At 38.2% G+C, this 71,665-nt stretch overlaps 6 protein-coding genes across 6 annotated transcripts; 2 read left to right on the top strand and 4 right to left on the bottom strand.

The window, feature by feature from the left end:
- Positions 1–8,997: 8,997 nt before the first annotated feature.
- Positions 8,998–11,757, bottom strand: LOC147868920 (putative alkaline/neutral invertase D). Its single transcript, XM_087334590.1, has 4 exons — positions 11,569–11,757; positions 10,896–11,330; positions 10,072–10,636; positions 8,998–9,575 (listed from the first exon to the last, which is right to left on the bottom strand). The coding sequence occupies exons 1-4, from the start codon at positions 11,752–11,754 to the stop codon at positions 9,274–9,276; spliced, it is 1,488 nt and encodes a 495-aa protein (XP_087190716.1). The 5' UTR covers positions 11,755–11,757; the 3' UTR covers positions 8,998–9,273.
- Positions 11,758–16,117: 4,360 nt separating this feature from the next.
- On the bottom strand, positions 16,118–19,107 carry LOC147868921 (trifunctional UDP-glucose 4,6-dehydratase/UDP-4-keto-6-deoxy-D-glucose 3,5-epimerase/UDP-4-keto-L-rhamnose-reductase RHM1-like). Its single transcript, XM_087324770.1, has 2 exons — positions 17,312–19,107; positions 16,118–16,897 (listed from the first exon to the last, which is right to left on the bottom strand). Exons 1-2 carry the CDS (start codon positions 18,914–18,916, stop codon positions 16,454–16,456), a joined length of 2,049 nt encoding a protein of 682 aa, XP_087180896.1. The 5' UTR covers positions 18,917–19,107; the 3' UTR covers positions 16,118–16,453.
- Positions 19,108–26,890: 7,783 nt separating this feature from the next.
- Positions 26,891–29,824, top strand: LOC147868922 (RNA-binding (RRM/RBD/RNP motifs) family protein). Its single transcript, XM_087324781.1, has 4 exons — positions 26,891–27,018; positions 28,490–28,701; positions 29,131–29,278; positions 29,386–29,824. The coding sequence occupies exons 1-4, from the start codon at positions 26,985–26,987 to the stop codon at positions 29,538–29,540; spliced, it is 549 nt and encodes a 182-aa protein (XP_087180907.1). The 5' UTR covers positions 26,891–26,984; the 3' UTR covers positions 29,541–29,824.
- Positions 29,825–32,351: 2,527 nt separating this feature from the next.
- LOC147868923 (Methyltransferase family protein) lies at positions 32,352–35,203 on the bottom strand. The gene is made up of 7 exons (XM_087337529.1): positions 34,973–35,203; positions 34,652–34,756; positions 33,897–34,006; positions 33,459–33,747; positions 32,864–32,966; positions 32,599–32,741; positions 32,352–32,505 (listed from the first exon to the last, which is right to left on the bottom strand). The coding sequence occupies exons 1-7, from the start codon at positions 35,201–35,203 to the stop codon at positions 32,386–32,388; spliced, it is 1,101 nt and encodes a 366-aa protein (XP_087193655.1). The 3' UTR covers positions 32,352–32,385.
- Positions 35,204–50,541: 15,338 nt separating this feature from the next.
- Positions 50,542–53,979, top strand: LOC147868924 (heparanase-like protein 3). The gene is made up of 10 exons (XM_087324792.1): positions 50,542–50,602; positions 50,771–51,039; positions 51,173–51,209; positions 51,420–51,603; positions 51,729–51,871; positions 51,977–52,228; positions 52,726–52,915; positions 53,077–53,202; positions 53,318–53,417; positions 53,564–53,979. The coding sequence occupies exons 2-10, from the start codon at positions 50,803–50,805 to the stop codon at positions 53,855–53,857; spliced, it is 1,563 nt and encodes a 520-aa protein (XP_087180918.1). The 5' UTR covers positions 50,542–50,602; positions 50,771–50,802; the 3' UTR covers positions 53,858–53,979.
- An 819-nt stretch (positions 53,980–54,798) lies between these two features.
- On the bottom strand, positions 54,799–57,246 carry LOC147868925 (actin-7-like). Its single transcript, XM_087324803.1, has 5 exons — positions 56,978–57,246; positions 56,773–56,871; positions 55,932–56,325; positions 55,126–55,739; positions 54,799–55,004 (listed from the first exon to the last, which is right to left on the bottom strand). The coding sequence occupies exons 2-5, from the start codon at positions 56,830–56,832 to the stop codon at positions 54,939–54,941; spliced, it is 1,134 nt and encodes a 377-aa protein (XP_087180929.1). The 5' UTR covers positions 56,833–56,871; positions 56,978–57,246; the 3' UTR covers positions 54,799–54,938.
- Between the last annotated feature and the right edge of the window lie 14,419 nt (positions 57,247–71,665).

A 71,665-nucleotide genomic window follows, 5' to 3' on the forward strand; every position in this document is an offset into this window, starting at 1 on the left:
GTACTCCTCATCCGGTTCACACTAGGTCTGCACCATCCGGCTCTCCGTAGCCGGGTACTCCTCTTCCGGTTCACACCGGGTCTGCACCATCCGGCTCTCCGTAGCCGGGTACTCCTCATCCGGTTCACACTAGGTCTGCACCATCCGGCTCTCCGTAGCTGGGTACTCCTCTTCCGGTTCACACCGGGTCTGCACCATCCGGCTCTCCGTAGCCGGGTACTCCTCTTCCGGTTTCGGCCGAGGCCTATCGGCCTCGGCCGAGATTGTTCATCGGCACTGTTCTTCTCTCTTCCCATCCGGAGGGACCTGTCTCCCAACATTGTCCACCTCGATGCGACGGAGCATCTACATAACACACATCCGTGTGTACCAGTTCCAATGCAGCTTCTCTTCTTCTTGGTGGTCTTGAGTGGAATGTTGCTCTATTCTACTTTCCAACTAAATAGTCGAGCATTTCTCTAGGTGCACTCTCTTTACCTCTGGTAGAAGTTTCTGGTCGGCTAATAGATGCAAACCCTTCTCACTCATGTGGCCTAGCCTCTTATGCCATATCTGTCCCGCCGAGTCAGCTGCCACATTCACTTCTGATTTGCATGGTCGGGCTTGCATCATATACAACATGCCTTCCTTCTGTGCTCGAGCCACTATAAGTTTTCCTCGGCAGAACTTCCATTTCTTGTTTCGGAAACTACCACTATAGCCTCCGTTGTCCAATCTTCTAGTCGATATCAAATTCAATAATATCAGGGAGATGTCAAACATCCTTCAGAGTCCATCAACACCCTATCGACGTCGTCAAACAAACACTTCCGATTCCGGCTATCTTGCACTCCCCACTGTCACCCATCTTTACATAATCATGATCACTGGCTATGTAAGCCGAGAAATACTCTCTTGACGGAGTTTTGTGGAAAGATGCACAGGAATTGATCACCCAAGTGCATTCTTCGGTTGCAAGATTTGCATTTGTCTGTTCACAAATGAACAAAAGTTCTTCATTGCTCATAGCAATGCCTGAAGTGTTCTTTTCTTCAGGAATCTTCCTCGGTTCGACATTATTGCCGACACTCTTTTCCCTTTTAAGGTGTCAGCAGTCCTTTTGGAAATGTCCATGCCTTTCCACAATAAAAGCACACAAGCTTTCCTCTGGACTTCCTCCTTAGTGGATTCCTTTGCCGGTTCCTTCCTCTACCAATGTGTTGAGTCAAATTTGACTCCGACTGGACTAGGACACCCTTGTCCTTCCTTCTCGCTTCCTCATTCAAGATGCTTGTCTTCACCGCTTGTAAAGACAAGTTCTCTTCTTGACAGGAGGTGCTAAGAGTAATCACCAGGTTCTCCCAGCTATCCGGGAGTGTGCACATCAGTAGGATGGCCTGCATCACATCATCAAGGGGAAACTTGGTTGCGGCAAGTTGATTCACATATCCCATGAATGTGCTAATGTGTTCGACGATGCTCTCACTGTCTCTGTATTTCAACCATATGATCTTTCTCATCGGTGAGGTTTTATTGAGGGCGTTCTTCCTCTCATATAGACCTGACAGCTTCTGCCACATCTCGTGGGCATTTGTGTCATTCGCCACATGCTGAAGGACATTTACATCCACGCACTGTCAAATGGTGGCCACCGCCTTTTTGTTAAGAAGTTTCCATTCTAACTCTAATACCCCGATGGGTATTTCTGCTCTATCAATCGCCTTGTACAGGTCTTTGACTATGAGAAGGTTCTCCATCTTTATCTTCCAGTCTACATAGTTCTGAGAGTTTAGAACTATCATTCCTGGGAAACCACTCACACCTCCTTCCATGCTTGCACCTCAAGCTCTAATAACAGTTTGTTGAGAAACGAATCGTCAATCCACAACAAAAGGAATACGCTAAAATGCACAACCCAGAAACACAGAAAACAATGTACACAGATTTAACGTGGAAACCCTAAAAACGGGGAAAACCACGGGAATAGAGATTCCACTATACACAAGAGAGTACAAGAAAAAATGGTTACAATCTTCTCTAACACACACAAAGGATAACCCGCTTAGGGTTCTTAGCATGTTCGCTGAACTTTGTTGCCACTCTCTCTCACGCTCACACCCTCTCTCTCCTCTGTCACACTATGCTATAGAGGCTCACACACTATTCTGTTCTACTACATGTCAATCACAACATACATTGTTTGCCGTAGGTGCATTTATATTAATACATAATATTGGCTATTTACAAATGTCGCCCCTACCACACATCACTACTATTATTATCTATAATAATAGTAGCCATCAGCCGACTGCTCCTCCCACTAGAGGGACATATTCCTAACACATACAAGATTATATGCATACCTATTCTTGATGGTGACCTTATTCAAGCCACGGTAATCCACGACTAGACGAAGTGATCCATCTTTTTCCTTGACAAAGAAAATAGGTGTGTCGGCTACAGATTTCGAATGTCAGATAAACCTATTTGCCAATTTTCCTCTTTGTAGGCTCAAAGAGCTTCAACTTAGTTGGTGACAAGTTGTAGATCGGTCCCCACGGTGGCTCCTTTCCTGGTTGTAAGTCAATGGGACAATAATATGGTCGATGGTGATGAAGAGTACTAGCTTTTACCTTATCAAAAATGTCGGCGTAATGATGATACTTCTTTGGAAGTTGAATTGTTGACTCTTCCTTAGTCATATTGGAAGGTTTCACTGATACTGTGAATACAAACATTGATTCCTTGTGTCCTTCCTCACACAATTGATGTAGCGAAATGGTTGAAATATTATGAGTAGATCCTCGAGGTTTTCGATACCTGATTTCTCTTGTTCTCTAATCTATGTCCCGATTGTGTAATTCGAACCATGGTAACCCCAAAACAATTGGATGCTCCGGGCTACTAATTACATTAAATTATACTACACATGCCAAATTATTTAGGACAACACTAATTGGCTCTGACTCTTCTACGATATTTCCGGAGGCAATGGGGCGACCATCAATGACTACTACAGAAGTTGGGCAAGGGAGCTTTCTTAGGGATATCTGATGAACTTGGACAAAATTCTTATATATGAAGCAAGAATTGGTTCCAGAATCTAAGAGGGCTAAGACATGTATTGGAGGGTTACTTTTAGTACTAATTGTTACTTGAGCTAGGAAGACATTGCTAACTTACGTAGATGGAATGTGTTGAGAATCAAGCTCAACTTGGTCTAGTGTGTGAACTCACCTTGAGAGTGAATAGACGCTCCAATGGTCAAGAGTCACCATTATGTCACCACTTTGTATTCTAGCATTTAGTATGAGTCATAGAATCATATTCTATGACACATAACTTATGAGCTTTCACATTCCCCATGCTCCATGAGTCTTGTAGTTAATGAAGAGAGAGGGTGACTATATAAAGCACCCTCCTCCCACCTTGTATAATGTTGAGTCTTTCTCCTTTGTTAATATACTTAACCTTGCGTATTCTCTGTGTCTTACTCCTTGTCTCTCTCTCTCTCTCTCTCTCTCTCTCTCTCTCTCTCTCTCTCTCTCTCTCTCTCTCTCTCTCTCTCATACACACACATAACTCATATCTCTTCCGCTTCACAAGAATCATATCCGATTCTTTACAAAATGGAACCACTAATGGGTTGCACAGATCTAGGGTTGTCCAACCAAACGGCTCCTATTTTGGCTGGATTTAGTCGTTTAACTAGACTTCTTCTAGTTGACTAAGGACTTCAAATTCGTTTGATAGGCTTGGGCTATTAGGACTATCAGACACTTCTAATGAAATAGACTCGGGTTTAGTACTAGAGACTATTTGATTTACTTGTCTTCTTGGCCTATGGGGGCAATTCACTGCAATATGCCTCGGTCCACCGCAATAAAGACATAGTCAATTTGTTAAGCGTTGTTGCTTTTCCTCTTCCAATAATGGTCCATGACGACATGTGGTGTCGATTTTCATCAGTGTTTATTTGTTGGGACCACATTATATGACTCCCTTGCAAATGGTTTTGCTATGACTGAGGCGTATGTGGGCTCTGACCTTGTTCTTGGTATTTGTAATTGACGTTCCGAACGTCGTTCGAAAAGCCAGTTATTACAACATACCACTCAACTGATTGCCTCTGTGAGCGACTTTGGTTCTTCGGGGAAAGTCAGGACTAAGTCTTTGACATCATTTCGTAGGCCATATCGAAACTGCTCTATCAACGTTAGGTCATCCCAGGGAATATCGGTTGCAAGGTAGACGGAAATCTGCAGCGTAAGCTGAGGCTGAGCGATCACCTTAACGCAATCTTCGGATTTTATTGATTGTCGTCCTAATGTTATCGGTGTCTCTGAAACAGGCTTTAAACTCGCTAATAAATTCCTCAAATTTATTTAACAATGAAGATCCTTTTTCTAACAAAGGAGCGAACCATGCCAAAGTTATGCCACTAAGCAACGTGCCTATTAGTCCCACCCGTGATGCATTGGTGGGATATCGGGAAGGATGCATTTGAATCACGAGATGTACGTAATTAAAAAATCCTCTTAATTGTGATCGTGTTCCATCAAATTTCGTAGGAAGACCAATCTTGGGTTCTTTATGAATAACTTGAGTATTTGGTTCCTGTTGTTGCAATGACACAATGGTTGCTTCAAGTTGTTGCACACGTAACGCCAACTCCCCGTGTTGTTGTTGTGTTTGCTGCTTTTCTAAAGAGATTTGTTGAAGATCCCCCAACAACCATTGATTTTCTTGTTCAAGTGCTACAAATTTTTCTTTCAAGCACTGCAACTCCGAGAAAACAAAATGGTATTCTTGAGCTCTAACCATTGCCATAGTATTGGAGGAAGGAAGGAAGGAAAGATTAGTATGGAGGGAAGGAGGTTCAAACTGTCAGGAATAGTACTAAAGACAGAGAGGGAATTAGTACTAGAGATAGAGGAGGAAAGTACTAAAAGGGACTCGGGAGAGAAGGAGAGAGAGAGAGAGGGGGGGAGGGAGGGAGGGAGGGAGGGAGGGAGAATGATGATAACAAGTGGTATATTATATGAAGAGAATATACAAGAACAACTAGGACACTTAAGACTAGTGTTGAACCGAATTGGTTCGGAATAATTTCTTGTGCCTCTATTTATAGTGTTGTCATGAGTACTCCTGAAGATTATAGAATGTTCTAGAGTAATCTGGAATATACATGAATTTCTTATAGTGAAATAATAAATGAAAATAATATTTTTTGTATTACAATGCATAGTTTAATGATCAGGGTCCAACCAATGTAACACAAGGTCATGGGTTCAAATCTTTTTGGAGCCATAGAATGCCATATCATGACAGTATCAATACATGAAGAGGTTAGAGAGCTTCGAAAAGCTCACAAGTCATAGGTGTCCTTCGAGGAGGCATACGGTTATGAAAAACTAAAGGGGCAAGGTCGGCGTGAGTTCAACCAATGGGTAGCATCAGTGAAAACCCATTGGAGCACAATGCAAGCATTCCAAGAGTTCGAGCATTGTTTTGCTCAACTCTCGGAGCAAGATTGAAGATTGGTGGGGGTGGATAAAGTCCTATTATTTTTTAAGTCGGTCAATCGAAAATAAAGGATGGTCATTTTACTTGAACTCGAAGACGATGATGGAGCAAATGGCCTCACCGAGGATTGGACCAAAGTAGAGAGGGTATGCCAGCGACATGATGAGAAGAGGAAGGGGACATTGTCGGCCAAAATACGGCCCACGAGTGACGGTCAAAAGAGCGTGGCCAGTGACGACGCACTACCACCAAAGGAAGAGAGCTCATCACGGAAGGTTCTAGTGATGCTCAACATAGAAGCATTGATAAGGGAGGCATACAAGATCATGAAGATGCGGGTCGAAGTCGAAGAAGGGTCTATTATGGAGTCGGGCTCAAGAGGACCGGATGACAAGGAAGTCACCTCCTCAGGGACAAAGGACGGGGCCTATGCGAAGGCCGAAGAATGGCACCACGATACCAATGGAGAGGGTGTGGAGTAAGCCACCCTCTCAACTTGCGGAGTAAGACCGACCGAGGATAAGGTCGGAGTCGGGGAGGCGACGATTGCCGATTCGGAAGAGGACCGATGGTTTCGGGCACGACGGCCTGAAACATCAGATGATGGAGAAGCAAGCATAGTTGGAGCTTGCACGATTGGGGACGAAGGAGAGGAGATAACCATGCACAACGACGTCGAAACGGAGGTGGCTATGGACAAATCGTCAGTAAACGATAGTGCTGAAGATTTCTCCACACCGGTTCTAGAGACTTCGGCGGTTTTGCCCGAGAGCCAACGTGCGACCGAAGAGATGGACGGTGGCGGCGGGAAAGTGGAGGACCGAGAAGGCGACAAGGATAATGAGGTCATTGGTAGCGGATGAAGAAGAGATCCCTCGACACCGGTTCCGAAGATTTCGACGGTTGTGCCCGAGTGCCAACATGAGACCAGAGAGATGGGAGGTGGCCGCGAGGAAACGTGTCCCGAGGCCAACATAAACGTAGGGAAGGAGGTGGCCGACGAGGAGGTCAAAGGAAAGGCCATGGCGGAGTTCGATGGAGAGGCCAGTAGTGGCAAAGTAGGAGGAGTCAGGAACCGATCCAGCCGGTAATCCGTGTCGAAAGGAAGATGATCCGAATGGGAGCCGATCAACCGAGCCCAAGCCGAAAGGGGGCCGAATCGGTCGAAGCCAATCAACCGAGCCCAACCCCAAAGGGGGCCAACGCAGTCAAAACTGATCGGTTGAGCCTGATTCGGCCAAATGCGAATGTGGACAAAGACCGACCGAGCCAAGAACCAATCGGCCGAGACTTATCTAGACAAGGGCTAATCCGGCCTAATCGGAGATCGAGGCAAACGATCCATAACACCTGATTAAAGTCTATGAGCGGCGAGGAGTCAAAGGCCGAAGCGGATGAGGGTGTCGAAGGAGTTGGCCGCATCACCAGGGTGAGCTATGATGGGCAAGCAGCCCGAGCGAATTTGAGAGGTGTTCGTCGGGACAACAACACAACGATAATGGAGATGATGGAGGACACCGAAGTGAAGAACACTGACACGGATATCGAGATGGTGGTGCACTCTACCATAAGAGAACACTACAAGCAAGGGCAAAACGAGAAGCGTGTAATGTGGTCACTTAAGGACCTAGGAATGAGCATGTATTCAAAGGAGGTTGACATCGACGTATGGGTGGAGCCTTCAAAAGGCAAGCATGGAACAGAGGGAGACAGCATGCCGAGGTGTTTGGGACGAGGAGACGGTCGAGCCAAAGGAGACACATACGAGGTGCACGACGAACGGTGTCCGGCACGTGATCGGAGTGGTCGGGAGCCCAATCGGAGGACATGTGCGGTGGACGAAGGGAGAGTGATCGGATCGGCGACATCGTTCAGGAGGTGTACTACAACCAGCCAAGGAGGAAGGTGCGAGCGCGCCGGATATGGTGGATTGGGCAGGTACGGTGGTTCAAGTGGAAAGGTTGGGCATGTTCGACGTGGAAGACGAAGTCGGATGAGGTCAACGAGGGTGCGGAGGAACCTGGTTGATCACCATTGCCGAAAATCTCACCTCTTCCCCATTCTTGGCACATACCGGTGGATGTGCAATTTGGTGGGGGTAGATGTCGTGAGGATTTTCGGCTATGGTGAGAAAACTGAGTGGGACGAATAAAATGGAGATGTGCAACATTACACATGCACTTAATAAATTTGTAAATAGGAATAAGAAAAACAATGTATTAGGGAAGGGTAAAATGTAATGTGCTAAAAGTGTGGTAGATGGGCGTAAGAAGATATCAATCCGATTGAGTCGGACATGAGGACAATTTCGAACAATCGGCTCTGACACTCTCAGAATTTGGCCTTCGGAAATCGATACAGCCAATTCAACTTAAGTCTTTCTAGTCGACCCGGCTTCTGCTTTCGGCCATAAGCCGATTTGTCCAAACATCCTTTTGTATAATCTGTATCGTTCTATTTCATATTACAGATTTTTTGTTGCATACACCCATTATAGGGGAGTGTCGAATACGGGGTATAATGGACATATTCACATTGTCCCACTTGGATAGACTAGGTTTAGAACATCTCTTTAATTAAGCTAAAGGGTAGTTGCCCTAGCTCAGTTATTATATAATTGAGCTTGTAACGTTGTTGGCATTCTCGTTTGTCATTTCATGCAAATTAATCATATGTAGAGTCATGATTAGTGGGCTCCTATTAAGTTCAACCTTAACAACACGAAGACTAGGGTTAGGTATGTGCTTCTTTTGCACCATTCCAAAGGAGAATAGGTTCATTAAATATCATGTAGATCATAATAATATACTTTGGAAGTACTTATAAGATATTTGGCAAGTTTTATCTCATTGTTATTTGACGCCTCAACAATGAGTTTTTGCTTGGTATGTTCAAAATGGTCCAAATGATGAGTTAGAGGTCTTGTTCCAATGTTTACGATATTGGGGACTACAACACGATTCAAATACGTGTAATGCTTTCATGTTTGATGGTAGATATGGAGTGAATGACTATGTTAAGAAGTTGCAAGGCGTTCTCATCTAGAATCATTTGGACCATTATCAAACTATACATTATTGGAGCATGTGGTGTTTAAACAACTCTTTCATCTGTGGCCCTAGTGGAGATAGACTTGACAAATTCTTGTATGTGCTTCTCTTAAATATGTATAGCTTCGGGGAGAGGGAAAGGCCCCCATGAACTAATTAGGTTCTTATTTGTTGAATCATAGAAAGAGTTTTTGTTGTAATAAATTGCAAGAATCCTACAAATTGCTTCATATTCTCAATAATAATCATGCTTGGAAGAAAAACATATAGGAGTTACTACACAACTCAAACCCTCTAGTCGAAATCAATCCAATAATCAAAATAAAACATATTATTTGAGTGTGCTACACATGAAGGAGTTGATGAGCGTCACACACTGAATGCAATTACTATATATATAAAACGTACTTCATTAAATTTTGGGAAACCCGCAATAGTACAATATTGATGAAATCAAATTTAATAGAGTATTGTGAGTGTATGAGTGATGGAAGTAAAATCAATAAGCATAATATGTGTATTGTTTGTAGTGTCATGGACATGAAAGGAAATGTCTAAGGAGTTGAAGCATGATCCTTTTTCCCTTAATGTTTAGGAAGGCATGTGTATAAAGAGGGTTCAAAAGAGAAAATTAGTCATGGGAATAATATGAAATCACTTATCAATGCAAAGTTCCAAAACATGATACAACAATATAGTCAAGCCGGATCAAACTTTTTTAGAAGGTCCAAGAAGCAGAGCGAGTCATAAAGGAGGATTTCTCATTCGGATGAACATCATGGAGTGCAACCATGCCCAAGTAAGAAGGATCGTCTAGCATCATTTTGGACACAAGGTAGCCAGCGATGGACCATGTTTGGAACTTGCGAGCTTGTTTTCCCACATATCGTCCACTTTTCCCATCGTAGTACTCCGCCCAACCCTCCTTGCCCAATCTCACCTCTAGTCGCGACATCGCTCTAGCTGCCATCTGCGGTCGGCCCGCCTTCACGCATGCCGCGGTGAACAACCACATCAACACTATGTATATTAACATTTCACACTTGTCAGTATCAACATAGAATCACATCATGTGTATACCAAGACCAAAATAGTATATAGGACATACAAGTCAAAGGACATTTTACCATGACATGAATGAAGATAAATGAGCACATTAACTTATGATGTCCCTTCTTGTTAATGTTCTCAATATGCCTATAAGGTATATACCACGAATGGTGAGAGATAGGTGTCTCGATATGCCTATAAGGTATATACCACGGAATGGCTAGAGATAGATAGGTGTACCACGACGGGGCAAACAATAAGCGGTTGGGGTTGATATTGTCCCAAACACAATGCATAGTCCACATTTTGTACATCAGGTTAGCATAGCCCCCACCAAGGAGGTTGGTACTATGTACATATTATAAGGCTACTTTAAGTTTTGAATTTGGGATGTGAGACTGATCATGAAATGAAGTTGGGCAACTAATGTTTTAGTGGTGTGGTGTAGTGTATATGTAATACATACCTGGCCAAGAGCCCCCATTGTGATAACTCCACCTAGTGTTCTTGGGATCACACCCTGTCACGATCCTCCACTCATGGTTCTCCAATGCGGGATATGAGATTTTGAGAGGCATCTCCCCGATTAGATCCTCCCATCTTTCTTCGAACAAATCCATGATTCCTTCCTCTTGCTCGGGCGTAGCCAACGAGGCTAGAATCGCGGTACAGTTCCCCATGCAAAACCATCGGAAGTCCATCCGTGCGGGGCTTACGTTCCCGATGAAATATCCGCCCTTTGTAGGCATGAAGTCGAACACCCAATCGGGGATGGATTCGGGGATGACATTGAACTTATTCACTGCGGTGTGTGAGTATTCCTCCGTCTTATAGCGATACACATTATTGAGTTGCTCGAAATCAAGCCAAAAATAGGATCGGATGTGGAAACTCAATGCTTGGAGGCGTTTGTCGAGCTGTTCGATCAGCTCTTTACCACGGTTGTCGCCTTCTGGCTTCAACATGATTCGAGCACATCTTAGGGCCATGTAGAAGAGGGATTGGATTTCGATAGGATAGCCATAAATTCCCTACAAAAGTAGTTATACCCTCATTATATTTCAATAGAAAACCACATGATTAACTCAATGCCATCCACCCATCCCCATTGACACATATAACCAATATAAACATAGTGAGACCTTATATATGCTTGACACCCTATAATATGATTAACCTCAATACAATGCTATGTGATGATTGATCCATATTATAATCCACAATGTGGGAACCATTGGTGCAATCTTAACCCAAGCCCTCGGATATGCATGAGCGAAGAAGATTGGTCACCATCCGGCGATCCACCATAGAGCATCCGTCGGCACACAAAAGGGTCGGGAAGGTATCGAATCCTTCGGAGAGGCACAAGTTGAGGATGAGCTCCATGCCCCGTTGGCATTCGGGGCTCTCGGCTAGGCTCCAATCTCCAGTGGCCTTGGTATAGGCGCGGAGGAGGAAGATCCACCAAAAGCCCGAGTCAACGGGGGCGACCCTACCAATCGCACTCTCGCCGAAGTCCGCCACTATCGTGTCTTGGGCACGGATAGGGTTGTGCACCACTTTGAAACTCGCAGGCATCGCGCCTTTCCCTAAGGTGAAGTTGTCGATCCGTTTCTCGGAGTTGGACTGCAGGCGGATCGCTCGTAGTAAGAAGCTCTTCACGATGCCTGCCTCGTTGTTCATCAAGAACGCGAGGCCACTAGGCACAAAGTCCCTCACAAACACCTATATACCAAAAGTAGTAGAGAGGGTTTAGGTAGGTCCACACACTCATTGGGAAGAATTTGAGCTTATCATATATGGATGGACAAATTTTGGAAAAATTTATAATTGTTTGGGAGGGGAGGTGAGGTGAGGATCAAGCTCCCATGTTGACATTATAAATGAAATTTGCATAATTTCTTAGATTTGTGAAAGTAATAGCTATAAAGCCTATGATGGAATTGGGTATAGGACTAAGTACCTGGTCATAGTTAAGTGCGTTCTCAGAGGGGTCCATGGCGGCAATGGTGCCAACCGGGTCGCCCCGGAAGTAGACGATCGACTTACGCAAGCAATCCCAGGCATCTAAGAAGGTGGCATTGCGCTCGAACTCCTCATCATTAGGGGGAGCCGTAGATTTCCCGGTGGACACAATGTCGGGCGACATGTTCACGAGCCCGTCTTGCACGCTCTCCGAGTTCAATCTGCGGACATGCAGCCGCAAGCGGCGGGGCGTGAGGACCAGGAGGGGGGAGGAGGAGGTGTATGCGGCCGACACTGCTTCTTCGGGATCGAATTCCGCCAATGCCAACTGAAATTTGGGGGATGCCTCCTGGGCATGGTGCTCGTTCTCATCATTGGCCAAGTGTCCTAGAGTGGTAGTTGGCTGAGATGGTGCCATGGATTTGGTTGCGGATTGAGAAGGCAAATATTATTAAATGTTTTTGAGATTCGATGGAATGTATATATATCAATTATATGTGTATGATTAGAAGACTGTTTATGGCGATCGATCATGGAACTCTTATGCAGTTTAGTTTCCTGATGTAGGAAGGAATGGAGAGTATGTGTGAGTGCTGGTGTAAGCAAGTTTTCCTTAATATATCTGATTATTTAAGTTATGTACATTATACATATATCCCCTCCATCATCCATTATGTATATGAAGGGAAATAAAATAAAATAGAGAGAGAGGCAGAGCTCGGAGATTAAACGCTTAACGTTTTTTAGTGGGGTTATTTATTTATTTATTTATTTATTTATCTATCTATTTATTTATCTGTTTATTTATTTGTTTATCTATTTATTTATTGAAGTAATAAAATAATGAAGACGAATACATAAATCAATGACAGAAAGAGAGAAAAAAATTAAAAGGAAGAAGAGAATGAAATCGGAATAAAAACTGAAATAACGGAAATGCGATGTGAGGACAGATAAATAAATAAATGGATAAACGTGGGCTTTGCTTTTTTGTTTTCTCTTTCTTTCTTTTTGTTGGTGTTGGGTGTTTTGGGTGTGGGTGGGTGTGAGTATCCGCAGCCCCCGTCGCCGCCAAATCTCTTTACGTGCCTTTCACACGTGGCCCTGCCACGTCAGACACTGCACCCACGTGGACCCCCTCCCATGTGTCTCACGTGGCACCCCCCCCCCCCCCTTTCATTTTCTTCTTTCTCATGGTAAATTCCATCAAAGTAAAAAATAGAAGTGGAGAGCTGTGTTTTTATATACATTCGATGCAATAAGGATTGAGCCTAGTCATTCCGGTCCCGTCCATACACACACACACACAACCACAACTTCTTCTTCTTGGATGTCAAGAGCACATGTCTCGTCAAGAGTACACGTCTACACTCCCAACATGTAACTAGCCCAACATTGTATGCAGAATCAATCTTGTGCCCTTGTTTCATGGACACTTGATGCTTGACGTATCAACATCTCAAATTGATCCCCTCCTTTCTTCATTTCATGATCTCCATATCTTATAGCTTACTTAACTTGGTACCCCCCCCTCCACTGCCCCCCTTTCCGTGCCCAACACATTTGCTATTGCCCCCATCTATTTTCTATGGGCTGAACTCTCAAATTCTAGCACTTTGAAATAATGCCCATATCCAAATTTAGACACATCAAATTCATTTGTAACAAAATTGTTACTAATTCATCATACAATGTTGCGTGACCCAACCAAAATCGTAGAATGCAAAGTGAATTGAAGCATTCACGAATTAGTTAAGTATAAATGCACTTGTTTTTCGGATATAGTTTAGGTAAGATTTAACTATGATAAATTTCAACCTTCTAAGTTGTAATTATTGGAATTTACCAAATAATCATGATTGTAAAAAGTAAATCAAGGCTAGATTTGGCATGATTAATAGGCAATGGTTTGTTTGGATGGCATAATTAACATGCAATGGTTTAGCATTGATACTTCTTGCAAGAACAAAAGACATGAGCAAGATGTGTGCTACAACACAATGTGAAAAACTTTGTCTTTACGGCTTATGTAAGAATCTTCACACCTTCCACAAATTATTGGTTCCTTTTATATCAATCATTTTTACAATATTATCCAATAGGTCAATGGTAAACCTTGTGCTTTATGTCATGAAGTTCATGGATTTGGGTCTTGGGTAATGAATTTCTTAGGGACATCATCAACAATGGAAAGCACAATAACAACATTGCCTTCTGAAGTTGCATTCATGAAGAACTTCCAAACATTGGCTATCACGGTTTGTAATGTTAGCTTTGTTGTAAATAACACTAACTTGCCACTCAACCATAGATTTGTTGAAGTTAAAACTATTCCAATCGAATGTCATGGTGTCTCTACCTAGCCTGGTATAATTGGCTCGATGCTCATATTATAGATAGTCCATAACAACTTGTTGCATACACACCAACATGTTATTGTATAGCTTGCCACATTGAAGGAAGTATCAACATTCATACCCATAGGATCCATTTACATCGAAACAAGGTATAGGTGTTTTTAGAAAGGTAGCATGTGTGGAGTACAACCTAAACTGAACTGCATATATTCATTTAATCAACAATGTAGATGGTGAAAAAAGATGTCTTGCATGTGTGAGGAATGGAGATTGGAGACATGAATATGATAACATTTGGCCCTAAAAGCATCTATTTTGAATGGAAAAGCATTAAATAGCTTTAGAGCATGGTCACGACACATTTTCCACAACACAGAGCCCAAAAATTATTGTTGCATTGTATAACATACACATTTTCCATGAAACAATAGCATGGCCCTTTGTTCTTAGTTATTTGTTGAATGAAATAATTGTTCATTTATGGGTAGTTAATCACACCAATTTTGGTGGGTTATTAGTTAATTTCGAGGCAACTAGTCATGTTATTAACTGTCAATTAATTATGCTAATTTGGTCACTTGTCTCTCAACTAATTTTTTCCTCTCTCTAAAGGCAAATTCATTATTAGATGAGATAACCATCACATTGAGGGGAATTCGTCAAAAACTTCGCCATGCATGCTTAATTAGCTACCGATGATTAACTAAGTACCCCCATTAAGACAAAACACCTCCTTGCTCGAAACCTAGTACCACATAACTTTAATGTAGGTCTTTGTCATTCTTACACAACTTCGACCATTGGTTACTTTTACTCTCTTGCATACTCATAACTCATTGAAGGTACATGTGCATTACGACATAACTTCGTTCTTTTAAATCGTTCCATGGACAAGACACCACTTATAACGCCCACATTATTAATGAGCTTTTCAAAAAGGTGCACAACACAATGTACGATCAAAGTGTTTTTCTTATATATCAATTTGGGAACACTAAACTTTCTAAGGCTAAAACACTTTCACTAAGCCATATGAAGTTTTCATGCACAAAAAATGGGCTAGTTATTCAAAAGTTGCAATTGTGAAGACAACTCCCATTTTTTATTGTTTTTACAAATATAACTTTGTAGTGCATTTAGAGTGTCTTGAGACTAGCCATCAAACTACATTATTAAATTCACACTTTACTTCCATAAAAGCCCTCAACCTTAATCTTGTTCTATGGAGAGAGGAGTTATAAATGATTGCCACAAAAAGCAAGTGGAGCACTAAAACCATGTTATTAACTCACTAGCCCTTATATATTGATCATTACATCTTGTATTGCTTCAAGTTAAAGGCAATAGCGCAATTGCATTTCACGAATCCATGTGTGAATGATTGTATCACACCTAATTTGACCCTACATATTGTACTTAATTTTCACTTCGATCTAATCTCCATTACATACATAATTGGTTGTAATCTTCTTGTAATGTTCTTCCTAAATGTTGAGCCTCCATAGAGCTATGAACATGAAGAACTACATCTCTGTTTCACACTAAATCACCAATGATTGCATTATTGTTACAATCTAAAATGAACGCATAAAACTACACTCAATGCAATATCTTTGCATCTTAAGATTAGATAGTGGCGATTTGTTTCTCCATCAAAAATATTTATGCAAATGGTATTAGTTCTATCTGCTCTTACAACAATCAACAATGAAAGACTTGAAAGTTTACTCTTCTAACTATTACCAGAAACAATAAACAATGGCAGATGAAGAGCAATGATCACTACCTATGAATCAAACGTTTTCCATGATCGTGTGTAAACAAGGAAAAGCATAAGTGAATAGGTAATAAACAGATTTGCATTGTATTATATTTCTATGCCAAGGTAAGTCTTCAAAAAAGACAAAGAGAGGAAAGCTAAGGTCTTCCTATCAGATCAGTTACTATGAGTTAATCATCTCCATCTAGAAAGCCGGCTGTCTAAGAGAACACACATTTTCATTGAAACAAGACAATTGGGTATGCTCTCCTCATAATCTCATAGACGATATATCCATATCATATACTTTTTCACTCCAACGAACATTTAATGGAAAGCAAACAAGCTTTGGCATGCCAATTTTGTGGAAAATAGATATATGCTTTCCTTGAAGCATACAAACAAAATCAAAAGATATGAAATATGTCATGGAAGCAGAAACAAGAGGTAGGTTAGTTAATAATCTCAACTTATGAAAACTGAAGAAAGAGAGTACAAATTTTTCAATTGAAATAAAAGAGGAAAACAGGTTTGCTTTCCTCGAACCTAATTGGAGGACGTGCATCCATATAGTCTTTTCACTCAAAACAAACATAAGGAAAGCAAACAAAAGCAAGAGAATTTGGCAGATTTTGTGAGGAAGAGCTCTTCTTTCCCAAAGAGGCCATTAGTGTGAGCATGATTACCAATGGCTCGAATTTTGATCACATCTTTTGGGGCACATTACATAGCCTCTGATAACATTTTGTTCGCATGCTTAGAGTAATTTAAGTCTTCTTGTTCACCTCAAACACATACTTCATCAAAGAATCCTTGATTGATAGCAACTCCGGAAACTCTTTCTTGAGCTTGGAAGCATCTAACTCATTGTTGCTTCGAGGTGCAACTATGACTTTCGCTTGCTCTTCAAGTGTGAAATTAGTATACTTGAACCCAGTATCAATGAATTCCTTATACATTTCCAAAATCTCATTGTGGCTTACCACACCAGGGTTTGTGAAGTTCCATATGCCAGTTAACCTCCGTTTTGCCATCTCAACCGCAATAGGAAGCATCTCATCCAGCACCGTCATGCTATTTGGAATGTTCACGACCTTTTGATACCTTGTTATCTTTGTTATGAAATTCCTTGGGTTCTCCAAATCCGATGAGATCGGCATCCGCACCCGAAGAGTACACACATTGTCATAGTTTTTAAGGAGATCTTCCACCTATAGCTCCATATTTGAATGGAAAACATTAAGAATCAAGCCAGGATTGCTAAAAATCAAATCAAAATATGTTCAAGAAGCAAGCATTTTAAGAACGAGCCAGATCAGGGCAAGCATGGCTAATTTTCAATGTTTTTGAAAACTTCTGTTTATTTTTTAGGATCAAGATTTGGCAATATTTAAGAGAACGTTACAAAGTTACTACCAATATTCACCAAAAATATGTGAATTTATTTTAAGGAAAGTTGAAATATTCAGCCTCTATAATGTTATGGTTTCCTATTATATAAATTTGCCCATTCATTTATACTTTGCTTCTCTTCAGGAATTCCTTATTAGTTTTTACCCTAGTTCAACTTCAGAAATCACTGCAGACGAAACTGACATGTCTAATCTTGGGTATAGGAACATTACCATTGCCTTGGTTTTGGAGTAAAATGAGCCCGTGAAATTTGGCGTGTCTTCTTCCAAGAAACCTACACCACTACCAAGAGGATGCTTTGCATCATACTCAAAAATGCATCCAGTAGCAAAGTTCACCAACAATAGCCCATGTTCCAAGCAAACGTCGGCCAAAGTTAGTGTCCCAACCACATTTGATCGGATAGTCTCGGTCTTGTGACTTTCACACCAGTCCACATTGGGACGACCGGTCACTCCTGCCGCATTGAAAACATGCGTCGGTTTTACATGCTCAATGTCCGATTCAAGTTGTGCCCGATTCTCGAGGCGTCCTGAACCATAGTGATATTCTATACCTTGTTCTTTACAAATCTTTCCGAGAAGACCTCCGATCCATCCAGTGCGACCATATATAAGGAATTTGTACTCCTCCGAGATGGAAGACCCATTACTAGTTTTTACCATTGAAGATTCATGTAATGATGGATGGGATCCATTACTAGTTCTCGATCCCGAAGAACCATCTAATGTGTCATCCTTAGTAGATTTATCAAGGGGTAAATCTAGCTTCTCTACGCAGCTTATTGCAAGCATTCTCGGATGTGGAACCAAAGCGCCCGAAACATCACCCCACCATCCTGGGTTCTTCAAATACCATTCCATAGTCTTAGACAACCCATCTTCCCAGCTTGTTCTCTCTTCCCATCCTAGTTCTTTTAGCTTCTTATCATCCAAGAAGTATCTTTGATCGTTGAAAGGTCGATTCTCAACAAATTGTATCAATTTCTCAGCATCAATCTTAAAAAGTTTGCATATATCTTTGGCCACATCAAGCACTCTTCTCTCTCTAGTGGTTCCTATGTTATACACATGACCCACTTCACCTTTATGAAGAACAACTTCAAATGCTTCTGCCACATCTTCACAATACAAATAGCTTCTCACATTGGATCCATCTCCATGAATAGGAAGGGGTCTACCTTGCATTGCAAGAAGAATGAACTTAGGAATCAATTTCTCAGGGAATTGATTAGGTCCATATACATTGTTTCCTCTGGTAGTGATGACAGGGAGGCCATATGATCGGCCATATGCCATAACAAGCATTTCAGCACCCGCCTTTGTAGCTGAATATGGATTAGTTGGAAGAAGTTGTGAAGCTTCATGATTACCCACCATTGCATCGGCCTCGGTTTCTCCATATACTTCATCAGTGCTGACATGTATGAATCGGCGAATGTTTCCAGTCACTTTACATGCTTCTAAGAGCACATGGGTACCATAAACATTGTTTTTGGTAAACTCGAGACTATTTCCGAATGAATTATCCACATGGGTTTGTGCTGCAAAATGCATTATAGTGTCGATTCCTTCAGTAATGAGCAAATAATTAACCAAATCCGCACTCCCAATGTCGCCTCGCACAAACTTGAAGTTTTTGGAGGTTTTTGATGGTATCAGATTTTTTAGATTTGAGCAATAGTCAAGCTTATCTAGAACCACAATCTTGTATTGTGGATACGATGCAACTAGTCGATTCGCTACATGAGAAGCTATGAATCCTGCTGCCCCTGTTATGAGTATATTCTTTGGTGTATATGAAGCATTATTGGCCATGGCTATGGAGAACTTTGGTTCAGATCTTGAAAGAGGAGATATGAGATGTTAATGTAGAGTTTGATCTGAGCCAACGACGTAGATCAAATCTGCATTCCGGAAAAGGACTTTAGCGTTTGAATGGATGAATGGCTTTGATCCAGAGAAGAGACCCTAAAAAGGGAACAGAGAAGTGGGTATTCAAGAATCAAAGATTTGCTAGAATGATCAGAGAGAGCCCTTAAAAAAAGAACAGAGGGAAGGGGAGGTACACGAGAGAGAGAGAGAGAGAGAGAGATCTTTGAATGAAATGATCTCGAGACAAAAAAACCAAACCCTAGAGAAAGACAGAGAAGAATGAAGAATATGAAAGCAGCAGGGGAAGGGGGCGGGGAGAAGAAGAGAAAACGTTTTTATGCTATAAATGGATCTGTTCTTTCTGTAGTGACAAAGAAATGGTCATCACGACGGGCTCTGTTTTTCTTTGCCCTCTGCTACGCTGGCGTGGCAGATGCTGATTGGACGCGGATCGAATTCGATCCTACGTGTAGGGGGCCGCGCCGACGTGGCCTGCTCTGATTGGGAGCCTGTCCCACGTGGCCCCCCTTATGACTTTGTTTGATGGATGGTTTATAGTCTCACTCTCTCTCTCTCTCTCTCTCTCTCGGTGACGTGGCCAACGATGCCCTGCTACACTCGCGTGGCACATGCTGATTGGAGGTGGATCGAAATTTGATCATACACGTGGGCGTGCTGATGTGGTGCCCATCATCACGACGACGTCTGTTGCTACGCTGATGTGGCTGGCGCTGATTGGAGGTCGATCGAATTCGATCATACGTGTGGGTGTGGTGACGTGGCCAGCTCTCCACGTGCCCACCCCCCTTGTTCCGTTACTAGTGTGTGTGACGGATGTTTTATAGTCTCTGTGTTGGTGACTGGTGGCCAACGATGCCACCAGTATGTAAATCCGAGACAACACACTCGCATCGATGATTGATTGTGCGAGAGGCCACGTAACAAACAAGCCATACATATAAATTTATAATACATTCAAATTCCACACTCGATCCATGTTTTCTCTGAAGCATATATTAGATCCAAGGGAAATAGAACGCTCACAAAGGATCATGGTGCGTTGAAGACTTTTGGACAAGTGCATGACCAGTGAACATCAGACCAAAAAATTGCTACATCAAATTTTCATTGAACCAAAGTATTTTTTGGTTATTTCCAATCATGCCATAGAACTTTGATGAAGATAAGTTTTTGATAATAATAAAAACAGAAAGCAAGAACTAAGAAAGTTCCACTTTTGAGTTGCATAACATGATCCAATTTTAAGATTAGATAAAGTCTTGGGATTACATGTTACTGGATTTTTAAGATTATAAGAATCACCAATTTTAATATTAGATCATGTTGTGCAACTAAAAAGTGGAACTTTCTTAATCCTTGCTTTCTGTTTTTTTTTATCAAAAGCTTATTTTCATCGAAGTCTTGAGTTTTTTTTTTCCAAAACAAAATATTCTTCCATTAGTTAATTGTTATATAGAAAGATCATAACAGTTCAACATACAAAGTATTTTTTCCCAAGCCCGTCTTGTGTAAGATAATGGCTGAGGAAACAAATCTATGTACTCCAACATAGAGAAAACAATCCAGTAATTACAATCTATTCCCTAGACACATTGCAAGGTATCCATATCCATAGACAACAACAAAAGTAGCTCTATTTAGAAAGAAGCCCTCTCAGGTCATAGTTATGAGCCATTCAGGTCATATCCATCGAAGTCTTGAGTTGCATAACATGGTCCAATTTTAAGATTAGATAAAGTCTTGGGATTGATTACATGTTATTGGATTTTTAAGATTATATGAATCACCAATTTTAAGATTTTTATGTAATTCATCATCACTTTCTTGGGATCCATTTTACATGATAAAGTAATGATGTACACTATAACTCTTTCTTTTGGAGTTTAGAAGTATCCCTAGTCAGAGACGTGCATGAGTAGAATACTAGAATGTGCGATATTGACTGATTTTGATACATGTAGTCGCTTTGCCATTGATAATATTAAATGTATTCGTGATTCCATGCTATGTTTAGAAGCAACGTCGGTGTATATTGCTTTGCTTGGAACACAAAATGATATAAAACCATTGATCATTCCATCTAAGAAGTATCAAGAATGTTAATTTCATGATCATTCAATTTATATTGCATTACAAAATTTTCTGATGATAAGACTCGCTAATCATAATTAGCTAAAATATGGTGTACTAAGTGACTACTTATTGTATGCACAAATACACATTTTTTTCGCTAGGCATAGATCTTACCTTTTTAAATTAAAACATTCACAATAACACACATGAACATACCCTAATTTTCAATACTCGTGTTGGATGAAATTCAACAAAACTACTCTCTTGGATCTTTACCATACATCATCATTGGGTCAAATCACAAAAATGAATGGTTTTCTTGAAAAATATAAACAATAATGGTATATCTATATAATGATAGTTCAAACTTTAGGTTCCCAATAACTCTTAACCTCATGGATGCGGATCCAAAACAAGCCCACAAGTCATTATCTTATGTTGTCCTCTAGAACCATATAGGGGGTTTCCTTTAGCATTCATGTGGAGAATAATCTCATAAAGCATGCTTCTACTCATAATGAAGTTCAACAACTAATTACCACGTAAAAACTACTTCCACAAGGGTACACCATCAATTACATTGAATTTTAGATTACATCTTATTGAATCTTGTGCAACTTCCTACATTGGTTTCTTGGGCTAATTATCTTACTTACAATGTTTTTGCACACAATCAATCTCATCATATCCTCTATTCTCCCCACTTTCATGCATAACAATGTATCCTTGTTAATTTGATACAATGTGAATCGGTGATCTTTGCAACATTCTTCTTTCATTATGACCATACCCTCTTATTAATGAACACAATATTGATTAGTTTTAGGGCGTTGTCTTTCTTATGTGTTAAACCGCTCTTCATATACAATTAAGACGAGTAACTATTTTATATGCTTTATATATTTGTAGTGTGATAGCAATTCAAATGACATTGAATCAAGATTGATAAAAGCATTGTTTCCCTTTAAAAAGGTTGTACTTTAATACTCTTTATTGCCAAGACGGTGGCATTTGAACGAATTTGGTTAAAACTCTAATGGAACTCTTTCTATGCACAATCAATTAATTAACATTTTGTCAAAGTTGTATCGCAATATTTTGGATCATTAAAATATGTAATGCTCATGCTCATCTTTCCATAGTAGATGTGATTTCGTTAACCTTTTCTAAGATCTTCAATACAAACTACCTTGTTGTAATATTTACCAAATATAAATATGCAATAGCTTTGACCTCTAGAGAAAGTGTGGAAGAATTTCAATAGTTTTTTTTCAATGAATAATTAATTACAACAATTTTAGCAAGAAGCCCATGTCATAGAGGAACAACTAAAGTCAATATCATTCGGTATGGCATTTTACAAGTTGTATATTGATGTAGCAAAGAAAGCATTGCCAAGTTCATGAAATATCTAAACAGCATAAACAAATAAACATTCATAGAAACAAAAACGTCAAAGAAACACCATCGCAAGAAATCACAATGAAAAATATAAGCTGAAATATGTATAAAAAATGACGAAATGAGAGGGTGACACAATATGGATCAAAGAAGTGAAAACCACAAGAAGAAAGAACAGAATAAAATGATTGGAAAATGATCCAAAGTTCAAGCTCCAAAAAATGGAAATACCAGATGCAAACATAAATAGATAAAAACTTCCACAATTAAAATTTAAAACTTAATATCTTCCTAAAAACGGTTCAATTTCCAGAAAAATACTTCCATAATTAAATTTTAAAACTTAATATCTTCTTAAAAAAAGGTAAATTTCCACAAAAATAGTCTCCCTATTCCTAAATTTAGAACCCTTGAGTGTTGTACCATATGCTTTGTAGTGCTCAATATTTGTCTTGCATGCCACATTTGAAGAGGTCGATATATTTTACCATATGCCTCATGCATAGTGTTTGTTTCCTTGCGCTAGTTTTATGTTTCCACAACAAGTTCTCTGAGGTTTCGATTGTCAAGGTCAAGTGCAAGGCCTTTGCTTTAATTTTTTCATCATAAACTTGGGGGACAAGAGCTCATTTTGGTCATCAAACCAATAAGTGGAATCACAAGATGAGGGAGGGTAAAATAAAAAGGTAAATTAACCAAAAGAGTTCATTACATATCTTGTCTTCCACTTATTCCAACACACATTGCATGCATGGAAACTAGACGTTGTTGAATTCTTTCTCCTCTCGTTACGTCATCACGATTATGATTCACTTTAGCCATCATTGTTGTGATTTGTGATCATGGTGGTTAGGAAGTATTAGAGCTTTAAAACTTTGTTGATTTGGAGGATCACCGCAAACTCATGCGTGCAAAAGGGGGGGGGGGGTGGGCAACACAATGTCTCAATGGACTTTTTGTGGTCGGGAGATGATTGATTGTCATGACTCATGAGTGTTGGTTCCAAAGAAAATTGTAGAGTTATATGTGCTTATCCCTTTTGTTAGAGATACATTCTAATGTAAGCAAAAAATAAGATGGGCATTTGTGTCAAATTTTAAGACAAGATAGATACATGTTCCGAACGATGGTTTTATGGATGGCATTTGTAGAGTGTGGGATGTTGTTAAGTTGTTTTTTATCCATAGATGCCAATCTTCGAATGAAGAGCTGTTGTGGCAACCTTTGTTTTGTAGTTTTATTTTTTCTAATGACAAGGGTGTTTTGCTTGGAAGTAGATCGCGGTGCAGTTACATTGGGCTCAATTGGATAATGGTATCGCTATTATGATAGCCTCTTGGGGAAATTATGTTTGTCATCTTCATAATTCTTAGCTTGATGCTTCCATGTGTAGGGGTTTTAGATCTTATGTTCGATGCAATTTAGTTATCTTTAGGGAATTTTGTCTCTAATTGGTCACCTTCTTTTGTGCATGTTTGGTTTGGATACTTTACTCCGTTTGGTGTTATTATAGGAGTAAAAGGAACAACATCTCAAGGAGATTGTTATTATTTTGATGTATTTGAGGAAGGACATTATATCAAGCTGGTGTTGAATCTTCGATTTGGCAAACGACATTGCAACAGCCGGTAAGAGTGGTTGGTAAGTCATGTTTAAGTTTAATTTTAGATCCTTCTCCTTCTGATAGTATGTTATTTTGCCAACTATGGGTATTTAAAAAATAATCGTTCTGTGGACCTGTATTGGGATCCATCATATTATCTTTGGAACCATCCATATTCTTCGTCTCAAACTTCATTTATTCAAAATTTCCATTATTCTATGAAGTTGGGATGAATGTTGCTCTTAAGTAAGAAATTGCATCCACCATCCGCTATGAAAGTGTGATTGGCAAATGGAACCTCTTTAATGGATGCATCTAAATATTGGAAGTGGTTATGGAGTATGCAGATTCCTAAGAATATTGTACTTTTTCTCCGGTTATTGATGCATTATGCATTACCGGTTCGGGCATGGTTATGGCAAATACATTGTAAATCGTGTGGATTTGGTTGTGGTTGTATGATGGAATCAATTAGGCATGTGTTGTGGTCTTGTCCTAAAAGTACGCAAGTATGAAATGGAGTTTTAAGGTTCCTGGTATTGATACATGCTAATTGTGTGATCACTTGGGGTGCTGTTAGGTGGGGCATTCTAGATGGACAATTGTTGTTGTATGAAAAGGAGGACAAGGAGGATATAATGGAAGCCTTTCACATAGTTCCTCCTCATGTACAAATGGCTCAGCCTTTTCTGTTTGACAAGGTGCAAATTAGGGATGATATTATTTGGAAGACAAATTCATCTATTCTGATGTGGGTGATTTGGAAGACCCGATGTACATAAGTTTTTGACAATGTCACTCACGATGCTTCTGTTATAATTGCTGAATTCTAGTAACTTGTTGCTTATTCATTCATTACATGGCCAATATAAAAGTTTTATAGGTAATGTTGATGCTATATTCAGGAAGCAAATGCATTAAAAAAGGTTATGGGATTCAATGCTTGTTTTTAGGAAAGATGGAGATTGCATAATATGAATGTATACTGTTCTCGACATTTTGGGATACAAGTCTACTAACTTTGTTTATGGATTGTGTTGTTATAGATGCTAGTGGTATAGGCTACATTGCATGTTCATTTGCAAATTGGGAGGCAATGTCTACTAACTTTGTTTATGGATTTTGTTCGTTATAGATGCTAGTGGTATAGGCTACATTGCATGTTCATTTGCTTATTCATTTATTACATGGCCAATATAAAAGTTTTATAGGCAATGTTGATGCTATATTCAGGAAGTAAATGCATTAAAAAAGGTTATGGGATTCAATTCTCGTTTTTAGGAAAGATGGAGATTGCATAATATGAATGTATATTGTTCTCGACATTTTGGGATACAATGTCTACTAACTTTGTTTATGGATTGTGTTGTTATAGATGTTAGTGGTATAGGCTACATTGCATGTTCATTTGCAATTTGGGAGGAGTAGACCACAATAATCTTGGAGATATGGTATACAAATATGTGTGGTTATAGTATATACACATCAAATCAACCATCATGTGAGTACAAGGTAATCGGTTGGTATATTCGTTTATCCAACACAACTTTTGTATGTCTTATGATTTTATAATACCAAGGCAAATCTTTTTGTCAAAATAAAAGAAGAAGGAAATAGATCAAATGAGAGAGAGAGAGAGAGAGAGAGAGAGAGAGAGAGAGAGAGAGAGAGAGAGAGAGAGAAATAAGGGTGTTGATCCACTCGACCACTCCTGAGTGAAGTGATCGAGACAAACTCAAGCCTTGAATGACATCCTATACCACCGTCTAGCATCAACTTGTACCTGGTACTAATGCACACACACCACAAGAGTTTGTTTAGCATGAGATCATAACCTCAATTTAGTCAAAATAATGTGTCAAATGAGTATAGTCAAGCCTCATATTTATAGCTAGACCCAAGGCCCCTAGGCAAGTTCTCATTTGGCCTTTAAGGGTTGTCTCAATTCTTGGGATTAAAAATAATCCTCCATTCTTTACATTCTTGATTAACCCTCACACTCTCATATTTGTGTGTAGAAAACTACAGTTTTAACTACAATGGGATAAGTTATGATTATGTCCGTAATACCTCCCCAATGAGCGTATAGGTGCCACCATGACTAGGATGATCACCATTGCTAGAGTGTGGATAAAGTGGGCTAGCAGTGCTGATGGGGGGCAAAAGTTTCAAGGGGATAGGTGATGGCTAATTAGAAGTGGAGACTCACAGAATACACAATGCAATTGATAGCAAAACGACGTCATTGTAGTTTAATTCTCAATGGGGAAGTTAAGGATTGTACACAAAAGATATAAAACAACCAAAAAGAGAGAGAAATATATAAATACAACACCGCATTAACAAAAACATAAAGAGGGTTCATGCGTCGGACACCAAGATGTGAAGAACCTGAAATTGCGAGACACAAAGCAAATAATCAAATAGCAAGAAATGAAGGGAGTACGAGAAGGAGAGAGAGGAAAGGAAAGCTTGGGGAGAGACGGGCGGACAAATCAATAACAAGAGTGAGTTAGGCGGACATTCTCAGGATTCGAACACACGACCTCTACCTCATAAGTCATAATCATCATAATAACGATAAAATCTCTCTCTCTCTCTCCTCTCTCTCTCTCTCTCACACACACACACACACACACACAGAAGCTATACTCCAACAACGCTTTCACAATAACTTTCTGTCTGGTTTCTCTAATTCTCCCTCTTTCCCTCCTATTCCGTCTCTTCGTTCCAACCCTAAATTAAATTCGTCTGACTGTCTGTCTGTCTGTCTGATTCCGTCTTCCACCGCACAAGAAAGACTTCTTCGACGAATCCCCCCCCCGCCCCCCCCCCCCCCCCCCCCCCTTCCCGCGCTCTGTCCTCCAAGAGGAGGAAGAAGAAGAATAAGAAGAAGCAGCAGATAAAGACGCCATGCCTGGAAATCCTCAGTCCACAGTTTACATCGGTAAGTTACTTGAAAGAATCGTTGATTTCTCCTTTTATTTATTGTTTCTTATTCCGTCTCTATTTATCGATGAATTTCTGCTGTTATTTTATATATGCTTATGGTTTGTTGCATAAATCCCCCCCCCCCCCCCCCCCTTTGCCAGAGAAATTCGATGCATATATCTGATTTTTTTCTGCTCCTCCTGTTTTTCGATCAATTCTTCTGTTTTTCTCTTATGTTTTTTTTTTGTGTGTAAAATTCATATTTTTGTTTCTCTCACGAATTCGTAATTTTTGTGTTCGATAGAGGAGCACATGTTCAAATCCGTGGCTTTGTAATACTGTAGCATTATCCGCTAAAATTTAGGATTTTTCATGTAAATTATTATCAAACCGAAAATCCTAGCGTTAATGTCTTTTCTAAGATCATTAATGTGGATCTATGACTTGTTAGTCCAAACAGTTAAGGTAAATTTTTGGTCAAGTAAGTACGTTCTCTTTTCAAGCTACTTCGCATTTTGAGAGAGAAAACCATAGCTTTAGTATCTGATATGAAGATAGAGTTGTGGATCTGTTGAGTCACACTCTACTGAATTAGGTTTTCCAATAAAACAAACTTAGGTCGAAGAATTTTCTTTATGTTCTGTGATTTCATGTTTCTTGAAGGAAAACTTGCCTTCGCCCCCTGTGTTCTTTCCGACCTCTATGCATTTCACTGCTCCACCAAAAATTCCCTCTGCCTCTACTGTACTCTAATGCAGTAGTTTCCACCACCTGTCTGGGGTAGCCTGGATTTTACGAAAGACTTAAAAGGATCTAGCTATAGATGCACAGTGTTTATGTCTGATATAGAAATCAATGTTGTAGACCAATGGCTTCTATTTATTTTTCTTTGAAATTGCAATTGGGTGTGTAAACCCTTGCTTTATTGTCATTGAAGATCAGAGTTGTAGATCTTTAAAGTTGTCAGCATAGAAGCATGGGTCGATAAACATAGGCTAGAAAGATTTTATTTCTGCACACATTTTGCTTGTAATAACTCTTGCATTCCTTTTTGCTTTTACATGTTTGCATGTAAAATTTCTTTCATGCTTTCTTTTTCTTTTAGTGTCTGATGTGGAGTTGTAGATCCCATAACTTCTAAGCTTCAGAAATTAAGGTTCATCCGATAGCAATTCAAGTCAAACAACTTTGTTTTTCATCATAATATTTGTAGTCATCATAATATTTGCCAAATGTCTAAATTCGTAAACATCATGATACTTTCCAAAGCATTTAATTATCATGCTAATTGTCCTGATTACGAGCATCTTGGAGAGAGAATGAGAACTTGAGGGCAGTTGGCAAAGTAAAAAATGCTTAGGTAATTTCAGAGTTTCTCTCAAATGATTTTAACAATGGTCTGTATTGATCATCCAGCTCCATTTATCTACTCTATATGGATTAATGATATTTTCTTATGTTTACGAGCAATTTAATTTCTGTGTTAGGTAACTTGGATGATAAGGTAGACGAGAGGGTTTTGTATGAGATCATGGTCCAAGCTGGGCCCCTGATAGATGTCTATTTGCCAAGAGACAAAGAAACTAAACGACACAAAGGGTATGGTTTTGCTGAATATACCTCTGAGATTAGTGCCCAATATGCTGTCAGTCTCTTCAGTGGCCTGGTTTTTCTTCAGAAGAAGTTGCTTCGGTTCTCGGTAGGTGCTAAAAGGATTTTTTTGAACACACTCTAAACATTTCATCTGGAATTAGATTCTACGGAAAAATTCTGAAAATTTCACTGCTTTTTTCATATTTACCAGAATACCTGCAAGTTTTTCAAACAGAATACTCTAGTAACCACCCCTCTTGTATTAAAGTTTGTGCAAGCAGGGAATATTCTGTTTTTTCTTTTGAAAGCTTAGGTGTATTCTCTTAAATACGGAACAAGCCAGCAGTATTCTGGTAAATATTAAACAAGCTAGAATTCCTTTCGGCCAAAAGTGGGCACTTTTGATGGAATCCCAGGATCCTTTTAATGGTGATTCCCAATTGAAGATTAGCCCTTCAATGAACAATCTTAATTGAAGATTGGATCTAACATTTGTCCAATCTGTTTCTGAACATTTTGATGATGTTTTATGCAGATCTCTGGTCAAGACAAGCAAATTAATTCTCACGATAAGCATCGCCAGGAAATGTTATATAATAGCCCCCTAGAAACTAACCATCACTATCAGAGGAATAATTCCTTTCCTCCTGAAAGCTCATTTGGCAACTATCATTCTGTACCAGGTGATTTATTATCCATTTTTGGTAGATCTGTTTTGAAAAATATCAAAATTCCTATAAGTCTTCAGATTTGTTCTTTTTTTAATTGTAAAGGTTTGATTGATTTGCAGTCGATAATGGATTCTCAGGTCCTGGTCAAAGACTGAAATTTTCTCCCCTCTCCCATGCCCAGAGTTACAATGCTCGAATAGTCTCTCTTGGGCAAGCTGGATTGAGGACACATACTCACAATCAGGAATATTCATATTCTCAGGGGTACTATTAGAACATCTTTGAGAATTTGTCTTCTTTAGAAGGAAAGTAGATTAATGGGCTGTATTCTATAGGTCTGACAATACTCACGTTGCCCGCTATAGGCCAGTGTTTACTGATGCTCAACTTTCTATTTAGATCTGAAGATTACATTTAGATCTGGATAGAAAGCTCTAGATACCATTTCAACTGTATGTATGCTATCACTTTCGTTGTGTTTTATCGTTGAATTCAGAGGTGGGCGCACCTTTAACTAATGTAATCATGGAATATTAGTACCAACTTCGCTTCTACACAGTTGAGGAGGTTTTAACCCTTCCTATATGCCAACTTTTTCATATTTATGAAAATAGGCCTCACTTTGCATTTTGAAGAAGGTACTGAGGACTAAACCAAAAGGTGAAAAGGCTCCAGCCAATAAAGAGGTATGTACCTTAATGCTACATACTGAGCATTTTTATGGGAATTCGCTAAATTCTATGCTACTTGCTACGAAATGTGAAGTCTTTCAATCTCAAATTTGTCGGTTTGTTGTTTGCTTAGAGAAGCTTGAGCTTCTTTTAATCATGCTAAGCCTTTACATGGGATCTATGAGATCCAGTAATGATTGAGTAATGGCCATAAAAATGAGGGTCTTGACAAAGTGCTGCCTTAAGTGCTCTTGTGGTGGCACTGGAGAAAGCTTAAAAGTAGATGCAGATCCTGGGATCATCCAAATACATATTTTTCTTTCTTATCACCTATGGCCTTGAGGTGAGCATTAGTATTACCATATCATATATTCACCCTTAATTATTGTTCCTTGAGGTCACATGGGTACCTCTCTTGGGAGAGTCATGAAGGTACTAGATCACCTTGCCTAAAGTGGTTAATAGTTCATAATCTGTGCACACTACTATCGGAGGGTCATAAAGGTACTAGGAAATCACCTTGCCTAAAGTAGTTAATAGTTCATAATCCATGCACACTACTATTGAATTAATGCCCTAATAGTATGTATGTCAAAAGTGGTCACCTTTTGTGTTTCCGGGACATCCTAGCCTTCCTGCTTCTATGACCTTGGGTTGGAAGATAATATAAGAAATACTTATTTTTACACATCTATTTCAACTCTTTTATGGAATCAGTGTGTGGATTTGTGATCTAGCATTTCCTAATTAGGCTTTGTGTTAATTCAGTTGAAGCCTTCAAAAGTTTCTCTTTTCAGGCATTTTAATAGCCTAGTAGCAATAGCCTAGTAGCTCTTACCAAAAGATCCCTTTCACAGCTAGTGTAAGAACGTACAAAATGGCCTCCACAAATGTAGCGTGTAGTGTCACTATATTTTCCCAAAGCATTTACACTTTTTAAGCTGACATAGGTAGACTCAAAATATATAGAATTCAAAGATGAAGACACCTGCATGGAAGTTGATAAATATACTATGTCAACTATTTTGTCAGGAATATTACATTCATCTCGCCTTGCAATTGGAGAAGAATCTAGTCTAATAAAATAGCATAAACAGTTTCATTTTTGGTTTTAGGGTGGGTTCTGACCTTTTTACTGACCTTGCCTTGGACAAGAAAGTGAACTTTGAGCTTTCTCTTCTATTCCTAACATGGCTATGGATTGAAATGTTAGGCTTTTTTAAGTGTAGAGGTAAACATCCCCATCTCTCTCTATTTAGGAGGTGCGATCATTATAAAGCCCTTCTTGTGAAAATTCTACAAAATAGGCCATCCACTTTCTTTAGTGGTTTGTGGGCGTTCTGGCATTTTTGCTGCCAACCTTGCTTTGAAAGGCCACAAATTAGCCCGAACCTTCCACTTCAACTTCCAACTGGCTTATGGCAGCCATGCATAAAAGTTAGACTCAAAGTCAGGACTTGGTTATAGATGCTATTGCATTGAAATATACATTGGGAATGGTTTAAGGTGAAACTATATGATTAAGAACCTCTACCATGTGAGTATTGTTCAAAAGGTCAAGGTAATATGCTTGAACAGTAAGTGAGCCTCAAGTTGAACTTGTGAAAGTTGCATCCTTTCCTCAAAAGCGTTATCCACTATCCAGATGGGATTGGCATCACTGTAAAGCACCTCTATAGGTTGCGAAATGGAAGCCTCTTTCATTTTGTTTTTTTTAGACATTTCTAGGGATGTTCGACTATTGTTTGTGGCAAGGGGACTGGTTTGCCTCCACTAGATGAGGTCAACCCTCCACTGGATGAGCAGGTAAGTAAACAATGTATATACTAAAACGAGTATAACTTGAAGATGAGGACTGCATGTGGATGAGGTAGGAGTTCATTGGTATTGTTTTGGGCGTAAATTGGTATATAATAAGCCTTTTGTGTTTAGTCTGCAAAGAAGCAGTTTAGTGAGCGTGTTTCACATGCAATGCCTTAGTATATTTATTATATTTGATCTAATTACAAAATCAGGTGTATCACAGTTACTTAAATTCTCTGCCAAATTGCATGTGCAAGTTCATTACCTTGCCCCAGTTATACATGTAAACATGCTGCTATGTGACATATGAACCCACAAGACCATGCTATGTCTACCTAATACAAGCAATTATCAGTGTGCTTCACATTTTGAACTTGAGTTCATATATAGCAAAGCTCAAAGGATAAATGGTGATTAAGAGGAATACATAAGGATTGCAAATCTGATGGACACACAATTGTGAATAATTGAGAAAAAAAATGTGAAAAAACTTCTTTTTAAATGACTTTAAGGAATTTTCATATGCATCCAAACGAACACACAATTGTCAATAGTTGAGAACGAAAATGTGGGCAAACTTTTTTTTAAAATAATACAGCATGACTTTAAGGACTTTTCACCTTACGAAAGATACAAGGAATTATTTTAAGGCTTTAAATTTTTTGCCATTACAGGCTTTGAAAACTTTGCATGTATCCAAACCCGCTTCATTGGCAGTGCTTTTTGACGATTTTTCAACAGTACACAACAAAATGAAATGTCCTCCTGGACAAATTTCATACAAGTAACAAATGAGTGATTAATGATTATGCAGTGTATCTCAAAGATATCCACATTAAAGTAAAACATGCAGCTTACCTTGACAAACCCTTGTTGGGTGAAGAGATCACATAGAACTTCTTGACTGAAGAAATACGAGAGTGTGCCATCACCCCGTTGGAAGAGATGCTCCCCAACTCTCTGAGCAGGAGAAAACCTCAACATAGTCATGTCATACAAGCCTGGGAAAATGATATCTGTTGTGTTAATTTTGATTAAATACACATATACAGGCAGCTCTAGAAAGTATATATTATGGATGTGGAAAAATACAGTACAACAAAACAGAAAATATTTTGCTCACCGTAATCTCGAAAAAGTACTAACCCCCCTGGTTTAAGTGCTTTGAAACATTCTTTTATAACATGTCTCATATCACAAGGAGGAATAGAAGATAGAGTGAAAATCTGCAAAATCATGATACAACAGAAAAATGAGCATCATAATTCTTATTATTCATGTGATGTTTTCAGTAAAAACTATGTGGGTTCCAGCTATAAACAGATGACTAATAGACACCACATTGGACATTACAGTGTACCAGTAATCAAGCTTCGATAACCTGGATCAAAAAATAGTTTAACGTTTGAAATATACTCTAATGGCACACAAACTACCAACATCTCCCACAAACTGGAATAGTAATTGCATGCATTGTTAACCTTTACCTAAATTAAAAATCATTATTTGCCATATTGATTACAATATCTAAAGTACAATGATTCATGACGATAAAGAGGATCTTCCCATTCATCAGTTGCTTTTGCTACTTCACAGTTTAGTGTCTTCATTGAATTCATCAAATCTCCAGAATTTCCAGAAACAACAAAGACCGGCACTAAAAAATGAGTAAAAAGCATGATATGAAGTAAATCAAAATAATGGTTCTGATCTCTCACCATCATAACAATGTCAACACCACCAAGACATGAGAATGGCGTCATATTCCAGTTTGCTGCTGGTGGTGGATTCATATTAGTACCATCTTCAATCAATAAAACATCTGAATTATTTCTGCATGACGAATAGTGTAGCCATGTTGGAAGACACTGAGTTGAGATATCACAATGAAATGGAAAAAATCGGCATTTCGCCTCTGATGAAATGGCATTAGATACTAATTCTTTTGCTGTTTCCAATGCAGATTCACAGCAATCACAAGCATAGACAATGGCCTTGTTGTTGGCCCTGTCATACAATAACATTGTCAATAATTTGTCAAAATTCACATAATTTCTCTCCCAATCCATTGGTATTGAGATTCTAATTGTGGCATGTTTTGTTAGTGTTGAATATATATATGTATATATATGTATGTATGTATGTATATATATTACCTTATCACAGGAAGTGCTGAGCTTCCAGTCCCACAGCCAATCTCTAACACTGTTAACTCTTTGTCAGAAGATAGTAATTCTGGAAATTCTTTTACCAAATATCGCCGTTCCTGCTTCAGTTTACTTATTAGTTAGATATATCTTGTGCTATACTTTGTGCAGGTCCATTTTTAATAGAAATACCCTACAAAGTCAATCTTGCAGAAAATACCAACTTGAAACATTCAATCTGTATGGGTTTCCATTGCTCACTTTGTCTGAGCCTGAAATAGAGTTTCAATCCAAGTTAATCAGCATTCGGATAATTCTCTGGTTTTCCTCTTGTGTGAGTTTCATCATGTTCAAAGTATTTTGTCATATAATATGGCAACTTAAAATGCATGTGGCTTTAATTACACTAAACAGTAGAGCTAGAAGCATTGCAATATGCATTCTTTACGTTTTCATTGCTATTATATCATGGAAAACTAGTCAAGTTTATCTTCCCTTTTCTTTATACTATGTTGGAAACAACACTAAAGAAGACATGCACCATATGCCATCCTCATCAATTTCATATAATTCTACATCATCATCATATTACATCAATATCATCATCATTTCATATCAGCAAACTATAAAATTGTCTCACACCCATATCATCATCATCAATTTAGTGGATACATTATTGCATAGCAACATTAACGAGGCAGAATAAAATCTCTACGTAGATAGATCTACTGCATTTAAACCCTAGAACATACAAAATGACTGACCTTAAAGAATGTATGCTTTGCATGAATCCGATGGAAGCGATTCCAAGCTTCAACAGTACACTCTTTTCCAAAGTTCTGGGTAGAAACTAACGTGGTTTCTGATACCTAAAACGACGAGAGAGAGAGAGAGAGACGTTTTGTCTTTATTCAGATTAAAAATGAGGACACACCTAAAATGAAGAGGAAAAAGAACAATAAATTGTGTCTTGGATTATATCTTATTTCCTGCTATAAAAACCAGTGAAAGAGTAAAACGAACACAGACCTACACAGAACACAAAACAAAAAACAAGTTTTTGTTCGTGAAAGAACAGAAGATACCTTGGATTCTTCTATTTCATCTCTCAGATCTTCCCAAACGAAATCTTGTGAGAAGTAATTTCCGGCTACGGCAGCCTTCGGGATTGCTGTTACTCCTTCTACTACTTCTTGCATATTCTTTCTCTCTGTCTCTGTCTTCCTGTCGCTGAGGCTGTACACAGAAAGATGAACCTTTGATCTCTGATGTAACAATGGTTTTGGTAAATTTGCAAAACTACCCCCCTCATGCATCTCAAAATCTCAAACATATCCTGTGGCTTGAGGACACTGAGAGATTCTGGAGAGACGATTGGTCGCTCCATCTTTCGCGTATACACGCAGATGGTTTGCGATAACATCATCAGTCGGATGGGAAATTTGCTACACTACCCCTCTTGCTTCTCAAAATCTTAAACATATCCTGTGGCTTGAGGACACAGAGAGATTCTGGAGAGATGATTGGTCGCTCCATCTTTCACGTAGATGTTTTGCAATAACATCATCGGTCGGATGGGAAATTTGGCAAACTACCCCTCATGGATCTCAAAATCTCAAACACATCCTGTGGCATGAGGACACAGAGAGATTTTGGAGAGACTATTGGTCGCTCCATCTTTCACGTATACACGCAGATGGTTTGCGATAACATCATCCGTCGGATGGGAAATTTGCTACACTACCCCTCTTGCTTCTCAAAATCTCAAACATATCCCCTGCTTGCTTGTTGTTGGCAAATAACATTAGATGAGATCTCCCTAATCAGAGTTTTATTTATTGCATTCTTGTTGCTCAAGCCAACCACACTAATGTTAACTATACCATAGAAGAATTTCCATGTTCAAGGGGTTTTAATTTAAATTAAATGGCTAATATGCAAAAGGCATATTTTTTTTCAAAATAAAAAAGACTACTTCACATTAGTTAGCAAACAAAGTACATCAAAACTGACAAATTTCAACAAAATTCACTCCGGTCTTCTCACCAAAGTGATCATAGTCCCCACCCCCTCATTTACAACAAAAGTATCCCATCAACTCTTTTAACATGGTAACTACCTTGTAACACAACTATACATATTTACAACTCTTGGTCACTAACGGAAGCCATTGGCGGAAACAACCATCTAGGTGCTTTTGTAGTTCCATTTAGGCCCTGATGATGATCTGTCTACCATAGGAGAATTGCCCCATTTCAGCAGAAACTTTGACCGAACTTTTTTTGCTTCATCCAATTCCCCCTTAATCGAATTGTACCGTCCCCGCAGCCAAGATACTAGGTCAAACCATATGTTTAACAACACCTCACCGCTTGGGAGCTTGTGTTGTTGAAAAACAAACTTACAACGCTTGGTCCAAATGTGCCAAACCGTTAAGCAAGTCACCATCATCCATATCACTAGCATATACATTGTTAAATAAGTAATGAAAAGTTTAAGATGCCAATACAATTCAAATGTGGCAAACCGAAAAACATCGAGAATAATCCAAATAAAATAGTTGTGACGCGTGTGGAGTTCATTTGGTGGCATGGATTTATTATATATGATATCTAGTTTAAAAAGGCATTAGATTATACGTTGCATCCAACATATGTATACCAATGTTTCATCGATATCATAAGTGACAAAGAACATGCAACTTGGACAAAAAAGAAACTGAATGGTACATTATATGGGTTACTTAAGTCAACATTACATTCAAAATCATGGACAAATTTGAGCCTTTGATCAAAGAGTGACAAAATAATGCAAATTTTCATCAAAGATATCTTATCATGTCCATTTGACAAAAGAAACACGAATAGAGCATACTTTATTTGATATACATATATACACATTGCATGTCAATTTGCTTTTCTTCCTCTTATTCAAAAAATCGGTTTACACAATATGTTGTCTCACCCAATGCAAAAGTCATTTGTTCAATATCTTTCCAAAAAACTTAGGAATAAGCTACCACCACCATTATACAAGCTTCTCTAGCAAGCCCAAAGAACTTTTTCTTCTTTTTCTATTTTCTAAAGCTCAAGCAATTATGGTTAGCAATTGACTCTACTTCAAACACGAGCACAAGCCACAAAACCTTGCCAATTTTACTCATAAATCTAGCAACATTACAAAGCTTAACATCAAATACCCATTCATAAGGATAATTTTAATGGTTTAAGAGTATGATAAGTGAGAAACTAGTTATTCTAAGGCTCGGAAAAAGTCCATAAGGGCCATTCATAACATCAAATACCCATTCATAAGGATAATTTTAATGGTTTAAGAGTATGATAAGTGAGAAACTAGTTATTCTAAGGCTTGGAAAAAGTCCATAAGGGCCTATGGCATGTGGGGACGTGTGGCCTTCAAGGAATCTAAGGAGTTGATATATATACAGGAGGCTAGTTACCCCCTTTATGACAACATCTCGTAGATGTTGCCAAAACTAATGGTGAGGCAAAGCTCTCATTCTTTGGATCCATCTTCATCTTGACTCCGCTAATAATCTTGACAATAATATTCTTCTCTATTTTCGCAAATATTTAACCTACTCTACGTTAAACCATTAATCAGTACACAATCATAACTTTTTTTTATAGAAAAGATTGGTAACTTTTGTTATAAATCATCATTTTGTCTTTAACTAATCCTTCCTAATTTTTCGTTGATTTTCAATATGTATATATGTTTACGCACCATGCTTTATTGTGGTTATTGATCATCAATGCCTTACACTTGATCATCCATGTGCATCTAGCAATACCTACACACATGTCACACACATTTGTGCGTGGCAAACATTGGGTATGTAGTTGTTGCATGTTGTGACTTGGATGATCATGAACACATTAAATGTGTGGTGCTAAATCAGTATATTGTCTAGATTTATGGCACAATCATAGTTTTAACACATATATATTAATGATTGTTTACCATCTTGGGCAATGTTAGACCCAAGGCCTTAGGTATAACGGTCAAAGTCATTACCACTAAGTAATCCAATTGTCAAATGTATTAAAATTAATAAAATGGATAATAAATGAAATAAATAAATAAAACTACAACTACAACAATAAACTAAATGACAAACTATATGTAGTAAAACTTTACATATAGAGATGTAAAATGTGCATGTGACAAGGCACATGTAGATTTTATTTTTTTATTTTTTTTTCCAAAAAAAACTCCTTCCATTAGTTATAAAATTTTACAAATGAGACGATTATGTACAAATCCCTAAAGGGACGCGATAGTTCCATCTAATGTGGAAGCCCACTGACCCAAGAAAGGGAGAGGACGACCATTGTTGGATGAAGGCTATGCGTTGTCTTTCAACTCCCTCGGAGCCACCTTTAAGGCCATCATATTGGCTCTTCAGAGTGGCTACAATTTCACTCCATATCTCTTGCAGTAACCTTGTTGGATGGGTGGTTTGGTTGGAGAAGACTTGCCTACATCGTTGTTTCCATACAATCCAAAGGGTTATTGGGCTGACCAATTCCAACACCTCTTGAGATTTGTCATTAAGAGGAATATAGTGGACATTGCCGCTGGAGGAGAAAAGAACCTATTGTGCTTTTATCACCAAAGTCATCGCCTCCTCCTGATGCTCGTATCGGCCAAGTGCAGCCTGCCATGATAGCCAACATATATTTCCCCACTTGATTGAACCTTGCACCTGGCATAATTGCAACAAGCGGCCAACCCCCCGCCATATTCTGTGGGACGTTGGGCAGTCCCACAGAGCGTGTCGTATGGATTCTACTGCATGTGGGCACTCTGCACAATTAGGAGAGCTAAGGTTCCCACGTTGCCATGCTCCCACCGGTAGGGACTTATGTATTAACAGCCATTGGAAAGTGGTAATTCGCCTCGCGTGTTGTTGCTTCCAGATTTTCTGCCAAAACTTGGTGATTATTGCGAAGGGAACTTAAAATGTGTGCCAGACCTTCGCAGTAGCCGGTTCTCGGGTGGCTTGAGCAGCTAGAATGTGGCGACCCAATCTAGTTGTGAATTGGAAGAAAGGGATGGGTTTGTTTCCTTGCCACGCGTAGGGATCATGCCATGTCCATTGCAAAGGGTCCCAACTAACCTTATGTAGCCATGTGTTTTCATGAGTACATATATGCCAATCGGGTTGTACTTTGATCGGATTAGGATCTACAATCCATTTATGACCAGTGTACGCGAGTACTCGAATGGCGTTATTCTGTGTGGGTGTCTCAGTGTCTCGCAATTCATGGCCTTCGAGCCTGTCTGGTGATCCCCTACCTCTTGGGATCAGAGAGCCCTCCTCCTCGTGGCCTATCCATTTCTCCATTGTCGTCCTTTGAGTAGCAGATTCCTTAATCAGTAGCGCGTTAATGATTTCCGATCTCATAGTCCATCCGCCCCTGATTCCATGGAGTATGTTCACTTGATCTTTTAGTGGAATTGACATAAACCGTCGCCAACATTCTATACTTTTGCCTGGACCTTCTGCAATGTATCCCCATGACAAGGCACATGTAGATTTTACACATTAATACATGATACATACATCAATTTGTGCAATCTATGATGAGTTATAATATGATTTAAAGAGCCCACCCATTAATTTGGTACCATGTAGAAAATCATATTTTGGTTTTTGTCATATACATATCTGAATACTTTTATGGAAAATAAGATGGTTGAGACTTGTGGAGTCACTAGAGATACATATATAAGAAAGAGGTTACAAAATTGAATGTATTTATGTCACCTATTAAACCTGAATATCTAGTTCATACAAATTAATGTTTCATTTTCAGGTTTCTCGATCGAGCTTTTAAAGCTTTAATACAATAGTGACATCAGAGGTTTAAATCAATACAAATGATAAGAATGCTATTTAGATGGTTGGTCAAGATGGAAAAAATGAGTTAATCATTTATGTTTAAAAGTGTAAATATAGTGTGGTGTTTTACTCCATCCATATAATTGTCGAGAGTAATTTTCTAGAGTATTCACAATTTCTATTATAGCTAAAAGTAATCCATTATAGAGTATTGTATTACATATAACTTCTCAATGGTGGTACTTTGAATAGGTTGGTATGAAGACTTCACATCCATATGCACATGCATTAATGATCTTTTTGTTGACTTTTTGTTTAAATTGAGGATTTGAAAGAGTTTTATATTCTTTAAGATCTTACCCTCATTATCATAACTAATCTTGTTACGTTGTTATCATATCCAACAAAACAAGATTAGCATCCAAGTGGAATCTATTCTTGATTTTCAAAGTTAGTTTACCTCTTTTATTGCTTGTCAATTATCCTTGCACCTGAATTCCCATCCTACCTTATATATATGATGTCAGTTTGTTTTTTCATGTCTTCTTCAATAAGTTCTAGTGTGAGATAGAATACACATGGGTCATGGATGCTAACCACAAATCAACACAAAATCACAATCAATATTATTTGTCATGTTATTTCTTAGTACACTTATCTTATCAACTACATGTGTGTGCATGCACGTGCGCACACACACAAGGTTAATGTTTTGAGGTGACATACAACATAGATGTTGATAATGACTAGGGAACATTTTACATCCATAATAATATGGAACTTTAATTGAGGGGAGACTCATAATTCATAACATGGTGACAAATATAGGTTGGAGCCATTATTTCGAGTGTTGGATATTTGCATATGTTTGATGTGGATCATGAGTCACTTCATTAATTATGTGAGACCATGTTAACAATGCGTGTTGGCTCATTCAATACTAAAATAGGAGTCTTTTATTGTGACTCCAATTGGATGGAGATATAGGTGATGAGAAGATGATCATGTCCAACAATTAAATCTAGAATATCAATTTTGATTTATAAAAAGAAATGGTTTAATATGTTGTTATCAAGCATTACATGGATTTCTATTTGGGATGTGAAGCATTGTGGCTTTGACCAATTGTAGACAAATTTAGAGCTCTTGATAGAGAGTTCATTAAACTACAACTTCCCATAGTTGTAGGATGTAGCGCTTGTTGCAAAGGATGAATCAAGTGAAGATTCAACTCCAATATGTGAGATCGTTTATCTATGCAGTTGGGATATCCAACAATTGGCGTATTGTCTATTGAGGAAAACCATGTAGATATATTCACCATGTCATGTGAATAGCCATATAAATTGCTTCATAAGATAGGGCCATGTCGAGAAGTCCAATACAATCATGCTTCTGGAGTGCCAAGGTGAAAATGAACTCCATTAGGTAATTGTTAGGCTACAAAGGGGCCTACCCCTACCAATACCTCTTTTGAACTATTTTTAACATAACCTAATTACTTTTTTTTTGTTCAAAAGGATTTTTCGCATTTTACTATCCTGGGGGATTTCCCATCGGTTCGTTAAGATTTTATACCAAGTATTTGAAACGCAGTTGATATTTATTTTAACAAAACACACTTGTAATATAAAGAAATTCATATGAGGTTAAAATGAATGTCTAATTTGTGTGCATTACACTAATTTAGAAAAAATGTGTATAACGAAATAATGAACAATTTGATGAATTTGGTTCAACGTCACACTAGAAGAGAATCTTATGATTCGGTACCCCAAATTTATGGACCATTCATTGACTACACATATACTTGTGGGATTCTCTCAAGTGGACAATCTCGAGTCAATGAACCTCATAGTTGGTGAACCACCAAATGAGGCACTCAAATCTAGCAGCCATGCATACAACAACACCTCATTTGCCAAGGGAGCCTCTCTAAAAGTTGCGAAAACCGTTCATCCCTCTACAATGCTTTTGCCCTTCTCAAAATATAAAATGAATCTCGTGGATCCTCATTATTGATTAGGTTGACAATTGTCTTACATGTCATTTATTGGGCCAAGTTCCAAGGGTCACTCATAGAGGCACAACAATCCCTCTAAAAATACCCTTTCTAGTGGAATGAGTTGTAGCACTTCACTTCCTTTGGTTGGGATTTCCCTTAACTTTAGATATTCTCTTTGCTAACTCATGTTCAACATTTGCTTCAACTTCACTCATTGAATTTAGTTTCCCTAAGCGGGCCAATGTGATTCATACCTTGAGTGTTGCATTTCCAAGGGTCACACTAACATAGGCTATATGTACATACTTGTGGTGATCGAAATCCTAAAAGAAAACAATTAATTCTCTCCCATTAATGGCATATAATTTCTATTATTTGAGTAAAAAAAATAGATCATCTTCTTCATCCTTATTAATCAATATCTTTCTTTCAAGGGAATTATGAATGTTGATCACTTTTTTAAGTGTTTGAGGTTCTACCCCATTTGCAGAACTTACCTCACATGTAATGTTCTTGTTTTGGACACGAAATAAGTACATGCAAGGAGATTCAAGTGGACATTTAATTAAAGTAAGGGCTTTAAACATTGGAAGTCACATTTGAATCCTCCCTATGAGGAATGCTAAATTCTAGAATTGGTCAAAACCACAATATTTCAAGTCTTGAAAAGAAAGTTATGTATTACTTTGCTTTAGAAGTTGATAACAACATATTAATCAAGAATGACACTCTAGCTTTGGTAGTTGGATGTGTCCAAGTCATCTCAAAGTCTATATCTCCATCCAATTGGAATCACCATAAGATTCCTATTTTAGGATGAGAATGTGCAATGGTGACTTGGGCTCATGTTATAAGGGAATATGTGTTTCGTGGCCCACATTGAACATATGCAAACCTGTACTTCAAAAAAATGGCCATAACTATGTCATCTTTCTCCCTAAATAAAGTAAAGTCTAAATTCACTATGGATGCAAAATGTTCCTAGTTCATTATCAACTTCACTAAGTATACCACCTCAAAACATCAACCTTGTGTGATTATAATGCTTCTCTTATCAATTGCGCATGCGTGTGAGTGTGAGCATGCCGACGTGGACACATAACTAATAAGAGAACATGATGAAGGAAATTGATAGTGACTTTGTGTTGATCCATGGTCAACATCAATGACCCTTGTGTATTCAGCCATGCTATAATCTATTGAAGAAGACATTATATATAAGGTAGGATGGGAAATTTGGTGTAAGATCACTAACCCTACACAATTGAAAACCAATAAAAGAAGGAAACAAACGTAGAAAATTATGAATAGATTCCACTTGGAAACACGTCTTGTTTTGTTAGATATGGTAATAATGTAAACAAGAGTAGTTGATGTAATGAGGGCAAGATATTGAAGAATACAAAACTTTTCAAATCCACAAATTGAACAAAAAGATCATTAAAACATATGGATATGGATTTATAGTTTTCATATCAAAAGATTTGAAGTACCAATATTTGAATCTACTACCAACAATTGAAGTTGTGAATTCTGCTAATAAGTTACTCCAAATATGGATGAAGTAAAACACTAGACTATATCCACATGTTAAACATAAACTCTTTTCCCCCATCTCCTTCAACCATCTCAATATTGTACATTTAAATATCCAATGTCATTCTTGTATTAAAAAGATTTCAAAGCTCGGCTTTCTAATGGAAACGAAAAATTCACGCATTTGACATAATTGCTGAAATGAGAAATGGAAAATGGAAAATTAATTCATATACCTTTCGTATTTAGGCGAAATAGTGTGGTCCAAAAGTATGGAATCATAAATGCAAGCGAATGATTAGTGTTATATATGCAATTTATCAAATAGCACAACTAAAGCATACAAGTTGTAGATGAGGATGTCATAGACCTTTCGAGGGAGATGATGCTCTCTTTATGTAGTGTTATAAATGTATGTTCATCGTCCTTTGAGAAATCACACTCATGATTACGTTTGAAAAAAGGTTCCAAAAAAGTATCGTATAAATGTGCAAACAATAGCAAAGGTTTAAAACCAAGGTGCAAGTATTAAGTTATTTTTATAAGAGAGGCCTATGAGCACATATGTCGCCATCTCTTTGTAAATGAACTTGTGTTCTTGTTGGCAATGTTAAAAGCATACATATTTGGTGAAGGATAGCTGGTTGCTTGTTGAGAATAGTGAGAAAAGCATGGCCTAGTGGTTTTAGGAATATATATAGTAAGAATAGAAATCGCAAAGGACAACTTTGAATTGAACGACAAATGTTGAAATATATGGGTCATGATGTTTACGACCTAGTCATTCCACCAACAACGAAAAGTAGTTGAGCAAATTTGTACTAATAAAATCATGATGTGTATGAATACGAAGGAAAATATATTACTTTTTCATGTTTATGAATTGGATAAGAAGAAAATAAACGAGTATATATTGGACATTGTAGATATGCGAAGACAAAATTGTAAGTCAAAATCCATAAGAGATCAGTTGTGATCCTTCTCCTTTTTTACATTTTACTAATCTAATCTAATATGCGTCATCTTATCTTTTGTGAAATATTGATTCTTAAATTCATGGTTGTTCACAATTTCTCTTGTATGCTATAAATAAAATAAGCATTCAAGCATGTGATATGATATGCATAATCCCATGCAATCATAAATATATTGTGCTAAATGCATGTCTCCATTGATAAATGCTACTTATCCTTGCTACATCCAGATGATATCAAATGATGTATGTATGGATGTACATATATGCATACACATAGTTGCACTGTGCACACATATACTATCTTAATCATGGCATTATTAAAGCATTTCCCCCTTGTATGTATGTATGTGATTACCTTATTCAGTACTTGAAACTTTGGAATAACTTTCTTTGAATGTCCATTTCATAGGTGATATGATATATAATTCACACCAACACAATGGTTAACATCATCACGCACGTGATTGATCCCAATTATTTAAACTCTAGTCCTTCTGGAGTACCTAAATTAGTTTTTGTTTTGTTTAAGATTCACCTTGGTATTAATGGAAAACTGCCCAAAGGCTACAAAGAACTCATACATAAAAACATAACAACCATACCCACATCAATCAACATGTTGAATAGCAAAAACCCTCATGCAGTTACCGTAGAAATTGTATTTACACATCTAAAATCGAGTTCCTTCCATAATGGGGGTTGGAAAAAGCCACCTTGATGGAGCATATCTCCATTTCATTCTCTCCCCAAAAGTAGTGAAGATCTTTGTCTTTGTCCGCATTTCTCTAAAATGTTGTTGCTTACGAAACACAACATTAGGCTTACCATTGATTGCCTCATATTGACCTCTTAGAGCATGTAGAAGAATCAACCATATCTACTTGACTAGCTTAGCTACCTAAATTAGTTTTTGATCTTGAAGTACCTAAAATAGTGTTTGTTTCCGTCTTTGGATATGCAAAAATTGTGGCTAGATGGATGTTTTAACCATCAATTGTATCAACTCCATGCATAGACAAAAGTGAATCTATGTCATTGAAACAATTGTGGTAAGTGACATCACTAAGTTACATTACCACTCTCCCCTTCTCCATTTGTCTTTGGTTCAACTTCTTATGTACAAACATCTTTGTGACTTCTGATACCATTCCTCTAAAGTATATGTCACATTGATGTATCATTCTAATAACCTCATGATTTGTTAACAATTGACCCAACCATTTCGTTTCGCTCTCTCTCTCTCTCTCATGACATGGGAAAAATGTGGAGGCTCATGCTTCGCACATGGTATACTACACATGTTGCACATAACTACAAAACCATATTCTTCGCAGAACGGGGAAACCGTACACATCAATACATATAAGAGTCTATCCCATTGTCTCCCATTCGAACCATTGGTTCCATGCAACTTAGTTCACATGCATTGCGATGTGCAATGTGTGTTGGGGCACAAGTGATGAGGATGGTCGACCATGCACACTTTGCCCTAAACAAGTTCCACCTTTGATACAATTTGATACAATGTTGCGCCTTTGATCATATTCGACCATGCTTTCCACACATCTTCGACCAATCCCAATCATTGCATGAATTTCCCTCACAACCACTATGTGCACTCTCGATTGCAATATTCATTGGTAAAGTTCTTGAACATCGAGGGTCGCTACTCACTTTCACATGTATCGTGTTAAATGGAATATTTTTGGTCTCATAGGTCATATTTGACCTCCAAAGACAATAATAGAATCCATCCATCCATCCATCTATCTAATCCAAGATTTTTATTTGGTGCCTATTTGGAGACGAGTGGAAGAACTCAAGCTACCAAGTGAATATATCCATACAAATTCTCCAATCTAAGAGACGATGTTTCAAAATTTTCACTAGTACTACATGTGTTCTTTGGTTTATGCACTAATGAATGCGAATAAATGGCTAAAAAATTTGTAACGAAAGAAGGGTAACCCTTTGGAATGTAGTTATCATGCTTTTGACAATACTTTAGAAGATGTCCAGAAGGTTATGGATGTATTGAATCTTTTGTACACATAGTAACATGTATCAAAACCTCCAAAACGAGGGTGAGGGTTATGATCATTAAGTCTCAAAATAAGAACGACCATGATGTGGGTCTAAGCAAATAAGATGTTATCTCAATTTCTCCAACACAACTTTTGTACCTCTTTTTTGTGATTTTATAATACCAAGGCGTATTCTCTAACAAAAAAAAAGTCTCAAAATAAGAACAAACCATGCATTCTATATAACAATGAGCCACTTGAAGTTGTATAAAGCCTTAAACATCTTGGGATGAGATCCCCTCATAGCATTGATGGAATGAGTATGCCACCCACTGCTTAGTTGCGGGAAAGAGTTTGTATAATGCATTTGAGAACATATGAAATGGAGAGAAATCAAACATTGGATTCTTAAGAAATACCCCTTTGATATATTGGTAGCATTGGTGCTTCTCTATGGAGTTGAGGTACTTACATTCGTAAGTCTTGTAAATTTTTTGGGAAGTCAACAATAATTTCTTCTGAAGTTTCTTCAAGTCGACCAACAAACCACATACATGTTTCTACTTCTTGAAACTAAATCATTTCCTATTAAGATAATGGCCATGGAAAGGCCAATTGAACACATGCTAAAGGTTACAAAATGCCTTCACATTAACTTCCTTGGATCACATAGGAAACAAGTAAAGAGATTCAAAAGATTCGCATAAGCAAAATTTTGAGTTTCGTAGGAGTGGAAAATATGAGGAAATGGTTTGGAAAATGGTTTGCATCACATTGTTCATAATGCATCAATAGATTGTTGAATGAGGAGGCTTTGCAACAACAATGTATCACAACATTTCACACATTATATTACATATGTTCCCCGAAACTACAGAACCATGTCTTCTCAGAATGAGAAAATTGCACTCATCATTGCCATTCATATAATTGCTTCAATACAAATTACTTCTGATTCTCTTCTACACAAGACTTGCATTCAAGCTTAGGTGATGAGATTCATAGACAAGGTGTATTTTGCCTTGCACAAGTATGGGAGTCGAAGTATCACACTTTGATATGTAATGTGTTGCATTTGATCACCAAAAGCCAATATAATGAAACTGTGTGTAAATAATTAGATAACTAATTATATGAGTAACTAGGACTAATTATGCTATAAAACAACATAAGCAATTTGTGTGTTTAGCTATATGTCACATTGATGAGAGACGGGGTGAAAATATAAATATAAAAAACATACAAGAGATATGAGAGAGGATTAACATAACACTAATAAGATATGATCAAATTGACATTATTAAGCACAATGGGGGTGTGGGGCATAACGACAAATATGTATCGTAACAGAACTATTCCATTATGTCCACCAATTTTACATCAAGAAAGCGGGATTTTATATTTCCTCTTACTAGAAGTGTTGTATCCCTCTACATCAGATACTTCTTACACCAATTCTTACAATATCTATACACTTACTTATTCTCATACACATATCGTCTAGAGTGAACTCCTAAAGAGTACACTTACACTTCCACTGTATTTTTTCTAGAGAATATGCATTCAATACTAACTCTAACAATATAGTTTGATTCATTATATTTAGTTGACCTTACATTAGATATGTCTATAAATACATGAGGGTGTTATACATAAGGTTCAACTTGATTCTCAACACCCTGGACTTATGGTAAGGTAAAGTATAATCGTTGTGACATGTAGCAACTTTGACCAACCCCAATCCTTGCACGAAATTCTCACACAACCACAATGTGCACTCTCAGTTGTAATTTGTAACATTCATTGGTGAAGTTCTTGAACATCGAGAGTTGTTACTCACTTTCACATGTATTACATGAAATGTAATATTTTTGGTGTCATAGGTCATATTTGACCTCCGAAGACGATAATAAAATCTATCTATCTATCTTCTCTCGCTATGGTGAAAACACACAATTATATTAATAAATGTGTGAAAAACATTGCTTACAATGGGTGTCACAATGGAGTATACTCAGTGCTCACACACTAACTACACGAGTAGTGGTCTCTCTCTCTCTCTCTCTCTCTCTCTCTCTCTCTCATCACACTTGAAAATGTCTCATTTTGGTCCCCTAAGGCATATTTGATAATAAATCTCCCATTTGGATTAAACCATTATATTTCAATGGAGATGATGGTCTCATGGGGATCTGGAATGAATCAACGTGTTACGTGACCAATCTTGCCTTTTTTGTTTTCATCTTTATTTAGAGCTTGTTAATTTTCATTTCTAGAACAAGTGAACAAATTGATGTATCTTTTTTGTGCTCCTCTTCTTCATCTCCCCCTTTTTTACAATCTCTACACTTTAACTTTACCTTTTGTATCTTTGTATTTTCTTTTGTTCAATATAGTTATACACATGTATATCACAATATCTCATTGGTAAGCTTTGGCCTCTAATGGATGTAAAGTTGTATCTCTCTCTCTCTTTTGGTAAAAGCACACAATTATATTAATTGTATATAAAATCCACTTAGTTACAACACTTCTTAGACTCCTCTACCTATCATATGCCTATGTAGGGAGAGGGACGTTCTGTAATGCTATTAAAAAACCTGAATATGCATTTGAGGAAATGATCCCCATATGATCTCTCTCTCTCTCTCTCTCTCTCTCTCTCTCACACACACACACACACACACACACACACACACACACCTTTCTGTCACTTTCACGGTTAGGTCGCTTTATGTGACTCTCTTTTATCTTTTTCTCTATATTCTTACCTTAGCAGTCAGATGAATTTTAAACTTTGAGCTTGGGAAATACTTCCCTAAAGAAATGTCAACAACGTATGCATTGTATATTGTATTATCAAGCAAGGGAAAAGGGTAGCTTTGTATGTGTGTGTGTTTGTAAGTTTCCCTTATTCCTTTCTTCTTAAACCTGAATATATTAAAAGGAAAATGATTGTAGTGTTACTTATATGTGTAGGAAAATAATAGTGTGTGTTTTGGAAAAAGAAGAAGAAGAAGAAGAAGAAGAGAAAGAAAATAATAGTGCGCACTTGCTTCTTTCCAAAGATGCCTATAAATTCTTAGTCAAAGTAGAGGCCTCTAATTGCATGAAAATGATGATTAAGCACATATACAAGAGGAATAATTAGAAACATAGGGAATATCAAGACATACGTGGTTTTATATCCACATTATTCAAAGTGAAAATATGATGACAAGTCCCTCTTTTCTACGGATAGAACCACGATCATTGTGAATCAAAAGTTGAGCATGGGGAGGCCCAAAGCGAGTAGATGAGTAGATCACATTTTCATGTTATGCCGTAACGAAAAGCTGAATAAAGGAGCACTTTTACATTGAAGCATATACAACTATTCAAGATTTTTCTTTTCGATGATAAGCTAATATTGCGTATTTATGATTGCCTCAATAAAATTTTCTGTTGATTCATTTGCATACACAATTTCAACTCATCACTTATGCAAAAAAACATTGTGACAATATTTGTGGCTAAAGCGAGATTTTGACATAGACCACGTTATAGAAGTTTGATATTTTTCAAATAAAATTACATAGTAACAACCAGATTGTTAACACATTTTTATTGCATGATTTTAGTCAGACACTAACCTACCTAGCATTATATCCTTAGCTAAATTGTACAATCATTTCTTTCCAGAAGTACATGTCTTGTGGAGCTCTTATCAACGAGGTATACCATCATTGCAAGTTTATTTATTATGTAAAGATGAAAAATGACCTGCTTTGAATAAATTTGTGATGGTGGCATCGAAAAGAGAGTATCGAGTGCAAGTTAAGATATTGTAATTATAGACGTGTTATTCATCCAATGATATGTAAGCTAAGGGCGAAGTCCAATGCAATCCTAAAGAAAAGGTTATTTTGTTTGTTCATTAATGAAGCATATGAAGCTATAGTAAGGTGGACATGCTTAAATTTGAAGGGGGGATAAATGTAGGATGGATGGTGGTGGTGGTGGGGGGGGGGGGGTATATTTATGAAGGTGTGTAAATGTGGCAAAAGGAAGATATATTTGTAAAAGTGTATAGTACATATATAGATGTAGCTAGCAAAACATGTATGTATGTATGTATGTATGTGTACATGGTTGCTAAGGCCCCTAGGTAGGAGAAATGTGTGTGTAAAAGGTAAACAATTCATACATTCTTCATCTTCTTACATGTGTGCGTATATATATATTTCTAACTCCTCCTTCCTATTATCTTTCCAAGATGGAACAAGAGTGGGAGTGCTAGTCTCCATGTGTAAACAACTTCTCAAGGTGGATATATCCATATCTATCTTTATCTATACACATCTATCTATTTAGCTATCTATCTATCTATCTATCTATATATATAATTGTAAGTGCATGTCCAAATACCTTCCAAGTTTTTCTTGTTCTTTGTCTTCCAAGCAAGCTCTATATCGTCCCTCTCTTTTGGTGTAGTTTTGTGTGTGTAGGAGGAGGAGAGAAGCATAATGGCGGCGGTGGCGGTCTTGTTGGCATTGGGGGTGATATTGGGTGGGATTGGTCGTGCCGCCATTGGTTGTGCGGACGGCCTCTCGGTGCGTGTCGAGGTGGACGGGCGGGCGGCCATCGGTGGCCGGACGGACGAAACGGCCGAGACTTTCGTGTGTGCCACTCTCGACTGGTGGCCGCCTGACAAATGTGACTATGGGACCTGTAGCTGGGGCAACGCATCCCTCCTCAACCTCGTAAGGCATTTCAACCCCAAAAAATTCACATAAGCATTTAAAAGTTTGAAATGAATAGGAGGAATTTTGAATTGATTTTGGATGTAATTCTCGAGTAATTCATTTGTGCTTTGTTGTTTTTGGTTGAAAACAGAACCTATCCAGCGTTCTTCTTCAGAATGCTATCAAAGGTATTTGATCAAATGGATCAATTCATTCGTCTGAGTGTTAACAAAAGAAAAAGGCTTGAAAGTGTTACCTTTACATTACATGAACTTACCTACAATTTTTGTGACAATATTTGACACACTTAAGATGTTGGTTTCTACCCCCCTTGTAAGAAAGACCCTCATTTTGTTTTGTGTCCTTGTGGGTTCGGTTTTGGTGTCGTGATCCCGTAGCGTTTTCTCCTCTCAAGCTTAGGCTCGGGGGAACATTGCAAGACAATGTCGTGTACCATGTGGGCGAGAAAGCTGCGCCATGCCTCCCCTTCGTCAAGAACACTTCCCACATGTTCGGGTTCTCGGGAGGCTGTCTCCCGATGTGGCGATGGGACGAGCTAAACCGATTCTTCCAAAGTGTTGGGTGAGGGATTCCACACATATGCCATTGATAATTTGCCCTTTCATGGTTATTCTGTCAAATAGTATACATATATAAGTTCTAACCATGTGCACAAAGTAACACCTAACATAACACATGTATGCTAGGGCCGAGGTTGCATTCGGAATAAATGCATTATTTGGGAGGACCGGACCGAATCAATCTCAAGGACCATGGGATCCAACAAATGCGATGGACTTCATTCAATACACACATGACATGGGTTATAAGATAAGCGCATGGGAATTCGGTAGACTACTAATTTATGCAATCTATGATCAATCACACCAAAAACTTCAATGGGCATGTTGTATATTCATGGATCTTGTGTACTTTGTAATTTGTGGGGTGATAGGCAACGAGCTTTCGGGTTCTGGGGTAGGAACACAAGTACAAGCAAAGCAATATGCGACTGATGTGATTGCACTGCGAAAGATTATAGAGGAAGTCTATAACAAGGATAATGAGATTCCACAATTGGTAGCCCCCGATGGATTCTTCGATGAGACATGGACAAACAATTTCCTTCAAGCCACCATCGCAACAACCTCCTTATCAATCCCAACCATTGATGTTCTCTCTCACCACATTTATAACCTTGGTGCAGGTAATTTTGGCTTTTGGCTTTAGTACAAGTTACAACAATAACGCTTATTACTTTATTCATAATTTACCTTATCTTCCAAGCTACAAGAGTAAGTTCCATTACATTATTCATGTGTTGAACCATTGGGTTGTACTCTTTATGTGTGTGCATGTGCGCGGTTAACCTACCAACACATGATATATGTCCTTGGACAATGGCACTTTCCAATATAAATATATTTTTGTGATTTATTAGAGTAACGATGGAGCAATAATATTTGCATCCAATGTGAATATAAGGGTTCAAAGAACGTTGGTCTACTGAAGGACTCTAGGGGTTCAAAGAACGTTGGTCCAACGAAAGACTAGATGCTAAAGTGTAAATAACATATCGTTTTAGAGAATCATGCAATCTTCATTAGTGTCTTGTGCTTGTTTTTAGCTATTACATTGGCAGATCAATACATCCATTGCTAGCTTATTTTCTTAATCCTAGTTTTCTTTCTTTCTTTCTTCCAGGGGTGGATACTAATTTGATGCAAAAGATTTTTGATCCTTCCTATTTGGATAAAGAAGCATCCACTTTTTCACTTGTAAAAGAAGTACTAGAAAAACATGGACATTCTGTAAGCCCTTGGGTTGGAGAATCTGGAGGGGCTTATAATAGTGGGCGTAACCTTATCACAAATGCTTTTGCTATGGGATTTTGGTAATGAGATACTCACAATCTTAAGATAAATGAAAATGGAAAAAGAAAAGAGGATCATTGTGTGGTGACAAATGTATAAAGGAAACTTGTGAATTGTGACATGATTATTTTCTAGGGGCATCTTAGACCTCTAAGTAAAAGTGAATTGTAAAATATTGTAGGTATCTTGATCAACTTGGAATGTCTGCAACCTTTGGAACAAAATGTTATTGCCGACAATCTTTGATTGGTGGTAATTATGGACTCCTCAATACGACAACATATACTCCAAATCCGGATTACTATGGGTAAGTTTCCTAGACTTAATACTATATTGGCATTCCCAATTATGTGATGATTAACATGTCGTTCGTATTAGAATACCCCATTTCTTTTTTAATAGTTCAATGCCTTTGATTTTAGGGCACTTTTATGGCATCGTTTGATGGGCCCAAAAGTCTTAAAGACCAATGTCTCTGGATCACCATTTTTGCGAGCCTACACTCATTGCTCAAAAGGAAATGTAAGCGCAATCTTGTTTATTTTTTAATCCATTCTTTAGTTTATGCAAGTATCTTGTGGTTGATAAGATCTTAGCCAAAACAATCAATGGGATGGCAACTAAATATACATAATATATTCTTAAGGTTTCCATTCATTTTTGTGTAGGATGGTATTACGATCATTTTCTTAAATCTTAACAACCAAACTGCCTACCATGTTGATCTTTCACTTCAACCCCCTTCTGCTGAAGCAACCATAAGAATGGAATATCATCTCACACCAGATGCGGGTGATCTTCACAGTCAAGTATCTTTACTAAATGGGATACCATTAATAGTGACTAATGAAGAAATACCTATTTTACTTCCCAAAATAGTGCCAAATGAAGAACCAATATTCATAAAGCCCTTGTCCTATGCTTTTATCTCTTTACCTACGACACTACCAGCATGCTTATAAAGATATTCCAAACCCATTTCTTCTTCATAAGAAGATTTTAACATTCAATTTGTAAATGCAAATAGATCCTCCACATCTATGTTATATCATTTTGCTTCAAATGTTCATAGATCCCATTATGTGCATATTTTGTTCCAAATGTTCATAGAGAGAGAGAGAGAGAGAGAGAGAGAGAGAGAGAGAGAGAGAGAGAGGCAATTAATGTTTAGATGGGTGTCTATGTTGTTTGGAGATTGTGAGTTTGTGGGTTCAATACACCAATTTGCCATGGAGTCCAAGAAAAGGGGGTCAACGTTTGAACCCAAGACTTTGCATTGATAGCCTAATTGCGATATAATAAAATTCAGAACAAATAAAAGGGAGACATGGTGATGGAGAGAATGTCGACATCATATAAACATCCACCAAATTTCCCAAAAGGATCTATTTCGATAAATCAAGAGTAAAAATCAATGAATGATTATACTTGTGTTGAACTTGAACTTTGAAAAGTACATGGATATCACAAGGAGACCGTGATAAATAAAAGAGGTTTTGTGTCCCCAACGAAGTGAGGTGGAGTAGACACACTGTCTAATTATTAGAAAACTTGCAAATGAGCTGTCTCCCCAAGCAACATACGAGCATAAAGCTAGCTAACATAATCTTCCACTAAAAGATGATGTCTTCTACTTTTAGTTTTTAAATCTTAACCATTCTTTAGAGAGATAACGTGAGCCTTTGGAGCATTTATCTTAGATATATTTGTAAGAATGTATGTACAAAGAGTTCTCATTTTTAAGTGCATTCTAGGGGATAATCACTCTTTAACTATGCAATTGTTAGTGTTTCAATTTTCAACCAAACTAGTTGCAACAAGAAAAAGCCATCACTTAATTATATGTTCTTCTTACAAGAAATATGTGATGCTGTGTTGGAACTGATCAAATAATAACAGAGTATGTTCAAATAAATCAAACAAATATCAATTAAAAAAAAACAAACTACAATGATAATCATATTAAGTGTCCTTTATTGAGAAAGAATTCCTTGAGATAAAGAAAAAACATCATAAGCCCAATATATTTTTGATAAACTCTTCTTAGAAACATTTCCGATGCACAATCGAAGGGCCGGATTCATCGTACTCTGACTTTGCAATCCACATCTACAAATTGATTCACAAACACATGAAACGTGTTTAAGTAAAGCCTTTTTTCTTCATATATCAAAATTTATGTCGAGGTTGACAAAGAAAGAAAAAGAGCAATGCAAAATCTAAAAAATACCTGTTGGAAAGTGCTCAATGAGGCTAAAATTGACCCTCCGATCCATACACTATATTTCCTCTCGGGCGGTGCAACAACCTTAATTTTCATGCTACTAGGAGCAAGTGCCGTGATCTCCTTGCTCATACGATCGGCAATACCAGGAAACATGGTAGTACCGCCACTCAACACTATATTCCCGTAAAGATCTTTACGGATATCCACATCACACTTCATGATCGAATTGTAGGTCGTTTCATGTATTCCCGGTGATTCCATACCGATGAGAGATGGTTGAAAGAGCACCTCGGCGCATCGGAACCTTTCGGCACCGATCGTGATCACTTGCCCATCGGGCAACTCGTAGTTCTTGTCAATAGATGAGCTCGATTTCGATGTCTCCATCTCTTGTTCAAAATCTAGAGCCACATAGGCCAGCTTCTCTTTTACATCGCGAACGATTTCTCTTTCGGCACTGGTGGTGAAGGAATATCCACGTTCAGTAAGAATCTTCATGAGGGAATCCGTGAGGTCACGTCCGGCGAGGTCGAGCCGAAGTATAGCGTGCGGAAGGGCATAACCCTCGTAAATGGGGACTGTGTGAGTGACACCATCGCCAGAGTCCAACACAATACCTAAATGGGAAAAAAAGCACATATAAAATACAATCAATTGATGTTACTACAAGCATGACCATAGCTACATTCTAAGGACATAAATTTAGGCTGCTTACCTGAGGATAATTAGATACATAGATTAATCATGTTAGGGAGTTAATTAACAAAATAGGGAAGTTTAATCCTAACAAAACAGGCATACGATCTCACCCGTGGTCCTTCCACTAGCATATAAAGATAGCACGGCTTGGATGCCGACATACATGGCTGGAACATTGAAAGTGTCGAACATAATCTGGGTCATCTTCTCCCTATTTGCTTTAGGGTTGAGGGGAGCTTCGGTAAGCAGGATCGGGTGTTCTTCAGGGGCGACTCGGAGTTCATTATACAAGGTATGATGCCATATCTTCTCCATGTCGTCCCAATTCGTCACGATACCATGTTCAATAGGGTACTTCAGGGTCAATATACCTCTCTTTGATTGGGCCTCATCTCCCACATAGGCATCTTTTTGTCCCATCCCAACCATGACCCCCGTGTGGCGAGGCCTTCCTATTATGCTTGGGAACACTGCACGAGGTGCATCATCTCCGGCAAACCCCGCCTGTTGTGTCAGACACACGAAGAAGACCCGATGTGAGAAAGGCATGATCATCATCATTGCATACTCACATCACATCGCATCATCGCATCATATCACACTATCACATCACCACATGATCATGATGAGCAACATCTACCATTCACCATCACCAAATCATCATTATCATAATATTATCATACCAACACCAACACCAACACCATGCAAATGAACATCATTTCCACAACACTATGCATCATTACAGTCCTTTACATGGAGAGATTCTGATTTAAAAGCCTCATATACATCATCATCACCACATCCCTTAACATGGATCTTCATCACAACCATCATCACCATCGTTTCCACAACTACGAGGATCGTCAAATCCCTTCCTTCCCAAGAAGGTTTCTCTTAAAAAACCCTCATATTAACCTAGTAGAGGAAATAAAAATGGAGATATTCATTTACCTTGACCATGCCCGATCCATTGTCACAGACAAGAGGTTGAACATCTTCAGCATCACCCATACCTGGTCAATGCAAAGCGATGACGAAGACGATGAGGAACTAATTACAAAACAGACAAGTTTATTATTATTATTACTACTATTCTTATTCAAGATCAATGACTAATTATAAGGAAGAAAAAGGTATGGATTGAGGAGATGACCACCAAATTTCTAGTAATCTTTCGGAGGAATCTGATGATGGGTCAGAGGTGTTGGTTTTGAAGATGTAATGAATGGTGAGGAGACGGAGAATGAAGAAGAAGATGATGATGATGAAGATGATGATGAGCTTCTTCTTCTTCTTCAGACAGAAAGAAAGAAAAGAGCTTTGTTTTCAAGAAGACCTCAAAAAGGAGATAGCTAAAGGACCCACTGACATCCCCCGCCCAATCATTCATATGCAGTTGGGCAAAATGGAGATGGAAGAGAATCCCTCTCTTCTCTTCTCTTCTCTTCTCTATGTGCTCTGTGCTCGGGTCATGTATGTGTGTATGGCAAAGCCTCTCATAATACCCATAATACCCTTGCAAATTTTATCTTAATTCCATCAAATGCCCCTTAGGTTTCATTTTGTGTGGCTGTTTGTTTGATTAGACCCCGTTGTCCGGGTTCTAATCACGTATTATTAGCTATGAGACCCAAATTAAGTGTGATGGCATGATAAGCAGCTCTCGATGCTTGACAATCTTACCGATGAACATTGCGATTGAGACTTAACACTCTAGTTGGTAGACAAATTTCACGAAGGATGGGCCCAGGTTGTGCCTTGTTATGATTGAACGTGGAGCACTCGAGTAGAGCATACCACTTAGATACACTGGCATGTTGGGGGTTGAGAGTACAAGATGAAATAACACTTTAGGATTGGGTACAACATCTAAACGATGGAGGCGAGAAACCACTTATGATACAAGGGATAAGGCTTGTACCTAACCCATGGTGAGACATGCATAACAATGCCATTGGGCAATTATCTCTTATCCATGGGAGGTAAGATAAAAAAAGAAATGGTAATGAATAACAAGGAAAATATACTCTTAATGGTTTTGACACCTCTATCTTTCTTGATGGTGTAGTGAATCTTTCAGTGTAGTATGCTGAATTTTGCTTTTGTCATAATCATCAGTTTTTGCTTATCTCTATGAAACGTTCTCGGATTTTCAAGCCAAAAAGTCCATTGCGATCCTATTTGATCATATAACACAAGATATTTAGTTTGTCATAAATAGTTCTATATAGAAATTAAAATGGCATCGTACATCAAAAGTTCATGGAATCAATTCAAATACAACGATATAAAACTCTAATTAGTTGTCGTGTAAACATGCATGCATGTGCTATCGAGTTGGAGCACAAGGGGCCTAAACTAGGGAGGAAATGATGTCGTGTGAGAAACTCTTCTCACCCCTTTGTAGGTTTCCTTGTATAGATTCTCTTTTATAGCATTCCATGGATTAACCTAAGGTTTTGTTGGCCTCGTGGCATGGAAAGTCGGGGATTAGGGCAAGGTGAATGCTCGATAAGACGAATGTTCAAGTGACTATGGGATTTGAGTGAGGCGAGGGTTCATTCGCCGGTTGCCGCGACTTTCCTCTCCCTTCTCCTCTCTCTTTCTCTTTCTCTCTCTCTCTCTCTCTACCAAGAACGCACTTAGGAGTGAATAATCACGAGATTAACTTTAATAAACTTCGATTAATACAATGTACACCATATTAAAGACCAAAATTGCAAATGATTACACAAGAAACAACTTTGAACGTTAGGGTTTACTAAATAATCAAAATGATTAAGTAAAATGGTGGTAATGGGATAAAACAGAATAAGCTTAATGGCCCAATGATGCAGTTCCAAGCTTAGTAGTATCGTTGAGGCAACCTTGACTATGTTCAACGACAATGGCTTTGGAGTTGAATTAGTGTTTGTGGGCCGCTTAAGATTCCACAATTGTGTGTTGAGCTTTCTACAAAACAGGGAAGTTGGAGGACAAGATAACCAACCACTCTTACACTCACACTCACCCACTCCCTAGCCCTAAGTTTTGAGTGATAAGACGAAGAAGGAAGAAACCTAAACTCTCATCAAAGAGTAATAAGAATCCCTAAAACTCAAAGTAGTAAAGAAAATAGTAAGATGAAGAAACCATGCAAAACCCAAGTGGTCCATTCCAAAAACTCAAAATGAGCAACTCAAAATAAACCCTCTTCTCCTCTTTTTATAGAGAAAGAGGCTCCTCTGTTGAACATTAAATGCTTATCTACCCTTTTTACATTGAAAAATGGAAAAAAGGAATAGTTCCACTATATGATTTGACAAAGATTCAAACTCTTCACTCTTTTGCCCACAAGGCTGTTTACTTACTATTATTTTTATTTTTACATATTCAAACTTCTAGTTTTATAGCTGGCCCCCTCCCCTCTCTTACCCGTTTTTTACCTTTAGACTTGCCACATCACGTCACTGTTAAGTGGAGTGGCTTATATGGCAATAATTAAGTAAAATAAAGTTTATGTGAAGTAAATGTGAGTGAATTTGGAAAGAACTATTTGAGCTTCTACCATCTAAATCCAAGAGAAAGGCGAACAATATTCATCATTAATGATCATACAAAACTCGTACTATGGGTGGCAACATTGTTAACCATTAGCACTACAACCCTATTAGAGAATGTCTATGTATACTCAAATGGAAGGCCACATCATGACAAAGGATGGAAGTTGTCGCTCCTGTAGCATAGGGAAATTGAACCCAAAGAACTTTGATTCACTTTTCTCACAACTCAAAATCGCCCTTTGAGTAAATGAATTCATTCATAGAACAAAGGACCAGTACTATATGTTGGCAATATGCAAACTTTCTAGTCATACTTATTGGCTCTTTAGAGAGAGAAGGAGAGACAAAGAGTCGTGTCTTTAATGGATGGAATGCAATATGCATAGCTTAGAGAGAAAGGGCTTTGTATTTGTCAAATATTTGTATTTTTATTAATTTTCAAAGATAAAAGAAAAAAAGGAAAAGTTTAACATTGTACAATGGGCTACTAATAGGTTTTGAGGGGGTGTTAAGCAAAATCAGAATACTCTTAGTAGTACTCTTATACTAATAATGCCAAGAATGCATTCAAACAAGGAAAAAAAACAAATTTTGGCATCAGCTAAACATTCAGACAATTTTTTGGTGATATTTCTTTAAATAATACAATGGGCTACTAATAGGTTTTGAGGGGGTGTTAGGCAAAATCAGAATACTCTTAGTAGTACTCTTATACTAATAATGCCAAGAATGCATTCAAACAAGGAAAAAAAACAAATTTTGGCATCAGCTAAACATTCAGACAATTTTTTGGTGATATTTCTTTAAATAGAAAAATGTTTCTAAGATAATATAATCAACCATGTGATTACACTTCTCTTGCTTGCCAGTTCAAAAGTGTTCATTCTTGTCTATAAGTGAGCCCTCACATTTAGGCATCTCAAACAAATGTGGTTGGTTCTATGATGACAAACAAAGTGTACGTATCTATTCTCTCCACATGCGGTCATAGGTAACCCTACAAAAATGTTTGTCGCAAATAACATTTTAGTACAAATTGATATTACAATATCACTTTTCTACTATTAACAAACAATATTCATTAACATATCTATTTTATAGAATGTCGAAAGTATTTTGGAATAAACTCGCAACGAACATGCGAAAGTATTAATTTCATTGAGCTAATCAATATTTAGAGAGGTAGTGCTAATAAAAGTTAAAACCATAGATCATAAATTTTGAACATATTTATCCAACTATAAGAAAAAACAAGGTCATTAGTTTTTATGACAAACCTTGTCTTGTAACATGGTGGCTATTCTTACCTAGGAACCGAATGAAGACCTCCTTTTGTGTGTATGTACTATGTTAACTTTAAGATTACGAGGTTTAGAATGAGTTTTTAAAAGGTTTAGCTTCTTTAGATATTCTTGTCCAAAACTACTTCTTACTTGGGTATTCATCTTGGGAACTAACTTGACTTGGTGTCTAGGAATGTACCACCATCGACCAATGGAATGGAAAGAGGGAATTGGCTACTCTAGCTCATGCGGAATTGTGCAAGTATTTGTAAGGAGTATCTCAAATTGGCCGAAGATGAAAGTGTCTACCAAGTCCAGATGACCACATACCAAAATGATCGTGATGACAACACTAAAGGCTTCTACCCTCCATCTACTTGCACTTCCCTCTCATCATCCCCATCATACTCCTCCATATTGCTGTCAATTGTATGTACATAGTTGAATTATCAAAGGCATGCAAGAATTGGATGGTCTCCCAATGTGTATGTTGTGTGACCAGGAGGCATGGAACGTAAAAATACATCTCGCTCCAATTCTTGAGCTCTTATCTTGATCGTGAACTTCTCTCATGACCAAGCTTATACCAATCAACCCAATCATCCATGTCATTATCTTCTTCCTCGGATGGTATAGTGACATGTACCTATAGGCTACATTATGTCAAGGGCAAAAAGAGTACCCAATTATAAAATAAGAAACTATAACATAAATTATATTTACCATAGGCTGATGGATGCCTCGCCTATATGAGAAGCCAATCTAACATAAGTTTTCACTTTTCTAACAGGAGGGTTGCAAAATCGGAACTAAATGTCACGAGACCACCGTCTGTGGACAAGTGCACTTGGGCACATTTTTGTAAAGAGGTGCACTTAAATGTGCAATCCTCACAACAAAAGGTATGTCTCCTTGAATATTAATCATGTTAATTGTGTGAGTTTATTGTACATTATATGGTAGTATACTGTATCACTAACTTGGTGGGTTTGTGTCATAAAATAGGAAGCCGCCGCGGTTTGTGTACGCATGGGCCATGCTTCTCACCTGGGAAGCAGCAACATAAAAGTCCTTAAGACCCATTTTGTAAGTGTAAAATTGTGTTTGGAGTTTAAACTTTTAAAAAACATAAAATGAGAAGTAATCTTAATTCATGTTTTTTTTAGATGAAAGATTATGGGTGCTTACCTACAATAGATGAGCAAAAAATAGTCATATACAAAGGCTACAAACTTTTGACAGACACGTATCCTTGTTTATTGTGAGAGAAATTTGTGCAAGGATTCGGTTTGGTCAAAGATGTGCATTGTATCAATGTGTGATACTCAGACTCCCGAACTTGTTTTGAGCAAAGTGTGCATAGTTGATCACTCTCATCACTCGTGCCCCAACACCCCGTCTCACATCGCAATGGTGTGAGCTAAGCCCCATGGAATCAATGGTTCAGATGGCAGACAACGAGATGGGCTCTAACATGTATTGATGTGTACAGTTTCCCCATTCAACAAAGTATATAGTTTTGTAGTTAGGTGCAACATGTGTAGTATAATGTATGAGGTGTCAGCCTCCACATTTTTTCCATGTCGTGATACATTGCGTTGCAAAAAGGCTTCATTTACAAAGGAATCTAGTGGTGCATGATGAAGCAAGTGTGTTGCATTCCATCTACCAAACCATTTTTCTATATCTTGCATCCAATCGAAACACAACATTTTGATTTTGTGCATCTTTTGGATATTTTTGTTTGCTTCCCGTTCGATTCTAGGAAGTCGATGTTAGGAACTTTTTTTGAAACTTGGGCATGTATTTGACAATCCTTTCTATGGCCATGATCTCAATGGGAAGTGATCCCGTCTCAAGTAGGAGGAGGGTATATGTTGTTTGTTTGTTTCTTAACTTATAGAAACACTTTAAGAAAATGCTTTGGACATTTTCAAACTCTTTCCAAGTAGGTTTAGGGATGCTACCATCCTATACTTCCACCCCTAGAGATGCATCAGGGTGCAACAAAGTGTCAAAAAAATGAGAGGGGGGTATCACTATTTATTTGCTAAAAATGTAGTCGTTTAAAGGCGCCGCTATGCTTTACAAGCAACACTCTAGGAAGCCCTGCTATATCAAATCAATTGGCTTATGATTAACATTACAAAATAAAATGGATGGCTGTAAAAGCAATGCAACTAAGACACTACCCCACTTTTACATACAAGGGAAAACCAATACTATCGGTGCAAATATTTAAATATCATCATATTAATGTCTCATCAACATAAAAAAGGTGGAATGTATACTATGATTCAATATGTTTGAGAACTAATGCTACAATAGTGGTATTTGACGATTGGATGTGAGATTGATGTTATTCAATGCAATGGTGATCCACGAGCTCTATGGAGTGGAAATGTGGAGAGGTACTATCACATAATGCATGGAATGAAATAGAGAAAATCCGGATAGGGTAAAATCCTCAAAATCATATGCTGTGATGCTATTAAAAAAACATGTGATCAGCTCATAAAGATACTAGGCATGCAAAGAGTATGAAAATATATCACAAAAGTCAAGAATATTCCCTATCCCAAAATACCAAAATGAATTGGAATATTGGATGCAAGGTATGAAAAACCAATGAGGGAAAATTCCTCTCATCTAGTTGGGTGTGTGGCATCATGAAATGATTTTAAAGATGGGGAGTAAAAATGTGGTGATTTGTAGCATATGATCATCAAGGACAGGTTACTAGACACACTAAGGATGAAGTGGCACAACGCTAAAATGTCCAATTTGGAATACGACATTGCAAATGTTAACCCTTAATGTTGGACCCAAGACAAGATTAAATTGTGCAACGTATCAAACCGCATCTTACTACCCCCATGGGCCATAAGCCTTGTCTCTCAAAGAGCCTTAACATTTCTTTGAACTCACTCAAACAAATTAAGTGTTGAGGTAGCTTTATGTCATCATCACCCAAACATGAAAATGTGCAAGGTATGCAATGAAAACCTAGTGGAGGATGAATATCATTTACCTATTGCATGCTCAACATATAAGGTAATTTGCAAGAATTAGATGATTGACAAGAACTACACGCTCCCTTTGAACAATGCTCGGCCACAACCGAGCCTAGAATAAAACACAGAAAACAGGGAATGAAACACAACACGATAGAGAGAAGAGTACACAGGATGTTTACGTGGAAAACCCAAAACTCGAGAAAAAACCACGGCAGCCCACAGACCGCAAACTATCACTATGTCAGAATGTACAGTAAGAAAGCACCGAGGCCACGACCTCGAGTTTTCTATCTTCGCCACAAGCGGCGGTTACAATCAGAGGCAACGACCTCTTCCTCTCTCTCACTCTCTCTGTACACTATTAGGCGCTCTCACTTCTTGCACCAAGAAGAATGACAACAACACTTTCGCACTCTGTCTACAATTTTTTTTGCCCTAAGTCATATTTATACAAATATGACTTTTCGGCTATTTACAAATATAGCCACGATGGACTCTCAGAAACATATTTACGAATATGTTTCTTCATCCGGTGAGCACTCCTCACCGGGCCTGCATCATCCGGCGCTTGCCGGGTACTCGTCATTCGGTTCTCATCGGGTCCTCCGTTTCCGGGTACTCCTCATCCGATTCTCACCGGGTCTGCACAATCCGGCTCTCCGTAGCCGGGTACTTGTCATCCGGTTCTCACCGGGTCTGCAACATCTGGCTCTCTGTAGCCGGGTACTCGTCATCCGGTTCTCACCGGGTCTACAACATCCGGCTCTCCGTAGCCGGGTACTCGTCATTCGGTTCTCACCGGGTCTTCCGTAGCTGGGTATTCCTCATCCGGTTTCGGCCGAGGCCGGTTTGCTCATCAATACTGTTCTTCTGACTTCCCATCCAGAGGGACCTGTTTCCTAACAATGACTTGCTATACGGGCATGACAATGTGAGTCTCATCCTCAAATGTTCACCAAGCAAGGTGAACACATATGTCCGTCTAATAGTTGGCAATGGTTCGGTTTGAATTGAATTGAACTGCGAAACTGTGGATTAATGGCTTAATGGTTTAAATGGTTTGCTTCAGGTTTAGGTTTTTTTAAACAGTTTGGTTCCGTTTCAACAATTAGAAATCGTAGTTTAAACAATTTAACGGTTTTCTTTTTGTAATTTTAAAGAAATTTTAAAATTTTGTTTTTAAAAAATCTTTTATTTTCAGGCCTTATTCTCACATTTTAAGAAAATCTTTAAAATTTTGAAAATTTAAAATAATGAATTATTTTATATTTTTAGAATTTTAAAATAATGAGTTATTTTAAATTTTAAAATTTGAATTTTGACCTAAAACGAAAACCGAAACTAAACCACACTCATGGTTTTAACGGTTTAATGGTTCACATTTTTTTTAATGGTTCGGTTTAACGGTTTCCTGGTTCAGTTCGGTTTAACAGTTTCGTGGTTCGGTTCGGGTTTCAAAATTTCTAAACGGTTCGGTTTTGACACTCTCAAACTGAACCGAACCGTTGTTGATTGTTATGTTTGTCCATGTATTATTTTCACATAGAGAGTTTTTTCAACAGAGTATTAACCCACCACCTTAGGAAGGAGGCATGTCTAAGATTAATGTTTTATTCAGTTGTGTAAATAAACGAGAGTGATTATGTGCAACAGAAGTGATATGTGTGTGTGTGTGAGAAGGCGAGAAATAGAGAGAGCTCGATATGTATAGAAAACGCAAGTAAAAACTGTATTAACAAGGAGCAGAAGACAAGAATAACCAACCAACTTACAAGGGGGGTGAGAGAGCACTTATATAGTCACCTTCCCACTATTCTCTTTCTACAACCACCACTTAACTAAAAGGAGGTGGAGTCTTAACTACACTGGATGTGTCATAGAACTATAAACACCGGGTCATTTAGAACATGTAATATGTCACATTCCTTTATTGATAAATACATGAGATGTCAAGAATTACAATATTTAAACAAACTTTCAAGAATGTATCACACATGACTTTTAAAAACATCAATAAAAAACACAGTTAATATTATCAAGATTTCAAATCTAACCTATATTTTCTCAATTCATACACATAGCTAGACATTCGCTTGGATTACGAGAATGCTTTCAACTATCATTGTAATATGCTTCATTTTACATAATGTTGAATTTGAATCCAATTGAACAATTTTAGAAACACAATTTTAATGCTATATTTCTCTCTAACTCCTATAAAGCTTGATATATTAAATGAGCAAATTGCATTTTTGGGTATAATTAGACACATATTCACAAGTGAATATCACATTATATACCTCACATGCCCAAAAACTTCTACGAACATTATATCCCAATCATATATGAACAACCTAAATGTAAGATCAAGTGAGCAACAACGTTGACTTAATATTATTCTGTACACTCGAAACTAAATAACCAAGATTAAAGAGCTCAAAAATCCTAGAATAAAGCTAAATTCAATTATATTAACAAAGAAACAATTATAACCAACATTTGTCATACAATCGATAAGTTCATCATCATCTATTCAATAAAAATTATACTTAACAACCACATAGTTTACAAGTCAACCAATACAAATATATGATAGACAATTAAAGTTTGCAAACCAATCAGATAGTGTAAAGAAATGGTACTCAAACAAAATAATCTTATATTCCAAAACAAGTTTAGTGTTACAATTTTATAGTTACAAATACAAACTAATATACAATCACTCCATTATGAGGTCTAGAACAAGCTGCTCTCCAATAGTAGCTGACAATGGTGCTACATCAACATGTTCTGTCTCCTCAGTTGAATCTTGTATATGATCAGAACCCGGTGCATCTCAAGGTCGACAAGGTCCCGTCTTTCCTTGTCTATAGGTTCCATCGACTCTCTAGAGGCCATCTGAAACATCTCTGTTTTGTTGATATGCTTTGCCCCAACCCCTTGGTCCTGGTCGGGACAATACCAGATGCCTTGGATCCTCATCTTAATAAAATTGACTTGGTCGGTGTCCTTTTCTAATGCGACGCAGTTCCTAAACAGTTTAAGAGCACATGTAGTCGTCGTTCCAAATAAACAATCACACATACAAAAGTAAGAAAACAGGACAAGAAATAATATTTCATTCTAAAAAATATTGATGAAACTTATGAGATTACCTATTCTAGAAAATAAGTCGAGAACCCAATCATCAGGGTTCGAGAATAACTCGACCAATCGATTAATCAATCGCTGGGGATTTTGATAAGGGTTTACTAAACTCTTATCGCCAGACACGTGGCACAATTTCTTCATTACCGTTGGGCACATGGTATAGTTGACAATGTTGTCGTGGAGAAAACCGTCCCTAGGAGGAAACGAGAGAAACCGTGCACGAACCGGCCCTTCCATGTGTGGGCGTGTGAATTGATAACTTGTACATAATTATGTGTAGGGCGGATGATGTGCATATACTAGGTGTGACATATTTATTAGGAAATCAATGCGTATCTCTGTCCGAAGGGATAGAGAATAAAGTAAGGTGACTGTGACTGAAGGAGACGGGTCTCTCCCCAATGACCGATAGAAGAAAGAAGAGAAGGAAGAACAGGGGATCAGGCGTTAGCGAGGACGAAGTGTTGCCGGGCCGTGTACCGAGCTCACTCTCTCCTCCTTCGGTTGTCGTTCTCTGCGGGGTTTGGAGATCGTCGCCTCTGTTTCGTGGATAGCCCGTGCGCTTCCAGCAGAGGCTCTCCCTTCGCGTTTCTGTGTTTGGCGTGTGACATCTGGGTGTGTGCGTGGAACCCCGAGCTGGGTCTGTCGCCGGCTTGCCGATTGTAATCGTTTGGCATTATAATCAAATCTTCTGTTTGTCTCTCTCTCTTTCTCTGTGTTTCAGCAGTCACTCTTTTTCTCTCTCTCACGTTCCTTGGTTTAGGGCCCCCGCGGTCCCGTCTCGTTTCACACGTTGTCGCGTTGTTACGCGCGTGTGTGGCGAAGGGCGGGACCACGGGGGTCTTGGACTAAGGAGTAGAGGAGAAGGAATCAGACACAGAATGGAAGCTTTTCTCAAGAAGAGGAAGAATGAACAAGAGACTAGATCGAACAAGAGGAAGATGGAGACAAGATGAACAACAAGATGTATTAAAACGAAATGAACGATTACAAAACGGTGGCCGCGTAGGACGCACCAAACGACTACTCGAAACCCTAACCGACGAAGATGAGAAAAGACAAAGAAACCCTAACCCTAACGCTTGACCTATGTGGTATACCTCGCACACTCAAAATAGGCAACCCCCACAATGGTGCCTTCCCTCTCCTTTTATAGCACAAGGAGGGAAGACCGTTTACAAAAACGAGACTAAAATATCCCCTTTCATTCAAAGGGGATATTTGCCTTGATTTGGGGAGGGTGAGATTGATGGCCCCTTAACTCCCACCTCCTCACAAACAACTAGGTACCTATGTACCGCATAGTACCTCTCTCACTCTCTCGTGTGGATGTGCGCACAAGACCACATCGCCTTTATACCTTAGGGATCTTATGGGCATTTCTAGCACCATACCCTTTTCCCCTATTATTATTACAAATACATTATGTACGTGTGCAACGTTGCACATCGCTCTTTGGCTCTCGTTGCTCGGGTTTCCGCTTGTGGACGAAAATCTTCACGACAACGTGAAAGCGTTGTAACACGACAACGTTCCGCTCATTAACATGTGCCCGAGCCTTCTTAGAAATTGCGTCGGAGTAGCCCATGCACATGTGCTCCACATCGCTCACTATTTGATCACCCGGGGTACGAGTTATGTTCATTTTAACCCTATTGTATAATTGAATCGAAACAAGTTAATAAATATGTAGTATGCAACATAGAATCCATACATTAAATATATAGTAACATAATGCTTACCAATGCATATGTTTGGTGGCATGGCATCTTGACTTCAATGCAGTCGTGACCGATAACGCCTTACCCATACTGTGAAATATAACAATATGCCATAATGGTGCCAAGATCAGCTCCGCAAAGTCCATAACCATCTTCTCTATTTGCGGATATTTGTATGGCACATCGTCGTATGTCGAGCCTGATATTCTGAAGCCATACGGTATATCCGCCACGAGCAATGTATAATGTCTCTTGGGTAATATGTCAAGCATATTACCCACATCACCATTATATACACTATAATACAATTGTCGGAAATGATCACTCTTGTGCAAAAAGCTTTTTATGGTATTTGAGTCCTTAGGCACCTCGAGCTCCTTTCCTTTTGTCATCTATTTCTCGTATTTAGCTCCTCCCAAATGGGTGATGAAGGCGCTAGGTATGCCTTCATTGTTGTCATTATTCTTCTTTGAATGAGGTGGTTTCTGTAATTATAAATTTTGTAAGAAGAAACTCATTATCCAAAAATCAATTAATATTTGTAGAACATACATACCCATTCTCTAAACACGATAAAGAATTCTTCAAGAGCCTTGTAAGATGATGTTTTTGGGCAAGATTGCTCCACTTCTTCCCACCTAGGCAGGGACAATTTTTTCATCATCAGCTCTTGAATCTTCATATATGAAAGGGTGATGATAGAAAGAAAAGATATAAATCTAAAACTACAAAGATCTATTGATCATGAATGATCATGATAGAAGGAAGAGAGAAAGAAGATACATAAATCCAAGTCTACAAAGACATATGGATAACAACACAACCACACTACATGAATAGGCAAGAAAAACACCACAAGAAGTAGACTCCTCCTTCCACCACCTTACTCTTCTTGCTTTATATAAAGTTCTCTTCCATTAGATACGTTTCCCTTGCTTTCTTTTTTATGCCTTTTTTAGAGTTTTTCATCGAGTCCTATTCTTATCTATGACACAACAATCTTCAAATAGTCATATCTCCCTCGTCCAAGATCCAAATTTAGAGATTTAAAAAGCTATGGATAACTCTCTTCCAAGATTTCTAACCCATATTTGCACATTATATTTGGCTTCCAAACGGATAAGTTATGGGCGTTCGTTGTAGATTGTATTTTGGTGGCCCGTTTTTTTCTTCTTTGACTTTTCTCCATCTTTCTTGCTTTTAGTTTGACTTATCCTTGAGACCTTGATTCGTGTTCTTGCCCTTCGGATGTGAACGCACCATACCTTATATTTTTGTAGTGTTCAATACCTTGAATTCTAAAAACACTTTCACATTTAGCCCTCCCCCTTGCTTTTTGGTGAACCATTTATGGTGAACCCTAAGCTACTAATAAAACCAAAAATTCTCCTTTGCCTTATTCATGGCTATAGACAAAGAAGGAGAGAATAAATAAAACAAATTATGTGAGTAAAACCCCCGCTAGTTGGTATGAAAAACCTCACACTTCTAAACACACACACACACACACACACACACACACACACACACACACACACACACACACACACACACACACACACACACACACACACACACACACACACACACACATTGACAATTGCCATCACCATCTTTCTCCTTGTCAACACAAAGAAAGAGGTTACCACAATTACTATGTCTTTGTCAACTCTCAAAACACGAGTAGGATCATGCGATACATAGCTCTTGAGAGAAGTAAGCATGTCAACATATGAATAAACCTTTCGAGCGAGCGAACCTTTTGCACAAACACCTTCAAAGCTTTGAGACTTGTCAGAGTTGTCACCTTTTGAATTACTTTGATCTTTGATTCCATGTGAATTCCTTCTTGGCACATGACATTCTCCACACTACCTTGTTTTGTATGTTTGACCATTTCATCTATAATCTCATCTTGAAAAGGAAGCAAAAATAGATCTCGTTTGGTTGAAACAATCAAGGGTTGGAAGTTAATGTCTTTCTCCTTTGGAACCACAACAATAGGTGATATACACTTCAAATCCTCCATATGATAAATGAAACTCTCTTGTAACAATGCTTTATGATCTTTCTTTTGCACAACCTTAGATTCTTGAAGATTTTGGGCAATTGGTACCTTCAACTTGATAAGGTCTTTGAAGCAATCTTCTCCTTTTATATGTGAATAGACATTTATGAGTAATTTTGGAAACTCAAAAAGAAAAGAACTAAACCTTAGATGCTCTTCTCCTTGGATATAGCTTGAAATCATCTTCTCCAAGGTGATAATGCTTTTCTCTTCAATGACTTCTTCTTCCTCCTTAGACACCATGTGGAATGATTTGTTTTCCCTATCCCACGAAGATTCATCAATTGTTATGCTTTCCTCTTCTTGATTGCCATTGTCGATAGATGATTCCTTCTCCTTTATACATTTGATTAGTTGTGGTGGATCCTTTGATGGTGATAAGTTCATGATACTCCAATCATGCATTGCAAGTAATTCTCTTTGCTCTTGATCAAATTGTTGTTGAAGAGTTGATGCCCACATAATTTTGTTGCCACTCAATGCAAATCCAAAACAAAAATCTTGCACGAACACCTTCATACACTGCAACTTGGCATTTACCAATGCTTCCTTACATGCATTGATCTCCAAAAGCCAATCTCCAGCTATCACTTCCAGGTTACCTTCTTCATCTTGCAACTCCCTTGTGGGTACTTCACCATCAACAACTTTTTCCATCATATCTTCCATTTCATCTTGCACATATTCATCATCAACCACCATATCGATTGTTGTATCAACAATGTCCTCAACATGATGTACATTGGCATCACCATCAATAGCATCGCTTCTCATAACAATCTCCTTGGATTCGTCTTTCACATCATCATTCTTTATATCATGGTTGTCCTCATCAACTATATGGGGGAACTCCACATTCATCACCTCTTCTTCTTTGTCTCTGGAATCACCTTCATAGACATCATTATAACTCCGAAAATTAGAAATTTAATGATATAAGGGAACCTGTTGAATCGGACATTGCAAGTATGCTGGTTGTTGGCTCATGACCGATCCACAATTATTATAGCTTGGATTTATGGTATATGACATCGATACTCCATATGCTTCACCGAATAACAGC

Source organism: Azolla caroliniana, unplaced genomic scaffold, assembly GCF_043228905.1.
Source record: "Azolla caroliniana isolate FFs.n. ecotype wild unplaced genomic scaffold, voAzoCaro1.0.p SCAF_1, whole genome shotgun sequence".
Taxonomy (NCBI): Eukaryota; Viridiplantae; Streptophyta; class Polypodiopsida; order Salviniales; family Salviniaceae; genus Azolla; species Azolla caroliniana.

What these genes read in the sequence shown, in the direction of transcription:
- LOC147868920 (XM_087334590.1), bottom strand. Translation starts at nt 11,754, where the DNA reads ATGTCGCCCGACATTGTGTCCACCGGGAAATCTACGGCTCCCCCTAAT. An exon ending in CTATGGTGGATCGCCGGATG is followed by an intron (nt 10,637 to 10,895) that starts GTGACCAATCTT and finishes CTACTTTTGTAG; the next exon opens with GGAATTTATGGCTATCCTAT. An exon ending in CAATGGGGGCTCTTGGCCAG is followed by an intron (nt 9,576 to 10,071) that starts GTATGTATTACA and finishes TAATATACATAG; the next exon opens with TGTTGATGTGGTTGTTCACC.
- LOC147868921 (XM_087324770.1), bottom strand. Translation starts at nt 18,916, where the DNA reads ATGGCCAATAATGCTTCATATACACCAAAGAATATACTCATAACAGGG. An exon ending in ACTCCAAAACCAAGGCAATG is followed by an intron (nt 16,898 to 17,311) that starts GTAATGTTCCTA and finishes ATGGAGCTATAG; the next exon opens with GTGGAAGATCTCCTTAAAAA.
- LOC147868922 (XM_087324781.1), top strand. Translation starts at nt 26,985, where the DNA reads ATGCCTGGAAATCCTCAGTCCACAGTTTACATCG. An exon ending in TCAGTCCACAGTTTACATCG is followed by an intron (nt 27,019 to 28,489) that starts GTAAGTTACTTG and finishes TTTCTGTGTTAG; the next exon opens with GTAACTTGGATGATAAGGTA. An exon ending in AGAAGTTGCTTCGGTTCTCG is followed by an intron (nt 28,702 to 29,130) that starts GTAGGTGCTAAA and finishes TGTTTTATGCAG; the next exon opens with ATCTCTGGTCAAGACAAGCA.
- LOC147868923 (XM_087337529.1), bottom strand. Translation starts at nt 35,203, where the DNA reads ATGCATGAGGGGGGTAGTTTTGCAAATTTACCAAAACCATTGTTACAT. An exon ending in CAAAGCATACATTCTTTAAG is followed by an intron (nt 34,007 to 34,651) that starts GTCAGTCATTTT and finishes AAACTGAAGCAG; the next exon opens with GAACGGCGATATTTGGTAAA. An exon ending in CCCAACAAGGGTTTGTCAAG is followed by an intron (nt 32,506 to 32,598) that starts GTAAGCTGCATG and finishes AAATTTGTCCAG; the next exon opens with GAGGACATTTCATTTTGTTG.
- LOC147868924 (XM_087324792.1), top strand. Translation starts at nt 50,803, where the DNA reads ATGGCGGCGGTGGCGGTCTTGTTGGCATTGGGGGTGATATTGGGTGGG. An exon ending in TCTTCAGAATGCTATCAAAG is followed by an intron (nt 51,210 to 51,419) that starts GTATTTGATCAA and finishes GTGATCCCGTAG; the next exon opens with CGTTTTCTCCTCTCAAGCTT. An exon ending in CTCATTGCTCAAAAGGAAAT is followed by an intron (nt 53,418 to 53,563) that starts GTAAGCGCAATC and finishes ATTTTTGTGTAG; the next exon opens with GATGGTATTACGATCATTTT.
- LOC147868925 (XM_087324803.1), bottom strand. Translation starts at nt 56,832, where the DNA reads ATGGGTGATGCTGAAGATGTTCAACCTCTTGTCTGTGACAATGGATCG. An exon ending in ATGGATCGGGCATGGTCAAG is followed by an intron (nt 56,326 to 56,772) that starts GTAAATGAATAT and finishes CTGACACAACAG; the next exon opens with GCGGGGTTTGCCGGAGATGA. An exon ending in TGCTAGTGGAAGGACCACGG is followed by an intron (nt 55,740 to 55,931) that starts GTGAGATCGTAT and finishes TTTCCCATTTAG; the next exon opens with GTATTGTGTTGGACTCTGGC.